Source organism: Nicotiana tabacum, chromosome 1, assembly GCF_000715075.1.
Source record: "Nicotiana tabacum cultivar K326 chromosome 1, ASM71507v2, whole genome shotgun sequence".
NCBI lineage: Eukaryota > Viridiplantae > Streptophyta > Magnoliopsida > Solanales > Solanaceae > Nicotiana > Nicotiana tabacum.
Window position 1 is genome coordinate 193,765,536 of NC_134080.1, and position 72,089 is coordinate 193,837,624.

The 72,089-nt window shown below is 36.8% G+C and overlaps 1 protein-coding gene, 1 long non-coding RNA gene and 1 pseudogene across 2 annotated transcripts; 1 reads left to right on the top strand and 2 right to left on the bottom strand.

Moving 5' to 3' along the window:
• Positions 1 to 2,327: 2,327 nt before the first annotated feature.
• On the bottom strand, positions 2,328 to 5,086 carry LOC107798895 (uncharacterized). Its single transcript, XR_001651016.2, has 5 exons — positions 4,949 to 5,086; positions 4,529 to 4,602; positions 3,120 to 3,265; positions 2,939 to 3,032; positions 2,328 to 2,850 (listed from the first exon to the last, which is right to left on the bottom strand). It is a non-coding gene; the product is annotated as an uncharacterized LOC107798895 (long non-coding RNA).
• Positions 5,087 to 10,683: 5,597 nt separating this feature from the next.
• Positions 10,684 to 28,720, bottom strand: LOC142164604 (uncharacterized; annotated as a pseudogene).
• A 37,643-nt stretch (positions 28,721 to 66,363) lies between these two features.
• LOC107796189 (dof zinc finger protein DOF1.8-like) lies at positions 66,364 to 68,403 on the top strand. The gene is made up of 3 exons (XM_016618935.2): positions 66,364 to 66,598; positions 67,067 to 67,275; positions 67,550 to 68,403. Exons 1-3 carry the CDS (start codon positions 66,575 to 66,577, stop codon positions 68,145 to 68,147), a joined length of 831 nt encoding a protein of 276 aa, XP_016474421.1. The 5' UTR covers positions 66,364 to 66,574; the 3' UTR covers positions 68,148 to 68,403.
• Positions 68,404 to 72,089: the final 3,686 nt, after the last annotated feature.

Below are 72,089 nucleotides of genomic sequence, written 5' to 3' on the forward strand. Positions count from 1 at the left end.
CGAGGGATGACCACATGCAATGACAAACATATGAGACAAAAATCTGATCCTTCTTCCGAAGTCAGATATGTTAGTTAAAGCACATAGTAGTTCAATGTTTCGATCAGTTTGCCATTATGAGATATTGAAGTTTGTTGAACTGAGTGAGTGAATGTAAGCTACACCACCTTCAGGTATTGCAAGTAGCTCTATCTTTAAATTGCTGTACCTCTCTAAATTGCAGGCTAACTGCATTTACTCTAAATACTAAGTATTACCTTTAAGTCTTTTTCCTGCCTTTTCGTATTCTGAAAGAGTGGCGTGAGCAGCTAGATGTACGCTAAAAGTTGCTGAACAACGTGGCTGTGACTTGTGAGATAAGAACACTACATTATCTCTTCCGCGGTATATGTTTCTATTTTTTCCTTTAGTTCTCGATTATTCACTGCGAATTCTCCCGTTGGCATCTACAGAAAGTTTATGTATCTTTGTTCTATTTGAATCTGCTGCAAGCTCTCCGCATTTTTGTTGGAATGTTGGTAATCACAAATTTGGTTGGTAAATATTAGTTTTCAGTTATTTTGACTAATTTCTGATAAACAATTTACATACATGTTAGTAACTGTTCCTGATTTGCACACATCTACTATACCTTTTTGATAAAATTTATCTTTTGGTACCAACGTCTTGCCAAAAATTATGGTATCGCCTATTTTTATTTTAGAATCTCTGTTAGGATACTTGTTCTTTTTTATATTCGAGAGTGTAATTAGCCGCTCATGCTGCCTGCTGCCTGCTTTACTTGGGAAATTTTTTTATAAGTAAATTTCTGTTTCCACATTCCATAGAACTGAACTAGCATATTCTCCTTCCTATACTTCAAATGAAAATTGGATGTTTTCAGGCGTTGATGCACTGTGTTTGTGGTGGTGAGATTTTTCTGTTAGACACAAAGTTAGTTTAGACATGAAATGTTTGAGATATCTTATTAGTTGCATAGGGATTGATTATGGGATTTCAAAGTGAGGATGCTCTTCTGATTTGGTGAACTGTTATAGAATCCTAGGCTGTTGGGATGCATATTGCTTCTGTTTTTTTTAGCATTCTTGTGGTTATTGTATGTATCTATTTCTATGTTGGTTGGCGAATGAAGAGATAATAATATTAGGCTGATGAATAAATTATGTAACAACTTTCACCTTTTGTGAAAATAGTATGTGATTTGGTACCAACTGGCACTATAAAATTTTGTAGTAATAGTTCTTGTAGTTAAATATGCTTTGTCAGTTATTAAAAACATACTATTAAATTGCTCTGCCTCTTTCATCAGATTGCTCACTATTTGATTTGATTGCAGGTTGATGAGTCTATTCGTAAGATTGCGATTTGTGTTCTAGGCTTCTGCAGCTGATTGCTCTGTTGCAGTCGATGTCAAAAGTGCTGGTGTTATAGGAGCTGCATCAGGACTTGCAAAAACAGTCTATGCCAAGTATGAGCCTGGCGCCAAGGGACTTTACACCAAGTACGAGCCAATGAGCAATATGCAACATCAGTTTGGCTCTCTCTAAGCTGGATTCCCATTGTTCCTAAAGTTACTCATGCAGTTGCTCCAATAGCTACTTACTATTCTGGGAAGTACAATGAGATCGTTCAACAATCCACCGAGAAATGATACAAGGTTGACTGAGAAAATTTCTAAGGTGTTCAGTACTCAGTCTGTGGCTTCCAACGAAGGACCTTCTGATTTTACTTTTATGGTTCATACCTAGCTGTTTAGTTCTTTATGAGGAGCTCAAGGATATGATCTGGAGTGCTTTGAAATGGTTTTTATTTGTCTACTGTGCTGTGGATTTTTTATCGTGTTTTAAGTAAATATTTGTGTTTGTTTATTCGGTTTTCATTGTTGAAAGTTGTGATGGGTTCTTTGGTCGTGTATCACATTGTCTTTTTGGATGTCTCTGATACACGGTCAAATTTTGTTCGGTTGCAGTGTCTATATCAGGATTGCTCATCTGTTCAAGACTTTCAAGTGCCTTGAGAGAAAAAATGAAGCTCCCCATAAAACTAAAAAGAAAATTTGGTTATTTTGCAGAATATAGAATGGGCATTAACAATATGGTCCTGACAGTAATATCTACCTATATTTTAAAAGCTAAAATTTCTGGCTCCTTCGTTTAAAATTACGTAGCTGCTTGCTTTTATGCTTGAGTATACTTTAGAATCTTGAAAAATCATATTTTAATATCTAAAAAGTTACTAGAGGTCAATCGACGAGGAACCAATTGTGTCATCACCTGTTGACAATAGCACATTAGTTTTTACAAAGCATTTTTAACTAGATAAACACAAAACAACCCAACAATTCATATATTGATCAAATCAAGCTATAGACTCATCAAGAAGATAAAAGTTAAAGGAGGAGAAGTTGAAAAGAAGATAGGAAGCCAGTCTCAGAAGAATTTTCAAGAAGGAAGGAAGAAGAAATGCCGAGAAGGAAGAAGAAATGTCGAGAAAGAGCAGAGCAAGTACCTGTTGCATTCTGGTCATGAAAGTAGCAAATTGTTCCTTCATCTTCTTTTCCACTTATAGCTGGATCCTCTTCTCTACTTCTACATTTACGAGTTCACGCTACTCTGCCAACTTCCTAGACAACTCGTGTTCCAACTTCCTTTGCAACTCAAGTTCCATATTTCTTTGCAACTCAGCAGCCATTTGTTCACGTTTTTCTTGCAACTTCCGATCAATACCACCTTGCATCTCTTGATGCACAATTTCCATAGCAGAAGATGCACTGGACTCTATGTTTGCATGTTGTGTGACTCTTTTTTGGGAGGTTTCTTTTCATATCCTTGTCCACGAAATAGCATTTCTCTACAAGATAGTTCCAGATAAAACATATAAGAAAATATATAAATAACAAATGTGCATATGTGATAATAGGGGAATAATATATTTTCACCGTAGATTCCTCTACTTATGCAAAAGAACTTGTACCACAACATGCTTAGTTGTTTGCTTTTCCCTATTTTTTTTTTGTTCCTCTCACTTACAATCTGCAGTAAGTCAACAGATTAATAAACAACCATTGCAAGATGGGTATGGAGCCATTCAGTTGGCAGAATCTTCAGGTATTAAGTTACCTTAAAATTCGGACTTCCAAAATATTGTATTAGGTATTTCCAGTCCTAAAGTTCAACATCTTCAAGACGATGAGACAATCTTTCTTCATTAGTACTATATTTAGAGTAGTGAATGCTAAGTTGAGCTTTCCAGTTCCTTTCATTTCCTGAAATATCGCATAAAAAGGAAAGGACTGATTAACATAGAGAAAATATTAATTCATATAGTAGAGAATTAAAATCAGTTAATTGATAAAAATGTTAGAATAAAGCACTGATTTTACTTCACTGCTGATTCTATTATGAAATTACAGCTTTAAACATCATGAACAAATTACATTCAGTCTAATAAGGACAAAAATACATGGAACTTTCTAAAATAAGATGCAAATATAAAGTTACAAGCATCACAAACTAATATTATTGTAAGTCTAATAATTACAAACATAAGAGATTGAATTTTCCTATTTAGTTTTGGTAGAGTATTAGCATGACTATGTTTTAAGCAAGAAAACATGAGACCTATGAGTAATTGGAACAAATTCTGAGGTGGAACAATGAGTATGATGGGCCTTTAAAGATGTAGCAGATGAGACAGTAATGTCGTCGACCCACAACGTCCACATATGTCAATTCAATAAGCCTTGCATAATACCAAAAAGAAAGGATCTTTTTCCATGTTCTTTTAAGCCCAGTTGATATCTTTCATTGTTATGATAAAACTGACGTATTTAAACTATATAACCAAATCTCAAAACACAATCAACAGAAAACTATAATAGAAAAAGAAACAAACCAATATATGAATGCCCAATTCAAACAAACTCAGTTGTTTGGAGACACCACAACTCCCTCTATTCTATAACAAACCAGTAACCACTCAGAAGAATATTTTTTTTTTATTAGATAAGGTAATTTAGCAACAAATATAAGACAACTAATACTATCCTTACTATCCTCAACCCCACAAAAGTTGAGGTCGCTATATGAAGCATCTTTACCATTCTACTCTATGTTGGCTCGTCTCTATTCCAATACTGAACATTTGCTTAAGGGTACTGTAGATTTCATAGTCTTATACGGACATACAAGTTGAGCTAGCAACAACTAACTTAGTAAAATAGCATTTGTAACAGTTTCTCCACAATAGAAGACAAAAAAACAAATCCGAATCAAAACTTAAATCAACTTGTCGCTGCATTTGGGAGCACAAATCAGTATAGTCACCCAATAACTAAAAACTTACTAATGGACATGGATTCAGGAGGTCTGATAGTACATTTCCCTTTGTTTTTTAAAACTAACTGCTAACCAAAAAGGCACCTGTGTTGCTAGTTGTGGACAGATAATTTGAATATTCAAAACAAAATCAGCACAAACACTACAAAGCTTACGTGAAATAAATTTAACTAAAGGAGGAAAATTAATACATATACAAGATTGAGAGGTTTCATTCTCATGTTTGGCATAATTTTAGCTGCATCATCTTCTGAAAAACCTTCAACTGCACAAGCGAGACACAAGAAATTAAAGCTCACTGCTTTGGCATTACTTAAGAGCATGAAACAACAGAAAATAAAGTGAAATTACAAAAAGGTGATTTGTATTGAAAATAGAAGCAGATCTTGTATTGAACATAAATTTATATATAAATTGATATGGGTTTTCAATTAAACATATGCACAAAACTCAAAAAAGTCGCTGAAATTAGAGAAAGCATTAGGTCACCAGCGGCTATATGAGATTAGGGAGAGAAATCAGATGTGCGATTCTTCCTCCACAAAACTCCATTCTGCACATCAATTTTTTCATAAAAGAAAAAGGGAAAAATTAGGGATTTTACCACAAACCTGATAGATGAGATTCACATCTTGATTTGAGAGATTTAGAGCTGGGTAAAATTTTAGCAGAGAAGGGATTTTAGAGAGAGGGAGGAGAGATTTTAGAGAGAGAGAGAAAAGTGTTTGAGCGTCTCTATTTTGTGTCCATTAATTAGGAAGAGTTTTATTTAATTTATTTAGTTATTTTCAACTAAAATATAAGGGGTCTAGTAGCGACCCAGTCACTCCAATAGGACTTTAGCAGCGACAACTTAAAAGTCGCCACAAATAATATGGAGCCAAAATTTTAGTTTGAGCGGGAGTGGAAATTTCAGCCACATTAGAAGCGATCTTAGAAAAGTCGCTGCTAAATAATCACTTTTAGTGGCGACTTAATAAATTCGCTACTAAAAGTATAATTGTTGTAGCAACATATAGGGTCGCCGCTATATGTTGCCGCTAAAAATACAATTTCTTTTAGTGAATGATATTGCATGGAGTAAATTGATGTTTTCCATGGAGTCAAAAATCGAACATCACTAATTTCCACATCCTTTTGGGAAGAAAAAATAATTAATGCTATCATATATTTATAATTTTATGTACCCTTTGCCAGTTTGCTACGTTCGAGAAGTCTAAATTGTGTCAAATGAGACTACACGCCCGTTGTTTGTTGCAAATAGATAGTGAGGGCGTAGATAAGAGCGGGTTGCCCGAGTGATAAACACTCCTCGCCTCCAACATGAGACTGCGGATTCTAATCGGTGTGAAATATCATATTTTCATTGAATATATTTAGGTGCAAACTCTCTATTTTCATCTAATAATTTCGTGAAGCTAAAGTTAATTCGCTTTGGAAATCAACTTGCTTTTCACATAATTATCATGATAGTGAGCATATGAATTTTATATGAGTCTTTCTAACTGCTACAGAACTTTCTTTGCTCGAATTCTCTTTTTTTAGCTTATTTAGTGGTCAAAGAGTACTTTTGAATTTTGAGTCAAATTTCAGTGTTGCAACAGCTCATTTGACGTAATAGTTTATCATTTTTCTAATAATTTATATCAGCAAGTGTTGCTGCAAATCTATACGTTTTTGGGTAACATATCAATTAGAAAGAGCATAATTAAAATATTATAATTTTGTTCATGTTGGACCCGGGCTTCGCCCGGGCTGCCCCTCCACTAGTTTATACATAACTCCCCATGAAATGCAAAATTTGTAGAATTGGAAAATAACTCTAATGTACCCGCATCATTGGATTTTCATATTCGGAGAGATTTTTTTGACAGAAAAATTATAAAACAAAAATAATTATAAATAATTCCATTAAACAAAATGATTACATTGTATGAGTCAAAATCAGATCAGAGAAATTCGACATGCGAATACAATTAGCCGAGGTCGAGCAGTGATCAATAAGGTCGAGGTCGAGCAGTGCAAATACATGTCACGACTAGTTTGCTTTGGAATCCTCAAAGGGAATATTATACTGGATATTTCCTCTAACTGTACCTTTTTAGGGTTTTCTAAGGATATCTATTATAAATAGAAAAGGAGGACTAATGAAAAGGGTCTCTCTCTTAAACACACATCTCTAAAGAGATTAGAGGATTTGTGATCTCATACCCTTCACCGGACCCGAAAAGGGTCTTAAGATTCTTGTATCGGTTTATCATTCTTTTTTATCAAATGAAAGAGGACCCGCCCCACTCAAGATTGGGTGAATCTTTTTCTTTATTTATATTTTATTGCCATTTATGTTACTTAATGCATCTTTCTTCATACTATTACTCGACTATATTTTTCTATTCATGGTGTTTATCTCAAATCTAGAATTAATTATCTTTAACTAGGATTTACCTTCTAGCTTCTTATTTAATTAGTTTGACAAAAAGGTCTCATACTTTTTTGGTCAAACAATTTGGTGCCGTCTGTGAGAATTTTCTAATTAAAATTTTAGTTTTCTCTAGATCTCTAAAATCAATTCTTACCCACATTCTCTTTCTCTATAATGGCCTGTATATATGTGGTGATGTGAGGTGAGGAAAGGGAATTTGGAGTAGCCGATGATGGTGTTTAAGAAATGGCAGCGTCCGGCAACCCCGTTTTCCTACGAGCCGGCCCCGTTGATGCCTTTTAAGGAATATAAAAGATATAGTACTAGCCTTTTAAAACATTAAACATCCTGTTGATAAACTGTAGCTATTTTAGCTCATTTTTCTTTTTCATACAATCAGTACAATTATTAAGTTTTGGTTACTGATTATGAATGATACCATGAATTTCCATTGAGAAAACTCAAAATGAGAGTCGGTGCGACTCTCAGCTCGTTGTCAATCAAGTTACAGGGACTTTCCAAATCAAGGAACAAATACTGCAAAAAATACCATGCCGAGGTCTGCTAGTTGTTACCCGAGTTCGATGAATGCCAGCTCGATCATATCCCCCGAGCACAGAATATCAAAACAGACGGCCTTGCCAAATTATATTGGTAGCGGCCACTAAAAGCATAACCGGAGAAGGGAACGTGGTCATCCCCTCCATTCGTCGATCGATCAAATCGTGGTAACAAACACTTTCATTTGGTTTTAACTAACTATTTCTCTAAGTAGAATAGAAGCAGGAACATTCTCCCCGATACGTGAACAGGGAACGATTATCGTCAAAGCAAATCCCGAGATGCCAAGAGACCATATAGACTGGGACTGGTTTGCCAACCCAAAAAATATGTAAATCTCTCCGAAATATATTGGCAAAGAATAAGTACATGAAGCTCACCCGTAAGTCATAAGTCTACACTACAACAATCTTATTTTATCCTTAAGGATAAGCAACGCTGTATCAATTACACAAGCAACATTCAGCCTCCTCGCCAGAATTGACATTCGGTCTCCTCGCCCGAATCTACATTCGGCCTCCTCACCCAAATTGATATTCGGCCTCCTCGTCCGAATTGATATTCGGCCTCGTCACCTGAATTGACCTTCGACCTCCTCGCCCGAGTTGACATTCGGCCTCCTCGCCAGAATCAACATTCGGCCTCCTCGCCCGAATCTACATTCCGCCTCCTTGCCCAAATTGATATTCGGCCTCGCTCGAATCTACATTCCACCTCCTCGCCCAAATTAACATTCGGCCTCGCCCCAATTGACATTCGGCCCTCTTGCTAGAATTAACATTCGGCCTCCTCTCTCGAATTGATATTCGGCCTCCTCGCCTGAATTGATATTTGGCCTCCTCGCTAGAATCAACATTCGGCCTCCTCTCCCGAATCTACATTATGCCTCCTCGCCCAAATTGATATTCGGCCTCCTCGCCAGAATTGACATTCGGCCTCCTCGCCAGAATCAACATTCGTCCTCCTCGCCTGAATCTACATTCCGCCTCCTCGCCCAAATTGATATTCGGCCTCGCCTGAATCTACATTCCTCCTCATCGCCCGAATTAGCATTCAGCCTCGCCCGAATTGACATTCGGCCTTCTCGCTAGAATCAACATTCGGCCTCCTCGCCCGAATTGATATTCGGCCTCCTCGCCCGAATTGACATTTGGCCTCCTTGCCAAAATCAACATTCGGCTTCGTCGCCCGAATCTACATTCTGCCTTCTCGCCTTAATTAACATTTGGCCTCGCCCGAATTGACATTCAACCTCCTCGCCCGAATTGATATTCGGCCTTGCCCGAATTAATATTCGGCCTCGCCTGAATCTACATTCGGCCTCCTCGCCCAAATCGACATTCGGCCTCCTCGCCCAAATCAACATTCGACCTTGCTCGAAAATAGAATCAGAAATAAGTAGCAAAGGTAGCATTCCAAATCAAAGGGGGTACCTGATAAGGCATCTTACAAGGGCCGAATCACCCATCAAGACCTAAGGACGCGGATGACATCCTCCGATGTCGCCCTCCTTGCCAAAGATGCCATCCTGGCCTCGTCAGCCTTCTCCAACTCTACCGTCTTCTCAATTAACTCATCACTCGAGTCATTGGCCCTGATCGAACTCTGCTCAAATTCAGCCCGCGGGGATACTACTTTGACCTGAAGATCGGCACCACCAACCGCGATCCACACTAGTCGACCTCCCCATCTGAATTTCTCGAACTACGATTAATGAAGTCCGCTCACTGAGCTCGACCAAAAGACGACCTCGATAAGCGGAGAGATTAACTGTATGGGTCAAAATCAGATCAGAGAAATTCGACATGCGGATACAATTGGTCGAGGTCGAGTAGCGATCAATAAGGTCGAGGTCGAGCAGTGCAGATAGATGTAACAACTAGTTTACTTTGGAATCCTCAAAGGGAAGATTCTATTGGATATTCTCTCTATTTATACCTTTTTAGGGTTTTCTAAGGATATTCATTATAAATAGGAAGGGAGGGCTAATGAAAAGGGCGCGCTCTCTCTCTCTCTTTCTAGAAAATATGTAAACACATCTCTCTAAAGAATTAGAGGATTTGTGATCTCATACCCTCCACCGGACCCGAAAAGGGTCTTAAGATTCTTGTATCGGTTTATCATTCTTCTTTATCAAATGAAAGAGGACCCGCCTCACTCAAGATTGGATGAATATTTTCCTTTATTTATATTTTATTGCCATTTATGTTACTTAATGCATCTTTTTTCATATTATTACTCGACTATATTTTTTTATTCATGATGTTCATCTCAGATTTAGAATTAATTATCCTTAACTAGGATTTGTCCTCTATCTTCTTATTTAATTAGTTTGACAAAAAAGGGCTCATGCTTTTTTTGTCCTAACATACATCCCAATACTAACTGCTCCATATTAACCTCGAATGTGTTGTTGAACGATCCCTACACTATAAATCGTTGGTGATTATTTGTTACTAACTTTTAATTGGTATCTACGGTACAATTGGTTTGGCTTAAATAATTCGTGGAACTATTCCAGTATTCCTTGGCATAATTCCCTACCCTTCTAGAATAGAATAATAAGACTTAATTAGCAGTTGATTAATACAAATCTCCAGCAGATTTCATAGGCAAACGTGGACTGCATAATATCCAGAATCTGTCAGATAAGGATTTCTTGTTCGATTTGTACCACTACAAACAAAAAAGTAAGGATACCATGACATTAAATAAATATTATATAATACTGCTTAAATGTCGCAAATTCATTTATCGACATTTAATTTATATTTGTATCAAATGTCGTAAATTTTAGGGTCGAAAATTTTCCGACATTTAGATAAATGTTGGTAAGAAATTTACGACATCTATTTATGACATTTTTTGAAAGATCATATAAAGTGGTGACATTTAAAATAATGTTGGTAAATAAATTACGACATTTATTTAATTCTTTTAAAAAAAGTCGCATTATAATTTGTGACATTTTGGTAAATGCCAACAAAATTTTATGACATTTAAGTGAATGTCAAGTAAATTAGTGACATTTTTAAAAATCTTGTGAAATATCACATTAAAATTCCATATCAAATTTTCTATAATATGAATAATATTCTTCTATTTACATCGTCGTCATTACTCAAATATATATTTAATTTGTACATTCATAAATATCAACCTTTATACACAATGTAACAAATATGAAATAGAAAATATCTTTAGACGTTGTATTCAAAGAACAAGTACTGAGATAATAGAGGTTCTCCTTATAAGTTAGACATTTAAATCAAATGACCTGTTATATCTTAAATAAAATTAACTTTAACTAAAACATAAAAGATAAAGTAATTTTAACTTCTAGAATAAATTTGCAACAAGGCTTTATGGATCCATCTTTCCACAAGTCCATTCCTTTTCACTAATTGATCTTATATTCTTCAGAAGCTTTGCAAAAGAATCACAAAAAATAGAATTATAACTATGTTAAAAAACTGAAAAAATTGAAGTGTCTTGCATGTTTTCCAAACTTACCCACTTCTTTTTTTTCGTCTCAAGTTCATCAGTTTCAGTCTTCTTAATTTTGTTAACCTGAGAAAAAATATTAGAAAGGTTACTTTGATAGTTTATAGAATTCAAAACTGAGTGTAGAGTACAAGATATAATCAACAAGACAAAGCTTATGTATCCCCAAAATGCAGCAACTTCTACAAAAACAACATAAAAACTTTGAATTATAAGCAAAAGTCTAGAGCCATCACTGGAAACATATGATAGACTTTTATACTAAATTTCCTTCTCTAACAGCATTGTAAAAGTTCTTTTGAATTGTACGCTCTACTATTCACAAATCACAAAGATATCATCCAATACAGACCCATCAATCCTAAAATACTAACAGACAAGTGAACAACAACAACAACAACTACTATCCAGTAAAATCTCATAAAGTGGGGTCTGAGGAGTGTAATATGTATGCAGACCATATTACCCTCCCCATAGGGCAGAGAGACTATTTCCGAAGACAAGTGAACACAAATTAAAATAAAGTAGCTATAATTAAGACTTTTAGTTAAGTTTTGATCTTTTAATAATCCATTCAAAGTTAAAAGAAACTTAACAACTTAAGCACTCTGCCAGCATTCAAAAAATTGACACAAAGGTAATCTTACTAGTACAAGACAGTCCATGAACAGATAACAAATCGCGTCACAAAATGTATATCCACCCACTAAACGTCTGCTAATATAAAAAACGAAAAAGGGTCAAATATACCCCTATACTATTGAAAAAGGTGTAATATTGTCCTTCGTTATACTATCAGTCCAAATATATCCCTAACGTCATACTATCGGTTCAAATATATCTCTGACATCATAAAAGTGGTACAAATCTATCCTTCCTCCATTAATTGCCTCCCTATGACAATATTTCATTGTCACCTCACTATTATACTCCCATTTTCATCCCTTCTCCACAACCTTTCTTTCCATTTCATTTGAAGAAAAATCACATATCATGGATATACAAACAAACTATATCAAAAGAAGCTAACAACTAAAGATAATATGAAATAATGTGAACCGAGAAAATTCTGATTTTGCTATTCAAAATTCATGCTTATACGAACGAAAATACATTTTATTTTATATAAAAAAAACTAAGCAAAGATACAGGGAAACTGGTTTACGGTTTCAAAATTGACCATGGTGAGAAAGAAAAACATCTTAAACTCGTGTTTAATTTTTTTTGTTTCTTTCTCTTCAACCACATTTCTGGAAGGCTACCATTTTTTCTCTCTTTACGTTTTATGTTAAAATAAAAGTGCTACTAAATTTTCCCTAAATAGGTCTTACAAATTCAGCGGCAACACAAGGACATGCAAAATAAAACACAAAACTGTAAGGTCAAGTGAAAGGTACGTACAATTCCAGGATCGGCTGGAGAAGCAACAGGTATTTTGAAAAGCAAGAGGAAGTAGAGGCACTGAAGTCTTCAAAATAATAATAGAACTTTAAAGTAATTGAACTTGGTAGCTGCAAATAGGGTGAAATGGTGAGGTAATAATAAAATGTGTTCATAGGGGAGGCAGTTAACAGAGGAAGGGTAGATTTGTACCACTTTCGTGATGTCGAGGATATATTTGGATCGATAGTATGACGTTAGGGATATATTTGGACTGATAGTATAACGGAGGGTAATATTAGACCTTTTTCAATAGTATAAGGACATTTTAAACCCTTTTCCATATAAAAAAATAGATCCTAAGCACACTGCGCGAGTGTCTGACAAGTTACAACAAGCCTCAAAAAATTCTTTTGACGAGCTTAGCTTCACATCCCAAGGACTAAATTTGACATGTAGGCTATTTACAACATATCTTTCAGCAGTATGATGATAAGATCAGGTCACTAAACTATTTTAACAATCATACTCCAAAATGATATGATAAAGGCATTATGGTCGCTTCCAGAAAAATTTAGGATTAAAAAACCTTTTTTTGAGGTAGTTAATTTTGTCGAATGACTTTTGGCAACAAAAGAAAGCATAATGTGCCTATAAGTACTGAAATCATTTGTTGCTTTGCCAAAAGGAAATGCACAAATCTTCTCAAAAGTTTGTTGCTCTGCCAACAGACTTGTTCATGGCTCCTGTGTGGTAGAGACAGAGCACCCACCTAGTTATTTGCTCAAAGGAATGTACATGCATACATGCCGAATTCAATAGTTCTCAAGAAATCTCAAATCTGTCTCAACACTCGCATACCAGTTTACCAGACACATGCTTACACGGTTGAATTTGGTAACTACAGGTTTTGAATTATTGGTTAACTAACAGATTGTATGGTATTGTAGCTATTAAGATGTAATTTTTAGTTTCCATACCTTTTTTTGGGACACAGATGGTCGCAGGTACTAGGGCACAACCTCTCACACTCTTGGCTAAATTACATAATCTGTATCATTTTACCATTAGCTCCCATTTTCATCACTTTGATCAAAACACTCCCACATATTTTGCTCAAAACGAGATCATAACACCGGGACAATTAACTCGCAACTTTGATCTAAAACTCACCTTATTTTTGTGAACAACTGAAACTGGTGAAAATAATTGTTGGCAATCTTCAAATGAGTTAACGGAAACCTATCACAACGAGGGAGATTATTATAACTAAAAGAAAAATAAATAGCAATACTAACTTTAAGTGAAAAAAGTTTGTGAATGAGCATAAATTTATTTACCTGCTCATCACAGATTGATTTACTATTTGAGTCAATTGTAATACCCATACTCTCTAGATATGCTTGGACCCATACCTTTACTTTATCATCTATTGTTGCTTTCATATCTTCTTTTGCTTCTGCCAACTTTTTCTCCATATTAGTTTGGATAGCCGTGGTAGCTTTTTGAACTTCTATCTCAACCCTGGCATTAAAATCTCTTTGCTCAGACTTGGATCGTTTATATATTGGGCCATAAACAAAACTTGGAGCTGCTCCTTTCCCTAGAGTTCGAACAATTCCATGAGTGTCCGGTCCCATAATTTGTGCATACACATCATTAGGAGCACTTCGAGGGACATTTAACTCAAAATACACCTTAGCAAGTTCATTCATTTCTTTCTTTTTGAAAGAATGGAAAGCAAATATAAGTTAACAAAATTTTGTAAGAAAATGGCAGTAATTCTTTATATTTAAAGAATAAGAATTTACCATAACTTCACCAGCTATCTCGTTTACTGGTTGATTATTCTTTCTTGAATGTGTTTCTTTAAACACCTCAATACGAGTAGGTGTTACGCCATTCTTCTTTGTCATCTGTATTGAATAGTAAAAGATTGTAACAAAAGTATTCAAGAAAATAAAAACTAATACATAAACTGAAGAGAGTAGATAACGATTATGGCATACATTATCTATAATTTGAGAAAGACTTTTTCTTCCTGATTTGTGTGGCATAGTCAACTTCTTTCGGCTTTCTTTGTTCTTCTCGCTCTTTTCCTAGAAAAGTTAAACAAGATATTATATTAGAGAATAGACACAATTCACCGTAAAAAATAAAAAAGAAAAAGAAAAGTTCAAAAAGAACAGAGATCGAGTGACAAGAATGCTATAGGCCTAAGAGGCAATAGAAGAAAATGCTTGATATTATGGAATACTTTTGCAGCATTTGAACTCCAATAATGAACTAATGAACGTCACTGCTCTTCTTCAACCCTATCTGGACGATGAGCTAAGCGCTCAATATCAGTACCATACAGTTCATAACCACAATTTTTTGCTTCATGCTTCCATTCTTTCCATTTAGATCCAACTAATATCATCAACATGCGTCTCATATCATCAGTTGCATCAGCATTTTCCTACAGACATATTTACCACAACTTATTTATATAGAAAAATAAAAAATAAAAATCTTTTAGTATGTAATTTTTGATTTAGTACTAAACACCTTAATATGAGCCCATATTATGTCCTTGAGCATCTTTGGCACAAGCCTACAATCTTTATAATTTAATGGCACCATAACACCAAGTTTAGAATTCAATCTAGTTGCTTCTGGTCCAATTGGTTGGTCACGTTCATTCAACTCAATATGTAAATTGCCACCTTTCCCCATCCTGAGTGCATCATAGTGAGACCCCTGAATTGCTTAGATTGTTCTTCACTCTCATTGGAATCTGTAAATAATAAAAAATTAAAGGGAAATACATTCAACACCAACAACAACCCTAGGGGACCCCCAAACACAAAACTAAGATAGATGCAGAGATAAGTTATTGAAGCTGTCTTTGGACTGCCTAAAATAGACAAACCAAAAATCTACATGGCACATGGCAGTGCAGACTAGCTTACTAATATACATGCTTTCCTAGGTATTAATGATGTTCAAGGCTTCATCATTTGCTTGTCAATTCCACACATCAATCTTGAAGTCTTGAAGTAATTTCTGTAAAATGCATTAAACCCTTTATTTAAAAATCAGCTATACTAAAATGACGTCCCAACTTTCCCAAGAACCATTAGTAGGTCTTTAAACATTCTGTGCAATACCACGTGTGAAAATTTTTGTCCGTACATGAACTATTAATTAATCAGTATCTACATCAAAATAGCGAGGGAAAGAAATCTAATACTACAGGATGAAGATAAAGATACATGTAACGATCCGACTGGTCGTTTTAAGCTTTTGTACTTTGCTCGTTAGTTCTCAGGCATGACTAGCCTCGTGAGATGTATTATAACTTATGTAAATCGTTGATTTTGGTTTTCAGGGTAATCAGAATGGATTTTGAAAAACAGTTCTCAGTTTGAAGCTTAAAATTTGAAAGGTTTAACCAAGTTTTGACTTGTTAGTATATGATCTCGAATTGGAATTTTATGATTTGGTTAGCTCCGTTAGATGATTTGGGACTTAGGAGCGTGATCGGAATGTATTTTGGAGGTCCGTGGAAGGTTTAGGCTTGAATTGGCGAAATTGGGATTTTGACGTTTTCCGGTTGATAAGTGAGATTTTGATATAGGGGTCGGAATGGAATTTTGAAAGTTGGAGTAGGTCCGTTGTGTCATTTTTGACGTGTTTCCAAAGTTTCAGATCATTCGGACGCGGTTTGATAGACTTTTTGATCGAAAGCGAAATTTGGAAGTTTTTGGAATTCTTAGGCTTGAATTCGATGTGATTTTGGCGTTTTGATGTTTTCTTGAGCATTCTGAAGGCTGAAACAAGTTTGAATGACGTTATGGGATATGTTGTCATGTTTGGTTGAGGTCCCGAGGGCCTCGGGTGAGTTTCGGGTGGTTAAACGGACCAATTACATATTTGAGAAATTGCAGATTTGGCTTCAGTTCTGTTGCAAACTTTTGTTCTCTGCGATTGCGTAGGAGGGTTCACGATCGCGCAGGTCTGTTGAGGGCAGCTGGGAATTTGTCTTATGCGATCGCCAATTTGGGTCTACGATCGCGAAGGTCTGTGGAGTTGGCTATTGCGACCGCGTGGCTAAGGTTGCGATGGCGAAGAAGGATTTGGGGCAGTCGCGAAGTGAAGGAATTTCTCTACGCGATCGCGTAGTGTTGGCCGCATTCGCGTTGTTTAGTGAGTTTGTTATCGGCGATCGCGACTGTGTTTTGCGATCACGTAAGGTAATTGAGGGGCAGTCCATTGTTATGCTTCGCGATCGCGAGGCAAATTCCGCGATCGCGATGAATGAAATATCTGGGCAGAATGTTTAAGTTCAAAATCGAGGGTTTAAGTTCAATATCACAAAAACCCATTGGAGAGCTCGGGGGAAGGTGAAATTTGAGGAGATTTTCAGTGGAGCTATTGAGGTAAGTATTCTTCACCCATATTTGGTTTAATTCCATGATTTAGTCTTGAATTTCATCATTTAATTTGAGAAATTAGCGTGGAAATTGAGGAAAAATGAAAAAAACGTTTGAGGATTCTTTTAGAGATTTGAATGGGCATTTGATGTCCGATTTTGATGTTCTTGGTATGATATACTCGTGAGAATGTAAGGATTCTAGTTTTATGATTTTTATCGGAATCCAAGATGTGGGTCCGGGGGCCTAGTTTGGCCAGTTTCGGGATTTTTGGTATAAATTGGATATTTTCGAATGGGCTTTGTTCCCTTAGCATATTTTGATGGTATGAATCTGCTTTTGGCTAGAGTTGGAGCATTCGGAGGCCGAGTCGAGAGGCAAAGGTATCGCGGGCTAGAGTTTGGACCGGATATAGGAGAGTAATGATTGTAAATGTTGCCCTGAGGGTATGAAACCCTGGATTTCAAATCGTTGGGTCATATTAAGGTGATGCACACGCTAGATGACGAGTGTAGGGTCGTGCACCGTTGGGGATTGTGACTTAGTCCATCCTGAATGACTGTTTTACCGCGTATTTGATTGAAAACTATTTGCTATCATCATGTTTTAGGTTGAATGCCATATTTGGCCTCGTGCCAACTGTTTTAGACTCTTAGGGGATTTTTAATGATTTTTTCTCACTATTTTGCTTTTATATCTGTACTCAGTCATGCTATATTCTCATGTTTTCATAACTCAGTCATATTTACTCTATTTTAACACTTTAAATGATATTTTGGGCTGAGCATCATATTTTACTGTGCCTGAGTGGCTTTTGTGCCAAGAGCCTGTGTTGTGAGGATTATTATGGGATCAGGCTGCGCGCCACAACAGTGTTGTACTTATTATGATTATGAGGCCAAGGGCCTGAGTTGTACGCCACAAGGTGGCTTGATATGAGACCGAGAGCCTATTTGATTATACTACGAGATGGCTTGATATTGCGCTTGGGCCATAAAGAGCCCCTCCCGAAGTCTGTACACTCCTAGTAAGCGCGAGTACCCATTGTGATATGAGATATAGCCCGAGGGGCTGGTGTTGTTCCATGTTATTGCCCGAGGGGCTGATTCTGTTGACATAGTGCCCGAGGGGCGGATTTTATGTGTTTATCTTTTCTAGCTGCTTTACATTTACTTGTTTAACTGTTAAAAAGGTGTTTTAAAGGAACTTATTTTTAACTAAGGTGTCTTTATAATAATTCACCGTTTCACTGCCTTTTATTGGTTTTACACTGCTTATTTATAGCATGTTGTTGTACTTTACGTGATTTCTTATCGCTCAGTCTTCATTTATTGTTATTACTCACTGAGTTGGAGTACTCACTTTACTCCATGCACCCTGTGTGCAGATTCAGGAGCTTCAGGTCCCGTCAGTGAGGGTTGATTTCTCAACAGGCCATTTGGAGTCCACTAGGTAGCTGCTCGGCGTTCACAGCCCAGTGTTTCTCCCTCTTATTTTATTTCCCTTGTTCTAGTTATGTAATAGATTGTATAAACTCTTTCATACTCTTAGACTATGTTAGATGCTCATGACTGGTGACACCCCGATGTCGGGCTATGTTTGGTTTTCCACAGTTGATGTATTTCACTCTATTATGGGATTTATCATTATTAATGACTTAATTATGAACTATTATCTGTTAATTTAATTGGGTGTTGTATCGGCTGGTCTTGTCTTCACAAGAGGCTCCATCACGACCGGGTCTGGGTTTAGGGTCGTGACAAGTTGGTATCAAAGCCTAAGTTACATAGGACTCACGAGTCATGAGCAGCTTTAGTAGAGTCTTGCGGATCGGTACAGAGACATCTGTACTTATTCTCGGGTGGCTGCAGAACCTTTAAGAAAAACTTCACATTCTTGAATTCTTATCGTGCGTCCTTGATTCAGCTTGAAACGTAACTCTTTGAATTCCTTCCACGCATTCGTATGCGCGCGTGAGCGCTCAGTATCAGGTGTACATCAATGGCTTGTGATTCCCTGATCAAGTGGCGAGATGTGATCTCTGTGTGTTGATATTGGGCCAGTCTGGAGGACTTAGGCTGGGTTTTGCCTATAGCTTGAACACTGAGGCGTTGATTATGTGAGCATGTGATTTTGGATTTATATGTCCAATGGTGTCCCTATTAGTGGAAGTGATGACTAGGTAGCTACGTGACGAGTGTGATGTGACTGCGAGATGTGTGCATATGATTTGAACAAGACAAGGAGGGTCTGCTTGGGGGTAGTAAGAACTATCCGGTGCCTGGTTTCCATCATGATTTGATGTTTAGCCTAAGTTTTGGGCATGTTGAATGACCTTTTTATGTTGCCTAGTTAGGAAGTGAAGTGGATTTCACGTTGTGATATGAGTCCAAACTCAAAAAGATTAAGTAACTGGGTAATGCTTATGACAATGGATGGGTATAAGGAGATGTTAATTTGAGGCGAAGCAGGTGGGTTATCTCCTGCGGAGTGTTCGGAATTGGCGTGATCCTCTATGTTGTTTAGTGGAAGATCTCTGTTACCAGTGAAGTATATGTGTTGCAATTTGAATTTGGGTCGCCTAAGAGAGTAGGCTTGACTGTCACGAGGGTGAATACGAGATTTGCAGAAGATTTAAAGTACTAGATGGTCTGTGTTTCACGAGCTTATGAAGGATTGAGTTTAATCTCACTATGGTATTATGGTAGTAATAAAGTATATGCGTTATGAGTTATTGTGTGCTTTGATCTATGGCTTTGAGCCAATTAGGGGAGTCTGCTATTGAATAGTTGATTGCACAGTTATGTGCTATGTTGGTCCCAGTCTGAGGCATATGGGTGAGTCAGTTATGACTTACAGAGGTTGAGACCAAGGATGATTTGAGTAAAAGAAATTTCAATAAAGGTTATGTTATGCTTTATGGGTGTGTGAGAATCATGGAACGACTTGGGTTGTTATTGGTAAAGGATGTATGGTGCATAGAGCAGGAAGTTGCTTGGTTGTAGGTGAGGTTACATTCTGCGGTGTCGGAGTGCTAATGGAGCACAGGTCGTCCGGTCCGTTTGAGCGATCTAATTGCGGCTTGAGTAGAGTGGATGACTCTCGATAATGGTTCTAATGGGTTCAAATTTTACGTGTAATGATTGGAGATTTTCAAGTTGTATAATTTGGATAGAAATTGAGGTTTGCATTGGAGGGTGCCAAGACTTGTGTCATTTCTATATCAATTATGGGATTCTATATATCAGTATCAGGAAGGTAATGGCTATAGATTCGCAGGAAGTCACTTCAGGGTAGGTATTTTGAATGTGGTCCGTTTGGGAATATTTAAGAGAGTATCTAGCGGCTTATGACCCTTAGACGGTATGGTTTTATGCCTGGATCTCGTGTGGTGAGTCGGGTTGAGGAATTGTGGTGTTATAACAAAAAAAGTATCAAGTTGAAGGTAAATCAGAAGGAACTTGGATAGATGGGATAGCTTGGTAGTAGGCCGGATCGGCATGGTAAGGATATGATTAGTTCTTTGGATGCTTACAAGATAATGAGTTTCTACAAGTGTTTCGCGGCAATTCTCTTGGGTTTTAGTGGCCTGTGTAGCTTGGTTGAGTTATAAGGATTCAGTCCTGACGGTATAGTTTTGTGCAAATGAAATTCGGAGAGTTCTTGATAGTTTCTACCATAGTTAGAGAGGTATATTTTCCTACTGGCGGAGGAGCATGGGATGTATAGTGATTTTCTTCTAGATGGGATCAATGGAAAGTTCTTGGCTAGTTGAGTACGTGGTTGCTTGTAGCTCGGACGGAGATATGAAGTTCTCATGTTTATCCTAGGATGATATGGTATGTGCGGTATGTTGTGTAGGATTGAGATTTGCATGTGTGAGGTCACGGTTCAGTTTTGAAAGGAAGGTCATAATTCTTGGGTAGCATGGACAGTTTCATATGACTAGATAAATGAGATCACTAACCGGTATGGCTTGATGAGAGTATGTATTTTTAGAAAAAGGGCAAGAGTTGAGTTGAGGATACTTCATAAGTATTGTGGCACTCTCTTGTTGGATCGACTACTGAGATTCGAGTTTGCTTGGTGGCACAGAGGAATTATAGGAGTACCTCCCGTGAGATGATGAGGTATTAGAGGTGTGTTGTATATTAGGACGATGGAGTTGGGATCAGATGTGGTGATTCGCGTGCTGTATGGATTTGGAGGCTGGGAGATTCTCATGAACATGTTAGGTCGTGGTTGTGGACTATGTATATCGGTCTTGTGTGGTAATTATTGGGGGTTTGGAGGCCCGGGCGGATCCTTGTTGCTTAGTATTCCAGATTTTGGTATGATTTTGGGTATGGTCTGGTTGTCTTCGTGTCGTGCTATCCTGGGTTGTTGCGCTAAGGTGGAGACGTTGGCAATGCTGGGGATGCCACGGATTGAGTGGCGAAGTTCGTCGGATTATGTTTCCAGTAGGGTGATTTCATTTTTGAAGACCCAGCGGATGGTTGGGAAGAGTTGTCTTTCTTATTTGGCCTTCGTGATGGATGCCAATGCAGAGACCTCTACTATTGATTCAGTTCCGGTGGTGAGGGATTTTTCGGATGTGTTTCCTGCTGTCGAGCATGTTGCCGGACAAGGTTGTTGATTTCGGTATTGATTTGGTGTCGGGCACCGTATCGTATGGCACCAACAGAGTTAAAGGAGTTGAAGGAGCAGCTTCAAGAACTCTTGGTAAGGGGTTCATTGGTAGACCATGATGGATGTGTGTTCTGCATCGAGTCGGCTTGGTCGACTCTGAGTCGCATTGTTGAGAGATGTATTGATTCGATTGTTATTGAGCTTATTAGTGATATGGGGAGATCTATGAGTTACCTTTCCATGTTGCGAGGCATTGGGATTTGTTGGTTATAGGCACATGTGGTGCGGTCTTATTGGGGTCTCTCAGTGGAATTCGAGCGGAAAGAGCATTGGGTATTGCTCGGCGGAGCGTGTATCGGTTGTGTCCCCTTCAGGTTTGTGTAATGTTATGTCAATTTCTTCGTCGTGGTTATGATGATCTGTTTGGTTCTAAACATTAGATTGCACGTGGTGGTAGATTTTGAGCATAGTGACTTGAGGTGTTTCATATGGACAAGTGTTTGGATAGGGTCACGCATTGCAGCGGAGTTATGTGGAGGTATGACCCTTCGGGTTAGATTCATGTGTTCTGTTTCTACGATGTGTGACGGGTTCTCAGCATTGTGTTGTGGTGGTACTGGTGAGCTTGCGGTATAACTCTTTTATTTGAGTCATTTTTCATGAATTGAGTACATTTGGACTGTTGCTTATTGGTGCACGTATTGTATGAGTTTTGGCTTTAGATGGCATGGATGTGCCATGTCACTAGAGTAGCTATGTTGGATTAGATGAGATCGTCAGGATCTAAAATGAATACAAACAGATTCGGTTTTAGTGTGTTAGAAAGATAATATCGATGTTCAGCTCAGATATTCGCCATGGTTCTTGCCAAAGGGGAAGTGGCTTCATGAATGGTTAATCTGGGGAATGGTTATGACTTTCTACATGTTTCATTTATCATTGGCAGTTTATAAAAGTGTTAGAATGAGGCTTTATTTTATAAGAGGCTTATTATCGATATTCGGTTGTTTGAGCAACTGTTGTGATTAGAAGTTATCATTGCGAGTGCCTGAGTTATGTGGTATATCATGTAATTGCATCTTGGGTATGGATATGGTTGATACAGCTTGTTCGGACTTATTCAGAGTATAGATGTGAGATTCTGATCTTGTAGATGATTTCAGAAGTGGAAATATGGTTCTAAGATTTATGGGCTAGGTTGGATTGTGAAAACCTACAGTTACATTGTGTTATCAGACCTATATGGGATAGGGTGACGTGGGATCGCCCCCGGGTATGTGCATGGTAAGGTTTCACAGCGATTTGATGGTTTTTGAAACAACTTTGGGCATGTTCGAGGACGAACGTATGTTTAAGTAGGGGAAGATGTAACAACCCGATCGGTCATTTTGAGCTTTTGCACTTCACTTGCTAGTTATCGGGCATGACTAGCCCCGTGGGATGTATTATGACTTATGTAAATCGTTGGTTTTGGTTTTCAGGGTAATCGGAATGGATTAGTTTGAAGCTTAAAATTTGAAAGGTTTGGCCAAGTTTTGACTTATTAGTATATGATCTCGGATTGGAATTTTTATGATTTGGTTAGATCCGTTAGGTGATTTGGGACTTAGGAGCGTGATCGGAATGTATTTTGGAGGTCCGTGGAAGATTTAGGCTTGAATTGGCGAAATTGGGATTTTGGCATTTTCCGGTTGATAGGTGAGATTTTGATATAGGGGTCGGAATAGAATTTCAGAAGTTGGAGTAGGTCCGTTGTGTCATTTTTGATGTATGTGCAAAGTTTCAGGTCATTCGGACGAGGTTTGATTTTTTGATCGAAAGCGAAATTTGGAAGTTTTTGGAATTCTTAGACTTGAATTCGATGTGATTTTGATGTTTTGGGTTTGTCTTTAGCATTCCGAAGATTGGAACAAGTTTGAATGATGTTATGGAATATGTTGGCATGTTTGGTTGAGGTCTCGAGGGCATCGGGTGAGTTTCGAGTGGTTAAACGGACCAATTGCATGTTTGAGAAATTGCAGATTTGGCTTCAGTTCTGTTGCAGACTTTTGTTCTCTGTGATCACGTAGAAGGGTTCACGATCACGTAGGTTTGTTGAGGGCATCTTGGAATTTGTCTCATGCGATCGCCAATTTGGGTCTGTGATCGCGAAGGTCTGTGGAGTTGGCTATCGCGACTACGTGGCTAAGGTTGCGATCACGAAGAAGGATTTGAGGCAGTCGTGAGGTGAAGGAATTTCTTTACGCGATCGCGCAGTGTTGGCCGCGTTCGCGTTGTTTAGCGAGTTTGTTATCCGTGATCACGACTGTGCTTCTGCGATTGCGTAAGGTAATTGAGGGGCAGTCCATTGTTGTGCTTCGCGATCGCGAGGCAAATTCCGCGATCGCGATGAAGGAAATATCTGGGCAGAGTGTTTAAGTTCAAAATCGAGGGTTTAAGTCCAATATCATAAAAACTCATTGGAGAGCTTAGGAGAAGGTGAAATTTGAGGAGATTTTCAGTGGAGCTATTAGGGTAAGTATTCTTCACCCATATTTGGTTTAATTCCATGATTTAGTCGTGAATTGCATCATTTAATTTGAGAAATTAGAGTGAAAATTGGGGGAAAATGGAAGAAAAGTTTGAGTATTCTTTTAGGGATTTGAATGGGCATTTGATGTCCGATTTTGATGTTCTTGGTATGTATGAACTCGTGAGAATGTAAGAATTCTAGTTTCTTAATTTTTATCGGAATCCGAGACGTGGGCCGGGGGGTCGGGTTTGGCCAATTTTGGAATTTTTGGAATAAATTGGATATTTTCAAATGGGCTTTGTTCCCTTAGCATATTTTGATGGTATGAATCTGCTTTTGGCTAGAGTTGGAGCATTCGGAGGCCGAGTCAAGAGGCAAAGGCATCGCGGGCTAGAGTTTGGACCGGACATAAGTGAGTAATGATTGTAAATGTTGTCTTGAGGGTATGAAACCCCGAATTTCACATCGTTGTGCTATATTGAGGTGACGCACATGCTAGATGACGAGCGTGTGGTCGTGCACCGTTGGGGATTGTGACTTAGTCCATCCCGAATGATTGTTTTACCACGTATTTGATTGAAAACTGTTTGCTATCATCATGTTTTGGGTTGAATGCCACATTTGTCCTCGTGCCAACTATTTTGGACCCTTAGGGGATTTTTAATGCTTTTCCCCCACTGTTTTGCTTTTATATCTGTACTCAGTCATTCTATATTCTCCTGTTTCATAACTCAACCATGTTTACTCTATTTTAACACTTTAAATGATATTTTGGGCTGAGCATCATATTTTACTGTGCCGAGTGGCTTTTAGAGATTTCTGACTGAGTATGACCAAAGGCCTGTGTTGTGAGGATTATTATGGGATCGGGCTGCATTGCCGCAACAGTGTTGTACTGATTATGATTATGATTATGAGGCCGAAGGCCTGAGTTGTACGCCACAAGGTGGCTTGATATGAGGCCGAGAGCCTATTTGATTATGCCATGAGATGACTTGATATTGTGCTTGGGTCGTAAGGGACCCCTCCCGGAGTCTATACACCCCCAGTGAGCGCGGGTACCCATTGTGATATGAGATATAGCCCGAGGGGCTGGTGTTGTTCCACGTTATTGCCCGAGGGGCTGATTTTGTTGATATTGTGCCCGAGGGGCGGATTTTATATGTTTATCTTTTCTAACTGCTTTTCATTTACTTGTTTAAAGGTGTTTTAATGGAACTTATTCTGAACTAAGGTATCTTTATAAGAATTCACTGCTTCACTGCCTTTTATTGGTTTTACACTGCTTCTTTATATCATGTTGTTGTATTTTACGTGATTTCTTATAGCTCAGTCTTCATTTATTGTTATTACTCACTGAGTTGGAGTACTCACTTTACTCCCTACACCCTGTGTGCAGACTCAGGAGCTTCAGGTCCCGCTAGTGAGGGTTGATTTCTCAGCAGGCCATTCGGAGTCTACTAGGTAGTTGTTCGGCGTTTGCAGCCCAGTGTTTCTCCCTCTTATTTTATTTCCCTTGTTCTAGTTATATAATAGATTGTATAAACTCTTTCATACTCTTAGACTATGTTAGATGCTCATGACTGGTGACACCCCGATGTCGGGCTATATTTGATTTTCCACAGTTGATGTATTACACTCTATTATGGGATTTATTATTATTAATGACTTAATATTGAAGTATTATTTATTAATTTAATAGGGTGTTGTATCAGTTGGCCTTGTCTTCACAAGAGGCGCCATCACGATCGGGTCTGGGATTAGGGTCGTGACAATACCACTTTATTACCTGAGAAGTTTTCTACATCATGTGAATCATTTCTTGACAAGTTACCATATCGGATAACTTGTCTTTCATTTTGTGGCCAGTTTTTAGGTGGTTCAGACATCGCTGTACCCTCCATTTGTTGTTCTTGTTACTCTGGACAAATGGATAAAAGCCCACCTTGACTAAAATTTCTTTGCCTTTTTCTAGCCATCTCACTGAAGGTTCTCAAAAGTTAGATTCTTGTCATATTGAAAAATAATTTATACTATCCAAAAGCATGAAATAATATCTAATTACCAAGTCAAACAATAAGACATGTAAGCATAAGGGATTTAAACGACTGAATGGCATAATAAGAAATATCAATTTGTTCTCTATTCAATAACCATCTTTACTAAAATAGTAATAGTACTAAGATAATATTAAGAACTAAGACATATCGTAATCTTCATCAAATGATTCAGTACTTTTCATAGTTTGTGGGTCAAATTCTGTTCCCGACACTCCTTCCCTAACCCATTTAATATCTTCTTCACTTTCAAATATAGTATCATCTAGTTGTTGCTCAGGCCACAATTCCATATGGCCATCCATATGCCCAGTTGCTTGTGTGTTTTCACCTAACTCGTAAAAAACTCATGGCTTAAGTTTGACAACAATTTTCCACTCCTCTGCCATTGGATGATGGGCATAAAATACTTGTTGAGCTTGAAAAGTAAAGACGAAAGGTTTATTTGATAAATGATGCCTTGTGTAGAGTAGATGATTAAAATTCACAAGAGTAAATCCATAATCATCTTTCTCGATAAACACCTTATTATTGTCCACTCATTGACAGCCAAACAATACAAATTTGAACTTCTTGGAATAATATAACTCAGTTATGCTTGTCAGGACTCCATAAAAAGATATTTCTACCAATATGGGATTTTTATCTCTTGCGCTTGCATAACTTTGAGTTGTAGCCTTTACCATAATTCTACTATTTTGAGTTTTACGCCGGGCATCACGAGACTTTGTTAAGTATCTAATCCTGTTACTTATATATCCAATCATCCTTTTTGCTTAACTTTGATGGACCAATAGCTAAATATTGGATTTCTTCTGATATTTGCTCGCCAACCATATGTATCTTCTCAACCTGCCAATTAAAAGAAAAGATATGATTGAAAATAGATATCATTACAACTCTAATAATATATTTGGAAAAAAAAATAGTCGGTTCATAATTACTTATTTTCTAAACCATATGTGAAATTTTTCATTGTGAATCCGATCCACTTGATGTGTGTATAGACGAGGATTGACCTTCTTGATTTCTTTTATATGCTCACTGCCATAAGTAAAACACCTAGAACTTAATAAATAAACTAAAAATATTATTACTTATTAAATTAATTACAAAATATAAATAATTATTTAATACTTGCTCGCGATATGGAGTTGTGGAGGCAAAATTAAATAAAACATATCTGTGTGCTTGGGCATGTGTAATGCATCAAGCCTAAACCCTATCTCTTTACTTGATCGACGACCCTCTTGGTTTGCTGCTTCATTAGACGAAGCATAATTTCTTAAAGGCCTACTCAACTTTGTCTCTGCTTCATGTAGATATCTTGAGCAGAACGTCATGCACTCTTCTATCCAATATCCCTCTGCAATTAAACCTTCTGGACAACCTTTACTCCTTACATAGTTTTTAAGAGTAAGCAAGTATCTACAATAGAAAAATTTCATAATAGTTAATTAAAATTCTTTACAAATACTATGAAATAGAGCAAAAAAAATAATACCTTTCAAATGACCACACTGAACGATATTGTGAGGGTCCACCAATCATTGCTTCTTCAGCTAAATGGACGACTAGATGTTCCATGATATCAAAAAAGGATGGAGGAAATATTCTCTTCAAATGACAAAGTTTTATTGCAACTCGATTTTGGAGCTTTTCTAACTCGCCTGTGCTCATAACTGTTGAACATAGAAGTGTCAATGGTTCGGTTCGGTCGGTTATTTTATAAAATTTGTACCATACTAATTCTTCGGTTATTCTATTATGCATAACCAAAATTAGACTTTTCGAAACCGTCCCAATCATGTCGGTTTCACTTCGATATCGGTACGGTTCGGTTAATTTTCGGTATTTTTTAAATGTCATGTAAAATTCACCAGTAAAAGTAGAATGCAATAACATGCGTTCTTTTATAGGACTTAGCAAAACTCTCTAGATATTTTTATTGTTTAAAAGGTGATAACTTAAAAAACATGAGAGATGACTAGAGTATAGATACATCAACTATTCGACAGCAACGTAAAAGAAACCAAGTAAAAGCAAAAAAAAATATAAATCACACGAGTGGAAAGATATTAACCAAGCTGGGACTCAAGAATAAAGTCTATATTAAATATTAAAAAAGATAAATCTAAATTATATGGAGGGAAACATATTCAATACATTATAGTTTGCTACTCATAATTGCTGGAATACTTTATGTCTTGCTAATAAAGATACTTGAAATAACTTAATTTAAGTATAAGTAGGATAATAGGTTTTAGGAACTAGTATTTTGAGTTTAATTACTTGTTGACTTGTATCAGTTTTTATAATTCCAAGGCCCAATGAAAAATTTAATGATTTATTAGTTTTAAGCTTACTATATAAATATATTTTCACTTGTAAAATTTATTCTGTATGGTTCGGTATTTTTTTGATTTATTTTTATAAAATAAAAAATATATCCTAATTATAGGTACGGTTATAGATTTATATAAAAACCTACGGTTTCTTTAAAAGAAACCTAAAAATCGATTCGGTGCGGTACAGTTCGGTCGGTTTAGTCGGTTTTCAAATATCTATTGACACCTCTAGTTGAACAAATGACCCTAAAAAAGTTACTTAATTCAATCAATAGCTTCAGTACATTCATCGGAAGGAGATCTCACAAGGCAAAAGGAAGGAGTTGTTGCATTAAAATATGACAGTCATGACTCTTTAACCCATGCATAGTGTGTTGCTTAATATTAACACAACGGGAGATATTTGAAGCATATCCATCTGGTACTTTCACATTTCTTAAAACTTGTAAGAGCATTTTCTTTTCCCGCATTACTCAATGTGAAACATGCTGGAAGTAGATAATATTTGCCATTAGCTCTTTTCTTAGGGTGCAAAGCCTTTCGAATCCCCATCTCTTGCAAATCCAAACGAGAATTTAAATTATTTTTTCCTTTACCATCTATATTTAGTAATGTCCAAAATATATTGTCAAATATATTCTTTTCAATATGCTCTTTTTCTTCCACAAATTTTGCAATACGACATCATCAACATAATCAAAATCATTCCATTTTCTTTTATTAGATTTAGTCGATGGACCTTTTCCGAATTTATTGTTAATATCTTTTAATTGCTCAAGAACCTCAATACCTGATGACAACCGTTTAGGTGCTACCACCAACTCCTTAAAACCATTAAATGTAACTTTATCTTTTCGAAACTTGTTCCCATTGGGTAACCATCTCCTATATGACATAAAGCAATATTTTCGCCCATTTCTCAATCTCAGATATTTAGTCTTCGTCAGACAACATGGACAAGCATATCTAGTTTTCACACCATATCCTGGTAAGTTACCCAGGGCTGGAAAACCACTGATTGTCCAAAGCAATGAAGCACATATTTGAAGCATATGGTTGTTTGATACATTATAAGTGTCAACACCAACCCACAATTCTTTTACCTCATCAATTAATGGTCGAAGATAGACATCAATATCATTGCCAGGTGCACGAGGGACATTAATAATTATTGACAATATCATATATAGTTGCTTCATGCATAACCATGGTGGCAAGTTATATGGAACCAAGACAACCGGCCATGTGCTATATGAGATATACATACACTTGAAAGGATTAAAGCCATCTGAAGCCAGCCCAAGTCTTAATATTCCTAGGATCTTGAGAAAAACTTGGATGCAATTCATCAAAAAAATTCCAAGCAATACTATCAGCAGGGTGCCACATTACCCCACCTCTAATGCGACCTTTAGTATGCCATCTCATTTGAGTAGATGTTTTAGATGACATGAATAATCTTTGAAGCCTTAGTATCAACAGAAAGTATCTAAACACCTTTTGCTGGAATTTTTGAGGTTTCCATACTACTATTTGATTCACCTTTAAACTGTTTGTACCTTGAAGTTTTGCAAAACTTAAAATCTGTTCTATCTTTTGTCTCATTCCAGTAGATCATACAATCATTTGGACATGCATGTATTTTTTTATATTCAAGTCTTAAATCTTTAATAATTTTCTTGGCATCATTAAAGGACTTGGGTAATATTTCACCTTCAGGAAACACATCTTTTAGCAATTCTAGCAACATGAAAAATAAATTGTTACTCCACTCATTGAGACACTTTAGATGCAATAGATGAACAAAAAAAGAAAGCAGTGAATATTTGCTTCCAAGGTATAATTCACTCTCAGCTTCTTTTAGTAAGTTAAAAAATGTTTTAGTCTTTTTATCAAACCTCTTCCTATGTTGATTTAACCCACCAAATCCATCACCACTAGTGTCCATATCAATAAAGTCACTAGTAGGAGGAACTCCAAAAGCATCATGTACCAAGGCTTGCATTTCATCACCTTTATCTGACTGATTAGTAGACACTGATGAATATGATATCTCACCATGAAAAATCCAAGTAGTGTAACTAGTTAGAAACCCATCAACCACTATGTGTTAGACAATCAGATCTTTTGACACAAATTTCATATTACGACACTTTCGACATGGACACAAGATTTCAGATGCATTAGGCCTATCCAATGACGCAAACTAAACAAACTCTTTGGCTCTGATCTCATATAAGGGATCGTTCCTATTCAATATGTTTATCCAACATTAACAATATTACCTATACATATAGCATCAAAGAATCAACTTCAGTAATTCTCCTTGTACTTAATCTAGTGTGAATATACACCATCAATAGATACACTTAGAACTTCAGATAAGATTTACAACAGTGGAAAGAGTTTTTACAGAAAGTTCAAATATACTCTGCAAATAAACTTAAAAGAGCCTAAATAACTAGGAAAAGAGAAAATATAGTAAGCACTTCAAAACACAAAAATACTTTCTTTTAACTACTACAATATAAAGAATTAGAATTACATAGTATTAAATTAAACAAAAGATAGAAAAGAACTTGCAAAAGTTTCACCAAGAGTCTGAACCCTATATCTATGTTCTTCCAATACTTGCCTCTCTTTTCCCCGTTTTCTGAAGTCTCCAATTAAATTTCCAAAGCGTATTGTAAAATTAGGTTATCTGAAGAATTCTAACTAATAAAGGAAACTATAATTTTAGAATTAGGAGGGAAGCTGAAAATTCTTACCGCCAAAATCTTTTCCTTCTAAATCTCCCATACTCTCCATACATAGCTTCTTTCGGAACCATGATTTGTAAAAGAGGAATATATTGCGGACATAGAAATCAAATTTGACTAAAATTAAAATGGGTTTGGTAAAATATTGAGCCAATTTGAAAACCCCCCATCTTTGGTCTTGAGGTTTGGCCGTTTGGGGGTCTAAGCTATTCGCTGACTTTTGGTCTCCTTTTACAGATTCTTTTAATTTTGTTTACTTTATTTTTAAATTCAACTTTTAACAAGTACTAATAATATTATTGGCTAAACGTAATATTTTAATTTTTTAATTTACAGAATATTATAATAATGAGAACAATAGAAAGTACATTAAAAGTTTAAAATTTTAAAAAGATAAAAAAAAAACTTGTAGAAAATAAAATATCTAACATGTTTTTGCAAGTATAAATATTTATGAGATACAAATCAAATACAATGGCTTAACTTTTAAATAAATAATAAAAATTTTAAAAATATTATCAACTATACATAATTACCTTCCTAAAAGTAAATAATAATTAATAAATTATGTTATATTAATTTAAAATTTTACTCCTTCATATATAAATACATAATTACTTTCAAATTATAAAATAATAAAGTCTAATATTTAAAGAGACACAAAACTAAGAAATGGAGACACAAAACTAATATTACGACATTTTATATCAACTGTTATTGTTTTTGTGACATTTGATACAAAACATCATTGTGACATTTTGTATCAAATGTCATTATTATTACAAACACTTTGATTGAAATGTCGTTATTTTTACTATATTTTGTGACAAATATCGTTATTTTTACAATATTTTGTAAAAAAAGTCATTATTTTTACAATATTTTGTCATAAATGTCGAGAAATTCATTTTTTCCGACATTTATTTTAAATGTTACTAAATAAATGTTGTCGTATCATTACTTTCTTGTAGTGTGTGAACTTAATTAATTTTAGATGTTGTGAACTAGGAATTGGACCAAATCAGAATAAAATTAAATCAGGTGGAAACTTAAAAAATTATGAGGTTTTCCGGCTACATATATTGGCTACATATAAAGACCAAGTTACTTTCATAATTTCAAAATTATCAACACCAAAAAAAAGTAAAAACATATAGTATTACACGCCTTGCTGGGTAAAAAGTAAAAAACATATAACTCAGTGGAAATATATTTAAAAAGTAGTTTTATAGTTTTGCATGGAAATAAATAAATTAGGTACAAACCAGTAAAAAGAAAAGAAAAGGGTGCAATAATAATAATAATAATAATAATAATAATAATAATAATAATAATAATAATAATAATAATATAATAATAATAATAATAATAATAATAATAATAATAATAATAATAATAATAATAATAATTGGGCATATCTTGTTGGCAAGTTGGCTTTTCTAAATTGATGCCTAAATAGTGGAATTATAGGCCAGAGAGTATATTATATTGCCAAGTGCGTCTAATTCCTCTGCACAAATAAACTACTCCATTTAACAGTCAGATTTTTGTACAGAAAGAGTGTTGATCGCCTATTAACTCAATGACATCTTCTATAATTTCTATCATGCAACTATTGTGGGTCCCATTCCAAGGCTTAAAGCAAATACTAGTATCACATAGGGATACCTACAGCTTCCTTTACCTTTATGGATATAAAATATATACGCTTAAAGTTTTTACACATCAAAATATAATTTGGAGGTATTTTTGGATAAGTTTATAAGCTATAGCATGTTTGGCAAGCTTCTCCAAATGCTTATTTATAATTATATTAATTTCAGCACTTCAAATGCTTTTCAGCACTTAAAGCTTAATTATCAATTTTTTCCCATCAGGGCAATGTCTCCCACAAACAACAGATAATTTCGGTGGAGAGGGAGGGGGGGAGGGGGGATGTTACATCCCATGTCTTCGTACGTAAGAGTACGTCGTAAGTCAATTGATGTAAACTCAGAAATGAAATCATCTATGAAAAGTTTACAAAGTTAGTTAATCATGTTAACGTGGAGGTTACAAATATTTAAGATCATGAATATCAAGTACCAAGAGGGTTTGAAGGCTTAGAAGCTAAACGAATTAAAGAAAATAAGTTTCGTCAAAAGTCGATAAGTTGAGAATGTTATAACATGTACTTTTGGGGTGAAACTAGGGTGCTTAACATTATAAGAAGATTATTTTATGATTTATTTTCGTAGTATGATAGTCTTGTGTTATGTTTTGAAGTCAAGCGAGTTGTGGAACAAAAGTTGAAAAAGGTCATCACAAGTTACATTCATAAATGTGTTGAAACTTAGGTCAAATGTAGCTGAGCTTTTCTCCCAATATAATTGGAATTACGGGATGATCTAACTACCAAATTGAAGATCTACGAATCTAGTTTCTAACGTATTTAACCGTTTGTTGATACGATATCGGAGTAGAGAGATATTCGCGTTTTTGCGAGACTGCAGAAGCAGCTCCCATAGGACCCACAAAGTCGATGTAAAACTCCAGCTTGTATTTAAGTCAATTCTAAATCGTGTTCACTCATTTTTCTCATCCAAAACAGTTCCTAAACCCTTCTAAATGCTCTCTAAGGGTTCCTCCGTGATTCTAGGGTGAAAATCTAAGATAAAAACATAAATCTAACGTTAGAAACTCCGTGGTGCTTGCTAGATTGTAGTTCTTCATCTTGTGGCTATTTTGGTGTAACGACCCGACCAGTTGTTCTGAGCAATTTTGCTTCGCTTGGTAGTTTTCGGGCATCAGTAGCTCCGTATGATGTCTTATGATTTATGTGAATTGTCGGTATTGGTTTTTAGGTTATTCGGAATTGATTCGGAAGAATGATTCTCAGCTAGAAGCTTTAAATTTGAAAGGTTTGGCCAAGTTTGACTTTTTGTATTTGACCTCGGATTGGATTTCTAGTGGTTCTGTTAGTTCCGTTGGGTGATTTCGGACTTAGGAGCGCGTTCGAATTGTGATTTGGAGGTCTGTAGTAGAATTTGGCTTGAAATAACGAAAGTTGGAATTTTGGAAAATTTGACTGGGATTGGACTTTTTTGATATTAGGGTCGAATTCCGATTTCGAAAGTTGGAACAAGTTCATAACGTCAAATATGAGTTGTGTGCAAAATTTGAGGTCAATCGGATGTGATTTTATAGGTTTCGGCATCAGTTGTGGAACTTTGAAGTTTCAAGTTCATTGATTTTGAAGTGAGGCGTGACTCATTATTTCGATATTGATATGTGTATTTTGAGGCCTCGAGTAGGTCTGTGTTATGTTATGAGATTTGTTGGTTTGTTTGGACGGGGTCCCGAGGGGCTCGGGTGAGTTTCGGACGAGGTTCGGATCATTTTCATTTCATGTTGCATTGTTGAAGATTTCTGATTTTGGTGTTTCCGCATCTACGGAAGAATGGGCGCAGATGACCGTAGAAGCGTAGTAGGCTTGGCTGGAGGTCATCGCAGATGCGGAGGAAGACTCGCACCTGCGAGTGCGCAGAAGCGGAAATTGTTCCGTAGGTGGTCGGCTAGTTAGTTGTGGTCGCAGAAGCGAAGAAGTTACCGCAGATGCGATGATTTGTCCGCAAATATGGAAAGTGCTGGGCAAAAGCTATAAAAATCGAGGGTTTTATTCTTCCTTCATATTTTGAGATGTGGGACTCGGATTGAGGCGATTTTTGGAGCAAATTTCATCACAAGGATTGGGATAAGTATTCTCTACTCGGTTTTAATTATATTTGATGAATCCATCTTCATTTTTAGCAATTGGTTGATGAATTTAAAGAGGAAAATTGAGGGTTTTGGCCTAAAGTTTCATAATGTAAATTTTTGAGTTTTAAACATCAATTCAGAGTCGGATTTGAGTAAAACTAGTATGGTTGGACTCGTAATTGAATGGGTTGTCGGATTTTATGAGTTTTGTCGGGTTCCGAGGCGCGGGCCCGGGTGTAAATTTTGGCTGGTTTTGGGTTTTGATTAAAGATTCGATCTTTATCATTTTTGGAATTGTTTCCTTGGGCTTATTTGATGCATTTGAGTTGCTTTTGGCTAGTTTTGAGTCGTTCATAGGTTGCTACGCATGTGATGGCATTCTTGGAGCATCACTTGGCTTGCTCGGTATTGGAATTGGCTTGTTCGAGGTTAGTAACTCTTCTAAACTTAGTGTTGAGGGTATGAAACCCCGAATTACGTGCTATGTGATTGATGTTGAGGTGACACACATTCTAGGTGATGGGCGTGTGGGCGTGCACCCTGTGAATTTATGACTCTATTGTTTTTATGGCACTGTATAGTGGCCCTATTTTATTGATATCTGTATTTTCACCATGTGATAAAGTAACTGAATTGTCAATCTTTTTAGATATCATGTTTAGGCTTTATGCAGATATTGTTAGGACCCATAGTGGTCGTTTCTTGTTGTCATCTCACTAATTTCATTGATATTTCGCACTCGGCCATATTCATGCATTCATATCATATCTCAGTCTTAGTTGTTGTTTATTGATACATCATATCGTTGTTGTCGGGCTAGTTTCATGACATTTGTGAGCCCGTGAATGAGACTGGAGAGATTGATGACTGAGTGAGGCTGAGAGCTTTGTTATGAGTGACTGTTATGGGATCGGGCTACACGCCGCATTATGTTATATTGATTACATTTCATAGGATCGGGCTACATGCCGCAGCGATATAGCACTTGGGCTGAAGGAGCCTCTCCAGATTCTGCACATACCCCTAGTGAGCATAGTTGATTATGTGTATATATATATGGATCGGGTTGCACGCCGCAACGAGCCTTATGGCTGTATGTATATGGATCGGATTGCATGCTCACAACGATCCTTATGGCTATATGTATATGGATCAGGTTTCACGCCGCAACGAGCCTTATAGTTATGTATATATGGATCAGGTTGCACGCCGCAACGAGTAGTGTACAATGTTGAGTGATTGAGTGTGCTGAGTATTGAGCACGGTAAGAGATAATGCGAGACAGTGAGGTTGAGTACTCTGAGAGTGTGAGTACATAAGTTCATCACTGAGAGGCATTACATTTGACATGTGTACTTGAGATACATGCATAGAGATGCATTTCCTTTTGCCGTCCAGATTTGGTGAAATTCATGATCTTACCTATATCTTGACATGTAGGCATAGAGATGTACTTTTGCCATGCTATCTGAAAATGAAACATTTACCTGATGAAAGGTTTTTGCGAAATTTTTTAGTTTTCAAACTTAATCATATTTTTGACGATTTCGGTAAAGGAATTGGGTTTTCACTGATATACTTGAAAAGCGGAACTATTTTTGGGAATTATGAAAAAACTAAGCAGTTAAATTCAGAGATTACTTCTTTGTTATTTTCTTTACATTGTTATGAACTGCTGTTGGTTATTGGTGTTGGGCCCGACCTATGTTCCAACTCGTCACTACTTTCAACGTAATGTTAGATTTGTTACTTACTAGTACATGGGGTCGGTTGTACTGATACTACACTTCTGCGCATTGCGTGCATATGTTGGCTGTTGTTGTTGTTGTGTTCGATGGTTGCCGGATTTGAAGGTGTGCCTGTGTCCCTGTTGTAGCTGCCTCTTATTCATGGTAACCTTAGATTTATAAAATAGTATTTATGTACTTTTCAAACAGGAGATGTATTTACTTCATATCAGTTTTGTAAACTCTATTCTTAGAAGCTCATGATTTGTATTACCAATCCTTGGGAAATATATAAGTCTCAGATAATTTCTTCCATTTAATTGTTTTATTAATTTAATTAGAAATGGATAATTGTTAATTGGCTTGCCTAGCGGGTTGGGTTAGGTCCCATCACGACTAGTTGGATTTTGGGTCGTAACAGATTGGTATCAGAGCTGTCGGTTCATAGGTTCTACAAGTCATGAGCAAGTGTCTAGTAGAGTCTTGCGGATCGGTATGATGACGTCCATACCTATCTTCGAGGGGCTACATGGCATTTAGGATATACTCCCCATCTTTCTTTCCTTATCGTGCAACATTGATTCAACTTGAAGCATAACTCTTTGAATTTCTTCCACACATTCGTATGCACACATGAGCACTCGGTATCAATTGTGCATCGCCGGCTTATGATTCTAGGGATGAGGTGCGATATGTGATTTCAGTATGCATCAATGGGCCAATATGGAGGACTTGAGGCCGGGTTTTGACTATAGCTTGAGCATAGAGGTGTCGATTGTGTGAGCATATGTTTTTGGACTTATGTGTCCGGTAGCATCCCTATGAGTGGAATTTATGACTAGATGAGTAGTCGGATGGCTATGTGATGAGTATGATATTAATACATGTATGTTCAAATAAATTGTATTTTAGGAAAAGATTTTGATTGAGATGTGAATTGGGTTCTTGATTTCTGTCTTGATTTGACGTATAGTCTCGAGTTATGGGTGTGTTGAAGGATCTTTTCATGTTGTTTAGTTGAGGAGTGAAGTAGATTTTCATGTCGTGATATGAGTTCAGACTCAGGAAGATTAAGTGATTGCGAAATAGTTATGATTGTAGAAGGGTATAGAGAGATGTCAGTTTGAGGCAAGACAGGTGGGTTATCTCCCGTGGGGTGTCTTGAGGGTTGTGTGATTCCTATGTTGTTTTGTAACGAGTTTTCTTTTACCAGTGAATTATATTTGTTGCAATTTGAGTTTGTATCGCTTATGAGAGTTGGCTTGACTATTACGAGGATGAATGCGAGAATTGCAAATGATTTGAGGTATTATATGGTTTGTGTTACATGAGCTTATGAAGGATTTAGTTGAATCTCACTACGGTATTATGGCAGTAATAGAGTATGGGCATTGTGAGTTCTTGTGTGTTTTGATCTATGACCTTGAGCCAAGTGGGGTAGCCTGTTATTTATAAGTTCATTGCACGGTTATGTGTTGTATTGGTTTCGGTTTGAGGTATACTTATGAATAAGTTAGTTTTCGCAGAGGGTGAGATCGAGGATGACTCGAGTAAAGGAATTTCTGGATATGGGTTGTATTATGCTTTATGAGTATATAAGAATCATGGAATGATATGAATCGTTATTGGTGAGAGATGTAGTGCGCATGGAGTAGAAATCTACTTAGTTGCTTAGAAGTGTGGATTACTTCTTAGGGTGTTGGTGTGCAAATAGGGCACAGGTCGTTTGATCTGCTTGATCAGTTTAATTGAGATTTGAGTAGATTGGATGACTCTCAAGAAGGGTTCTAATGAATTCAAGATTTATATGTAGCAATTGGGAATCTTCGGGATGTGTATATGGCTAGAAACTGAGATTTACATTGGATGGTGTCGAGACTTGTGGCATTTCTATATCCTTATAAATTCTATATTTCAGTGTCAGGAAGGTAAAAGGAACAACTTTAGATTCGCAGAAGGTCTCTTCGGAGTAGGTATCTCGGTTGTGATACTTTTGGGGTACTGAAAAGAGAATTCAGTGGCTTATGAGCCTTAGGGCGGTATGGTCCTATGTTAGAGTTCATGGGGCAAGCTTTGGTTAAGGATAGTAGTGTTCTATCAAGGAGAAGTATCAATTTGAAGGCAATTCAGGAAGAACTCGGAGAATTAGGACAACTTGGTAGTAGGTTGGATCAGCACAATAATGGATATGATTTGTTCTTTGGGCGCTGATGATGTGGTGGGTTTCTACAGGCATTTCGTAGCAATGCTCTTGGGTCTTGGCGACCTGTGTTGATTGGTTGAGTTAGAGGGATTCAGTTCTGATGGCTTGGTTATGTGCAAAGGGGTTTCAAGATGTCCTCAATGGTTTCTATCATGGTTTGAGGTGTATATTTCCTACCGGTGTGTGGAACATGTTGTGTATTGTGATTTTCTCCTGTATGGGATCAAATGGAAAGTTCTTGGCTAATTGAGTATATAGTTGCTTGTGACTCGGAGTAGATTATGAAGTTCTCGTATTTTTCATATGATGGCACGGTATATGCAGTATGTTGTGTGGGATTGAGATTTGCATGAGCGAGGTTACAGTTCAGTTTTATTTTGGGGAAGGTCATAAAAATTCGTAGGCAGCATGGACGATTTTGGATGACTAGGTAAATAATATTACTATTTGGTATGGCTTGATGAGAGTATACATTTCAGAAGGGGGCAATGTGTTTTGATTTATGGATACTTCATTGGTATTGCGACACTCTCCTAGTTGGTCGACTACTGATATTCAAATTTTGCTTTGTGGCACAGAAGAATTATTGAAGTATTCCTCGTGGGATGATCATGTATTAGAGATGTGTTAGATATTCGGGCGATGGAGTTAGGATCAGATACATTGATTTGTGTGTGCTATGGATTTGGAAACTGGGAGTTCTCATGAGTAGACTATTTCATGGTTGTGGACCGTGAAAATGTGGCCAAAGCTAGTCAGAGGATGGTATGTGTTATTGTTGGGTCATTATGGATCTTAGGAGGGTTATTTATATATTTGTGGATGACCAGAGTTGATTTGGGGGTCCATTGGTAGGCCCAATTAGGATGTGTATCCTACACAGCGTCGGATTAGTTGGCTCCATACTGCTATTGTTGAGGGATGTGTCATTCGGTTGTTGTAGAGCTTATTTGTGTTCTGAAATGATCTGTGAGTTACTCTTCTACGCTATGAGGGGTTGTGATTCGTTGGGTATATGCACACATGGTGCAGCTCTATTTGGGGCCTTATGGAAGAATTTTAGCAAGTTGAGTATTTGGGTATTGCAGGATTGACTGCGTAATTGGTTAGGTTCTTTCGGGTTTTGTGTCGTACGGTGTCATTTACTTCTCCATGATTATGGTAATGCACTTTGGGAACTTGATGTCGAATCGCGTGTGGTTGTTGATTTTGAGCAAGGTGGTTTGAGGTATATGTCATGGACCGGTGTTTGGATAGGGCCACACATTGTAGTGGAGTTATATTGAGGTATGAAGCTTTGTGTTAGATTTGTGTGATGGTCCTACGGTGTGTGACGAATTTTTGGTATTTCGTTGTGGCAGTACTTGTTAAGCTTGAGGGACAGTTCTCTCATTTGAGTCACTTTCTATGATTTAAGTACATTTGGATTGTTGCTTATGGGTGCACGAATTGCACGGGTTATGGCTTTAGATTGTATTGATGTAGCATGTCACTAGAGTGATTGTGTTAGATGAGATGAGGTCATTGGACCTAGAATAGTTGCTATCGGATCTGATTGTGATATATTTGGAAGGATATGATTGCTGATCGGCTTAGAAATTTGATGTAGTTCCCATCGAAGGAAAGGGAGTTACACAATTAGTTGATTAGTCTTGCGTGTTTCTTACCTCATTGGAGTGTACGAAGGTTTTAGAACGAGGCTTTGTTTGATATGAGGTTTATTACTGGTATTGGGTTATTTTGAGCAGCTACTGTGATTAGAAATTATTGCTATGAGTATTTGAGTTATGTGGTATATCATGTGATTTCATCTTGGGTTATGATTACTGTCACACCTCCTTTTTACCTGCGCCCGCAGGGACGTAAGGGAGTTTTTCCAATTAAAGGACAATCGAAACGGGATTTTATTTAAAGATTCAGAGTCGCCATTTGGGAGATTTATGTTATCCCAAGTCACCGGTTGAATCCTGAATCGAGGAAAAGATTGACTCTGTATTACAGTCCGCGAACCAGAAATCCGAGTAAGGAATTCTGTTAACCCGGGAGAAGGTGTTAGGCATTCCCGAGTTCCGTGGTTCTAGCACGGTCGCTCAACTGTCATATTCGGCTTATTTATCTGATTTTAATACATGTTGAACCTATGTGCAAATTTTAACTTTTTACCGCTTTTATTATTATTATTTTTAACGAGAATTACAACGTCGTGAAAATACATCTCGAACCACGTCACATCAACGCACCCGTGGTTATTGACACATTTCAACTCTGTTGAGATTTGGATTTGGGTCACATAAATGTGCACCCGAGTTTAAGAAAGTAAATTATTAAAAGCGTGTCTAGAATGACTAGCGCATTATTATCTTTGGGGAGGGCCGTGAAATTCACTAAACGGCCCATCCCGAATTCTAAATGTTTCATTTTAACCCTTTATTGAGGGCCCCGCAATTTATGCATTTATTTGGCGAGGCTCATCTCATCTATTATTTATTTTAAAGGGAAAATCCTAAGGTAACTATGATTTCTATTTTTGTTGATCTCTAATAAATAAACAAGTACAAGTCCTAATCGATTTGTTTCGGGGTTGGAGCAGACTAATTGGTGATGATGTACCAAAGCCAAACATCGGGCTTCGAAACTGGCCATCCGTATATCTCAGCGCAAGTCCAAGCGCATACAGTCATAAAATGGGACCTGGGCTGCACGTTTATCAATCTGGAGATTACACCTCTTGGGGGAAAAGGAATGGTTAAGCCCACGTGATTAAGCCAAACATGATAGTTCAAATTGAGCAAATGACCAGTTAACAATTGTTCTGATGCATTATTCAGATGTTGCTGATCAGATTAACACCTTAATAACTAAGTGAAACTTATCAGGTTTAATGGATAAATCCAATAGACGCGCACATTCTGATGTTTACTAACATTCTTGTACTAATTTGAAAATACTACTTCAAGCTAATATATCAATTGATGCTTAAGGTAATTAATCATATGAGGTTACAATTAACTAAGTGGCTGATTGATATAACTACTACAAGCTTTGGCTTTAGGTGAAGGTGCATCAACCTGTATTCATATTAACAACCAGATTACCTATGACCAATTCAACTAGTTCACTCAATTGGTGCAGCCCAGTACAACTACCTTAACTACAACAATCCCTATTTCAGTCCTCAAAATGCAACTAACATCTACTGCATAATAAACGGATCACAGACAAACTTTCAAAATAACAGTTATCGAACATGCAAATCCCCAGTTAATAAGGAACACAAGTTCTCATACTACCTAACAGTCTGTACCAAATGATAGTTAACACAATCCAATTGCAGTTCAAATTATACAACAGCCCTGTTCGAATCTAGTTCATATGATTACAAAACTAATTTTGTTCCACACAATTGAACTAGAGTCCAAGTTCAAATCACAGACAACGAATCAATTTAAAAAAACAACAACAGAAGACACTTGGTCAATCTTCATTGATTTTATGTTTCAATCATGTGAAGCTACAGCCATAGAGTCTCGAGTCGTGTACCTGGAAGTTGAAGTATAAACCAAAAAAATGAGGGGGTCAGTCAAACAACAACAACAGCAGCAAATGACCAATCCAACAGGGTTCAACAACTACAATAGGAGAATTTTCAGAAACATATGACACCAAAGAATCCCAGAATCAACCCAGCAATCAATAAACCCAAGCAAATATCCAATCAACTTAGTCGAACAAACCAGATTCAACTTGAAATCATATTCTTGTACCTTTCAAGCTTCAGTTACTCAACAATACCAAGAAAACTTAAGCTATTTTACTCCTAGATGAACTAGAATCAGAAAACTTCCTCAATGGAATATATTTTTTCTTGTCTGTTTCTCTTCCTTTATCTTTTACTCTCTCTTTTCAGATTGCTCTTTTCCTTTAAGGTCTGCCTAAAAGAAAAACCAAGACCAGACTAAAAAAAAGGATCAAATGCAGAACCTAAGAGAACTAACTGCAATATATTTTGGTTTTCTGTTCTTAAACTCTTCAAAACTTTTCTTTCCAGATCTTCCTTCCTCTCACCCCCCCCAAGTTCTGTCCTAAGTCCCTCCACTTATACCCAAACACTGACCTTGCCAGCTCTCAAGAGCACTCAGGCAGAATATTTTTAAAATAATTCTACCCATGATCTTCTTTTTAATTCCACCAGAGTATGTTTTCCCCATTATCCCTTGTCTTTTCCTTATTTAATGTTCAAACAGGTATGGGCAACACATTCTAATCAATCCCTTTTAAGCCTTCCCATACCATTATGTTTTATTCCCCATTAACACTAAACAAATGTATTAGTTTAATGTTAATTAAGTGCTTTACTGACATCCCACTTAGCAAGACCATTTTGCCAAACTTTTAAACCCCAAAACTACCCCTGAAATTACTGTGATTACTATCCTAGTCCAATCCTTTTTAATCTATATTAAACCTTTCAGCTCTAACCTATTCAAACCTACCAACTAACTAAGCTGAATCCTAATTAACCAACAAACTATAATAGCTATAACCAATTCAACTTATCAAATCAGTCAGTAATTCAAGATAGAAACTCATATCAAATCAAATGGCATCAAAAATGAAGACTAAGGGTTCAAGGCAGCACATATTGAACTAACTATATTGGGGAACCAATCATATTTAGCTCAGAAAGAAATGAACTGAAATCAACTAGACGAGCATACGCTTAATTAAATTGGAATACAAAAGAAGAAACAGCCAGAAGAGCTTTAAGGGAATTGACAGATTCAGGATAACAAATGACCAATAAATTCAGTTAAATGTGATGAACTGAATATACCAACAGGCTCATTTCAACACAAAATTTAGAACATAAGCGAAGCAGGAGGGGAAACAGACTGGAATGAACTATGAAATCAAAACCAAAATTAAACTACTATCGTGTTACACTAACACTCAAACCTACCGGACTAATCGACGAAACTTATTCAATTGATTAAACAATTATAACATATAATTAACAACAGAAAATTTGGACCAAGAAAAAGGTCCGAAGAGAGGAGGAGGAAAATCATTGACAAAATCGGACTACAATGAAATCTTAAACAGATAAACAACAAACAACAACAAAAAAATTGAATAAGAAATGGAAAGGAAATACCATAGAACCTATATACCGAACTCCAATCAGTTTGACCTTCGACTTGAACCTTTTGAGGTAAAAACGAACTTTAATCGAGTGTTCTCGACTGAGAACACTCGACTAAAGTCAATTAAAACCCCAATTTCTTTTTCCCCTCAGACCGACTCCAGGTTTGGTCCTTCTAGGGTTCTTTAATCGATTTAAAATTCGACCAGTTCTAGAAAGACTCGAGCCAAAGTAGGGGTGGTTTGGGAACGAGGGAGGTCAGGTGGAGTTGGGGTGTGAACTTGGGACTGGTTGGGTAGGTTTAGGGTTTTGCTCGAATCTTCGATTGAAGATTCGAAACAAACCGGGATGATTCGAGGTTAAAAGGGTAGGAATTTGTGTTAAGGGTGGTTAGAGGGTTCAGGGGTGTGAATTTGGGGTTGTTTGGACGGATTAGGGTTTGGTTCGATTCTTCGATCCAAGATTCGAAACGTTGGGTACTGATTCGAGGAAAACCGATACAGAATTTGGAAAGAGGACGTCGCGGGGAGGCTATGGTGTAATTTTGGGGCTATTTGGACGACCGGAACCGTCGTGAGGCGATTTCCGGCGGGCGGAGGTTGTTGGGCCTGTGTCTAGGTTAGAGACGAAGGCAAATGGGGGTATGGCTGTTGGGCGGGAGCGGGGGTATGGTTTGGACTTATATATGGGGGAAAGCGATTTGATCCTAGCCGTTAGATCAATTGAGATCAACGGCTTGGATCAACTCACTTAAAAAGACGGTGTCGTTTGGTTTTTTTGAGGGGATCGGGTTAGACTGGGTATTGGAGTGATGGGTCGGGGTCGGGTTGGGTCAAGGCTTTAGGACCGTTTGATCAAGTTAATTTCAACGGTCCATATTGACATGCTTGAAACAGCGTCGTTTGGTTGAGGCTGGAGACGGACCGGGTTGGGACGGGTATGGGCTGGTTTTTTGGCCAGATTTGGCTAGGTTTTGGTCTTGGGCTTGGCCAAATTGGCCCAACCAGATTTTCCTCTTCTTATTCTCTTGTTTCTTCTTTTTCTTTTATTTTCTTTTTGATTCCTAATTACCAAAATTCAAAATTAACTTTAAAAAAAAAAATACTAATTAACCCTTAATAATAATTATCACACAAAATTAGATACAAAGATAATCACACAATTTGACATTAAACCCTAAAAATGCGATGTGCGTTATTTTTTGATTTTTTTTTATTTTCGTAAAATAAATTACTGTTTAATTAATCCTAAATTGTAAATGCAAATGCAACACATATGTTTTTGTATTTTTCTTAATTAAAGTAAAAAAATGAACACGCACAGACAAGTACAAATAAATCACAAGCAACGCAAAACTATTTTATTTTGAATTTTTGGGAGTAGTTCTTGTAGGGCAAAAATCACGTGCTCACAGCTGCCCCTCTTTGTCCGGAAACATGAAGAGTTTTCGTGCAAAGATAAAGTGAGCGGATACGAGCGATTTTTGCCCGTTAGGCTACTCCGTGTGAAGCATTTTTGAAAGATTTGACCGAACCTCTGCTTCAATGGTTTCCTACATATCCCTGGCTGAAAGGGAATCATGTCAATGTAGTTCGGGAAGTTTCGGTAGCTGGGACTACCATGAAGTTGTGGTTTTGTTGTCACTGCTATTGCTGCTGCTGCTATCTGCTTACTGACCTCCTTATTACACCATGCTAAAAACAAAGCAGTTATACTAAGCTATGGTCTATGAATTACAAAGATTTATTCTCAAACTTGGTCATGTGACTGTTGTTGCCTTGTTGCCTTGCTGTCTTGTTGCCTTGTTGCCTTGTGTCTCCTCTGATGTTTCTTTACTTCTGACTTGACTTGTATTCTCTCTTGATTGCCGAATTTGAACTGCTTATTTCCTTCTTGCGAGCTTCGAATTATTTTTCCTTCAAAGCTTGAACTGCCTTCTTCTGACTAGTGTTGCCTTCCTTCCGACTTCTGAACTTTAATTTATGCTGGGAGATCTTTGTTGTAACCCTTCGCTTTACTAACTTCAAACTCCAATGTATTCCTCTGTTATACGGGCGGGCCTCCGAATCAAGATTTGAAATGTAAAGACTGAAATGTATTCCTCTATTATATGGGCGGGCTCCCAACTTCAATACTTGAAAATAAAACGCCATTCCTCTCTTCAGACGGGATCCTGACTTCAACAACAACTAAAAAAATAAAAAGTCATTCCTCTCTTCAGACGGGCTCCTGACTTCAATAACAACTTCGAAAATAAAACGTCATTCCTCTCTTCAGGCAGGCTTCTGACTTCAACAACAACTTCGAAAATAAAATGCCATTCCTCTCTTCAGGCGGGCTCCTGACTTCAATAACAACTTCGAAAATAGAACGCCATTCCTCTCTTCAGGCGGGCTCCTGACTTCAACGACAACTTAGAAAATGAAACACCATTCCTCTCTTCAGGCAGGCTCCTGACTTCAACAACAACTTTGAAAATAAAACGTCATTCCTCTCTTCAGGCGGGCTCCTGACTTCAACAACAACTTCGAATATAAAACACCATTCCTCTCTTCAGGCGGGCTCCTGACTTCAACAACAACTTCGAAAATAAAACGCCATTCCTCTCTTCAGGCGGGCTCCTGACTTCAACAACAACTTAGAAAATAAAACGCCATTCCTCTCTTCAGGCGGGCTCCTGACTTCAACAACAACTTAGAAAATAAAACGCCATTCCTCTCTTCAGGCGGGCTCCTGACTTCAACAACAACTTAGAAAATAAAACGCCATTCCTCTCTTCAGGCGGGCTCCTGACTTCAACAACAACTTAGAAAATAAAACGCCATTCCTCTCTTCAGGCGGGCTCCTGACTTCAACAACAACTTCGAAAATAAAACGCCATTCCTCTCTTCAGGCGGGCTCCTGACTTCAACAACAACTTCGAAAATAAAACGCCATTCCTCTCTTCAGGCGGGCTCCTGACTTCAACAACAACTTCGAAAATAAAATGCCATTCCTCTCTTCAGGCGGGCTCCTGACTTCAACAACAACTTAGAACTGTATTCGTATTGCCATTGTTCCCCCTTGCCTCCTAAACCATTTTCCTTCTAACTTGAATTATCTTTCTTCAAAACTGCTTCCCTCAAAACTTGTATTGTCTTCCTTCTTCAAAACTACTTCCCTCAAAACTGGTATTTCATTCCTCCGCAAACTGCTGGGGATAACATTTTTTTTCAAGTGGGTACCTGACTTCAGGAAAATTTTCAAAAATGAACGAAAATTTTTATGCCCCAGTTTGATAACTTTCCTTATATTATACCTTTCCGTCATTAGTAGCATTTCTTGTCCCTATTTCAAATCAAAGAAAGAATTTGGTCAGTTTAAAACGTGGTGGTTGGTTGTGATACTCCTGCTGGGGATGGTTTCCATCTTTTTTCCATGCTATGTGTTGTCTGACCATCTTGAAACTTGGCTGATACCTTCCGACCTTCTTGACGATTCCTTATTCACAAAACTCTCAACCATTTTCCTAGTCTCCTTATCTGACCCCATGTATTTTTCATAACAGCTGATTTCACTTGAAGATCTTGCATGTTTATTGATTAACCACTTTCTCCATCGTCTGTGTTACTGAGATACTTTTTTCCCGTGCAGACCCAATATCTTCTTTTGTGGTACTATTCGTGAACTGGCATTTCCCCAACCTTTGAGTCTCCTATGAATTTCCAAATTATATCCATCGCTTTCCGCGTTGTTCTTTCTTGATTTTTCCGCTGGCCTTGGCCTTATAACCTTCGATTTCTACTGGGGATATCCTTCTTGACATTCGTCCACCCTTTTGTCAATCTCACCATCGAATATACCCTCGGTTCAATCCTCATGGCCTCCTTTTGTTGCACTGTCCCTGAATTGATATGAACCAATCTTGGGTATTTTGCGCGAACCTCAAAGCACGTTGACTATTACCAGGTCATTGCGCTTGTTCTTTCTTGACTTATACCACTTTGATGTACTAGTCAGATCTTGTCTTGCATAACTGGAAAGCTGATGGCAAATTTTGAAATCATTTCTCACTTGTTCTGACCAAAGAGACTCACGAAGAGGAGATGAAAAAGGAACGGAGTAAAAGACAAAAGAAAGAGATGACTCCTAACAAGAAAACTACAAAGTAAAATCTATCAGATGTGGATACCAACTCTTGGCCATGACATGCACACGTGGCCTATCCTCCGTCGTTAATCGCCTTTCACAATCTTCGTCTGGTGCTTTCCTATCTGATTCTCAATCTTTATTTGACTTGTAGTGCCCGAAGGGTTTTCACTATCAAGCCTCTCTCATTTTGGTTTTTCTCTCAACTTATAGCCGCCTCAAGGTGCCCGTGAAGGTTTTCACCGATAAGACTCTCTCATTTTATTACTTTTCTGCCGGGGATCAGAGTGTTATTCTCAACTTCCATTTGCATGACTTGGCATCTTTCAAAGACTGGTCAAAAGGACTTTCTTTGGACCGTAACGTGGGATTTTGGATAGGGCTAGAAAGAAAGGGTACTAGCGGCTCAAAACGAATCAATTTGGGTTCAAAATTTACAACCTTCGGAACCGGATTTCTTTACCTCAAACACAACTTTTGCCCCAGTTTCTACTTGGGGATTTTTGATTTTTTGTTACACTATGACCGAGCCGTGAAGCGCCTACGTATCCTTTTAAGGAATCATGTCAGACGTAGTTCCCAATTCCTTTTTTGTTTTCCTTTTCACTTATTTATTATTTTCTTTTCTTTTCCTTTTTCTTTCTCCTTTCTCTTTTGTTGTTTTGTTGTTTCTGTTGTTTTCCTTTCCTTTTTCTTTTTCTTTTCTTTATCTTCCATGCTCGTGTTTTCTAATCTTTGCTACCGATTCCGAACGAGGGGTATGAAAGAAAACCAATAAGGCTCAAAGGGTTAACGAAGGATAAAGTATTTAGATAGAAGAATAAAATTCCTTCGTCATTCCAATCTTCAAAACATGCCAAGCACAAACAATACATTTAAACGTTCGCCACATCTTCTGATTGTGCCAGACTTGATAACCATATCCATACATTCGCCTTTTCATTTGTCATTTTTAAAGCACCGTTGGGCAACACTCTCACTTTTGTTACCATGAACGACCCCCTTGGCAATATGGCTAACTTGCTTTTATGGTTTTCTTTATGTTTTACTTGCCCCAATTTCACGTGGCTCGGGCTTCAAATGACTTCAAGCTGTTCCTATTTCCCTTAAGTGCCCCGATCATCTCCCCATGGCTTTATAATTAACTTTTAAGATTAGGCCTAAACTGTGCGCGCATGTCATGTCACTAGAATCGACGTTTGAACAAAAAAAACACAAAAGGATAAAAAAGAACTAAACAAAGAGGATGACTGGAGGTAACAAAAGACCAGAATTTGCATTAGACAATTAGTGAAACGGTTCACACAACAAGACAAGTAAAGCAACTAGAGTACAATCTTGGAACAAACCTGAAACAAACCTGGACAAAACTAAGCAAATCGCTATAACAAGATGGAATTATAAGAGGGTTTGACACAAGACAATATCCGTATCACAACCCTAGTATAACCCGGGTAACATAAATGACAACAAAATAAACCACCAAAAGCCCCACTCCGGCTGACCAAGGAATGAAGCGTCTTCCTAATTACCAAGCATGGCATCTCAGCCACTGAGCTTCGCATCGAGACCACTATCCTCTTCAACATCTTCAACTTTAGTCAATATCCCAAGAGGGTTCACATGCTCTTTATTACTGTCGTCGATCGCAATCACTCCTTCGTGAATCATTCTTTTTATTTCCCTTTTCAACAAATGACAACTCTCAATGCTATGCCTTGGGACATTGGAGTGGTATGCGCATCGTGTAGTAGGATCAAAGCTTCTTGCACGTGGATCTAGAGTATATCCGGGGAGTGGCTCAATCAGGCCAGCATGCTTTAGCCTTTCAAACAGACTTGCATAAGATTCTCCGATAGGGGTGAGAGCCTTTTCTCGTTTCAGCAACCTCTTATTCCTAAATTCCTGATTTGGCCTAAAATCTGATCCAGGGGATTTTTGGTGTGCTCGTGGGGGTAGATAGGCACTTTGGGGAGCTGGGTACTTGGAAAGTGAAGCATGTCTTTGGGAGTCCCGTGGAGAGAAGTAGCGTTGGGGAGGGGAGTGGCGTTGGAAAAACATAGTTGGACGACGAGTGATGGAGCTACTCGGGTGGCTGGGAAATCTGTCAAAAGTGGGTAGATATGGAAAGTATAGAGGATCATCCGTTATTGTGTTAGGTGTTTGGGTAAGGATAGAGTTCAGGAAGCTAGGTGGTGGCGGGGGTGGTGCTTTCCCAGTCAACCATGCCCGATACATGTCTGCCACATGCTGTCTCAACATTTTTACCTCTTCTACCAACCCGTAGTCCTATTCAACCAGCTGTTTTCGGGTATCAGTACCAACCCAATTAATTCTGTTGTTCTCTGCCATTGTCTTTTGCCTTCGTGTTGCAGGGAAGCGTTACTTTAGAACTACAACCAACCACCTTTCTGGATTGAAAGAGAACAAAATGGGAGCAACCGGTTAGCGTTAGGGTTTTCAACAGATAGGAAAACACACATGGAGGATGCAATGCAACTAGGCAATTAACCCTTTCTATCATGTATTTGCTTCAGTTACGTGCGTCATTTCGGCTTCTTATAATTGTGCTCCTTTTGAACGCCTTATTATCCTTTATTTTCTTTGTTTTCTCCTTTTTTCTCTTTTCTATATATATATCTATATATATATATATTTTCTTTTTGATGGTGGTCGAATCTTATGTGGATTGCCTACGTATCATGTCCCCGCATGAATCAGACCGTGCGTAGTTCTGACCACAAGTGCGAAAAATAAAGACACCATTTTTGGATTTTTCAATCTTCATTAGCAAAACGTTCTATTAAAAGGAAAAACATTTTTGAAAAGAAACTGACAGACTTGATACAGACTACAGACTTTATGAAAAAAGGGAAATACAAACTCTAACGGACAATCGACTCTGAAGACAAGGAACATACAGACTTCAAACTATGAATGTCTCAGAATTTTGAATTTTGGCGCCCGCGGGGCGTCGTTCGGTCTCGCCGCGGGTTTTGGTGCAAGGCCCCTCTGCAGATCTTTCAAATCTTCCATGATCTGGTGGACATAAATCATTATTGAAAGAAAGAAGGTGGTACGAGACATATCCTCGCAAGCTAGGCACTTTATGGTGATGTAGTGCCCGATATCGTTGATTCTTCCCTTGATTCTGTCCCTTTCCATAAGCAATCACTCTATTTGTTGATTCCGTGTCCCCGGCATTTGAGCGTTGTAAAAGAGTTGATCCTAAAACTCATTCATCTGTTTCTCCATTCGGACCATCAGATCATAGCAGCGCTTCCTATCTGTTCTGACATCTCGGGCTTGTCTAAAGATCCGCTCTTTGAGAATGGATATTGTTTCTCTCAATATAGCGATGTTCCCTTCGTAGTCCCTCTTTATTTGCCACATATGCTTTTTTCGCACTTCTGTACCCCTTGCCTATCTGGCTCGGATTCTTGCTATCTTCCGATCTTTCTAAACCTTTTTGACATTCGGTGATTTGATTTTTTAGCCCATTTAGCAACCTTTCGTCCAACCGACTCTTTTGTTGGTTATCAGCATCTTTTCTTATTTGTCGGATTTGGGCCTTCAGCGCCCCTATTTCTTGGGCCAATTTGTTCTTTTCCCCTTTGTCGGCAGCAGCTTGCACACTATTTTCAAACTCCAGGTCCCCAGTCTGTTGTTTCAGCTTGCCTATTTCTGCCCTGTAGTTTTCTTCTTTTGCAAGCCAACCCCATTGCTCTTGTGAATCATTAGTAAACTGTTGGACATGGGCTCTTTTGGTGGGCCTTTGGAGAATCTGGAACCTTTTTCCAAACCATGCATTATACTTCTGGACCACCTCACCTTTAGCCAGATCTCGGACCATTGTCTTAGGCCCGAGGAACCGACACTCGTTCCACAATTTGCGAATTTTATCTTCCGGGAATGCGGCTTCTGGACTTAACTCAATGACGTGCTTGCTCAAGTCTTCATCTTTGGGGATGACTTGAAACCTTCCCAGCTGGCGTAGTACCCGATGGAGAGCATACAGTTGGATACTCCGAACACCCATTAAAAGGATATGACATTCCCCTGCTGACATATATAGCACCTCTGTAACGGGCAACCACCCAAACACCCATTCAATTTGATCGGTAGTCAATAACCTCAGCCGTATGAGCCAAGCTTCGGTACCCTCAGGAAATGCAATACCCCTTACCCGCTTTTCAAATTCTTCGATACATCTTAACCCAGTCAGCCCATAGTTCATGTACCCCGCCCGGTGGCACAGATCTTGCATCCACAACTGAAGTAATAAATTGCAACCTTGGAAAAAATGTCCTCCTTTCCTTCTCATGGACAAATCACGATTCCCAAGAATGTCGTTATGAACGCCAAGGTTCGTCTTGCTTCCCATTTACTTCTGTTCCCAGCATGGGTTAGTCCCAGATTTGGCTCTTCTAAACCCCGAGGATTACCATAACACTGATACAGGAACTGAAGAGTGCAACACCCTCCAGACAAATCATCATTCTGAACGCTCCGGCTGATGTTTAGCAAATCCAAAAATTTGTGCGGAGATACCGGTCTTGGTGACAGCAAATATTGACCCCTCAGATTTCCATTCAGACCCGCATAACCTGCGACTTCCTCCAACGTGGGCGTAAGCTCAAAATCCCCAAAGCGAAATACATTGCGGGTCGGGTCCCAAAATAATATTAAGGCCTCGATGACATCCGACTTTAGCTTGACATTCAGTAGACCGACAAGACCTCTCAGGGCTCTGACCACTATTTCTTTGTTGCCTTCTCCCAGATCATTCCACCACATGTGAAGCTGGAGGGGGACCTCATTAAGTATGGTGAAAGATTCATTTACATTTGTGCTCATACTGCACATTTATTAAGGTGATTAAGAAAAAGGTAAATTTATTTGATTCAAAACAAAACTACTATTTTTTTTCAAACTAAAATGAAAGACCCGGTTTTTCAAACACGGCCTTTCAGTACTTCGGAGACGAAGATTTTAAGGCTGTGTGGATTAACCGATCGAAATCTTAAAAATGACCAAAGGTGGCTATTTATGCAAAATCGGCCTTTCGGCGTCCCTTTTGGGGACAATCGACTATAAAAAAATGGCATCACCCAACTTATTTATGACGAAAATTAAAATTTGACATTTTTAGGCTATTTTTGCAAAAGGGGAAGTTGGACCCGATGAGGGTTGCCTACGTATCACACATCCGGTGAGAATCAAACCTGCGTAGTTCGGGCCAATAAAAAAACTTCTTTTGAAAACAAGACTCTTTTCATAGGCAAATAAAACTATTTTTTTTCTTTTCTTTTTTTCCATTTTCTCAAAAATTTGGCAGAGTTTCGACACTATTTGGACATTGTTTTTTTTTCAAAATAGGCGATTAACTCTCTTTAACCCTCGTACCTCTATCTCTCTTTCCTCAAAATTTTCAAAAGTCGGTCAGCATGCAAGTCCGAAGCAAATAAATGCATAAGTAGCAAGTAAGATGCATCAGGATGGTCTTTTTCATTTTTGGTACACCTGTCCTAGACAGACCCAACCCCTGTGTTGAGCCTCCAAAGTCAAATGCACGTGATGCAAACAAACGTTCCTACTAGGGATCTGTCATGAAGCTGAGTTATTCTAGGTTTATAACCTGGGTATTTGTTCTAGACTGTGTACCTGAGCGAACAACTCGAGTCAAGGAGGGGGCTACGTACCGGGAACCAAAAGGTCATCCGGCTTAGTAACTTGTCCGAGCCTCTTTCTTATTTCAAGGTATGACACTAACAGAATAGAGAGTCTCGACCAGCGAGCACATCTCCGAAGATGAGAAGAGAAGGGCTTCGTAGCAGTTTACATACAGTTTAGATAATATCAAAGCGGTAAAAGCATCACTTAGCACATTAGGCTCAAACATGTAAAAAAAATCGGATAAAACAAGCCAATTATAACAATTATTTAAAGCTCGAATTCTGAACCCTGAACCGGAGATTCTGGGTTTGGTCCCCAACAGAGTCGCCCGAGCTATCCGGCTTAGTAACTTGTCCGAGCCTCTTTCTTATTTCAAGGTATGACACTAACAGAATAGAGAGTCTCGACTAGCGAGCACATCTCCGAAGATGAGAAGAGAAGGGCTTCGTAGCAGTTTACATACAGTTTAGATAATATCAAAGCGGTAAAAGCATCACTTAGCACATTAGGCCCAAACATGTAAAAAAAATCGGATAAAACAAGCCAATTATAACAATTATTTAAAGCTCGAATTCTGAACCCTGAACCGGAGATTCTGGGTTTGGTCCCCAACAGAGTCGCCCGAGCTATCCGGCTTAGTAACTTGTCCGAGCCTTTTTCTTATTTCAAGGTATGACACTAACAGAATAGAGAGTCTCGACCAGTGAGCACATCTCCGAAGATGAGAAGAGAAGGGCTTCGTAGCAGTTTACATACAGTTTAGATAATATCAAAGCGGTAAAAGCATCACTTAGCACATTAGGCCCAAACATGTAAAAAAAATCGGATTAAACAAGCCAATTATAACAATTATTTAAAGCTCGAATTCTAAACCCTAAACCGGAGATTCTGGGTTTGGTCCCCAACAGAGTCGCCCGAGCTGTCACACCTCCTTTTTACCTGCGCCCGCAGGGGCGTAAGGGAGTTTTTCCAATTAAAGGACAATCGAAACGGGATTTTATTTAAAGATTCAGAGTCGCCACTTGGGAGATTTATGGTGTCCCAAGTCACCGGTTGAATCCCGAATCGAGGAAAAGATTGACTCTGTATTACATTCCGCGAACCAGAAATCCGAGTAAGGAATTGTGTTAACCTGGGAGAAGGTGTTAGGCATTCCCGAGTTCCGTGGTTCTAGCACGGTTGCTCAACTGTCATATTCGTCTTATTTATCTGATTTTAATACATATTGAACCTATGTGTAAATTTTAACTTTTTACCGCTTTTATTATTCTTTTACTATTATTATTAACGAGAATTGCAATGTCATGAAAATACATCTCGAACCACGTCACATCAATGCAACCGTGGTTATTGACACATTTCAACTCTATTGAGATTTGGATTTGGGTCACATAAATGTGCACCCGAGTTTAAGAAAGTAAATTATTAAAAGCGCGTCTAGAATGACTAGCGCATTATTATCTTTGGGGAGGGCCGTGAAATTCACTAAACGGCCCATCCCGAATTCTAAATGTTTCATTTTAACCATTTATTGAGGGTCCCGCAATTTATGTATTTATTTGGCGAGGCTCATCTCATCTATTATTTATTTTAAAGGGAAAATCCTAAGGTAACTATGATTTCTATTTTTGTTGATCTCTAATAAATAAACAAGTACAGGTCCTAATCGATTTGTTTCGGGGTTGGAGCAGACTAATTGGTGATGATGTACCAAAGCCAAACATCGGGCTTCGAAACTGGCCATCCGTATATCTCAGCCCAAGTCCAAGCGCATACAGTCATAAAACGGGACCTGGGCTGCACGTTTATCAATCTGGAGATTACACCTCTTGGGGGAAAAGGAATGGTTAAGCCCACATGATTAAGCCAAACATGATAGTTCAAATTGAGCAAATGACCAGTTAACAATTATTCTGATGCATTATTCAGATGTTGCTGATCAGATTAACACCTTAATAACTAAGTGAAACTTATCAGGTTTAATGGATAAATCCAATAGACGCGCACATTCTGATATTTACTAACATTCTTGTACTAATTTGAAAATACTACTTCAAGCTAATATATCAATTGATGCTTAAGGTAATTAATCATATGAGGTTACAATTAACTAAGTGGCTGATTGATATAACTACTACAAGCTTTGGCTTTAGGTGAAGGTGCATCAACCTGTATTCATATTAACAACCAGATTACCTATGATCAATTCAAATAGTTCACTCAATTGGTGTAGCCCAGTACAACTACCTTAACTACAGCAATCCCTATTTCAGTCCTCAAAATGCAACTAACATCTACTACATAATAAACGGATCACAGACAAACTTTCAAAATAACAGCTATCGAACATGCAAATCCCCAGTTAATAAGGAACACAAGTTCTCATACTACCTAACCGTCTGTACCAAATGATAGTTAACACAATCCAATTGCAGTTCAAATTATACAACAGCCATGTTCGAATATAGTTCATATGATTACAAAACTAATTTTGTTCCACACAATTGAACTAAAGTCCAAGTTCAAATCACAGACAACGAATCAATTTAAAAAAACAACAACAGAAGACATTTGGTCAATCTTTATTTATTTTATGTTTCAATCATGTGAAGCTACAACCATAGAGTCTCGAGTCGTGTACTTGGAAGTTGAAGTATAAACCAAAAAAATGAGGAGGTCAGTCAAACAGCAACAGCAGCAACAAATGACCAATCCAGCAGGGTTCAACAACGACAATAGGAGAATTTTCAGAAACATACGACACCAGAAAATCCAAGAATCAACCCAGCAATCAATAAACCCAAGCAAATAACCAATCAACTCAGTCGAACAAACCAGATTCAACTTGAAATCATATTCTTGTACCTTTCAAGCTTCAGTTACTCAACAATACCAAGAAAACTTAAGCTATTTTATTCCTAGATGAACTAGAATCAGAAAACTTCCTCAATGGAATATATTTTTTCTTGTCTGTTTCTCTTCCTTTATCTTTTACTCTCTCTTTTCAGATTGCTCTTTTCCTCTAAGGTCTGCCCAAAAGAAAAACTAGACCAGACTAAAAAAAGGATCAAATGCAGAACCTAAGAGAACTAACTGCAATATATTTTGGTTTTCTGTTCTTAAACTCTTCAAAACTTTTCTTTTCATATCTTCCTTCCTCTCACCTCCCCCAAGTTCTGTCCTAAGTCCCTCCACTTATACCCAAACACTGACCTTGCCAGCTCTCAAGAGCACTCAGGCAGAATATTTTTAAAATAATTCTACCCATGATCTTCTTTTTAATTCCACCAGAGTATGTTTTCCCCATTATCTCTTGTCTTTTCCTTATTTAATGTTCAAACAGGTATGGGCAACATATTCTAATCAATCCCTTTTAAGCCTCCCCATACCATTATGTTTTGTTCCCCATTAACACTAAACAAATGTATTAGTTTAATGTTAATTAAGTGCTTACTGACAGCCCACTTAGCAAGACCATTTTACCAAACTTTTAAACCCCAAAACTACCCCTGAAATTACTGTGATTATTGTCCTAGTCCAATCCCTTTTAATCTGTATTAAACCTTTCAGCTCGAACCTATTCAAACCTACCAACTAACTAAGCTGAATCCTAATTAACCAACAAACTATAATAGCTATAACCAATTCAACTTATCAAATCAGTCAGTAATTCAAGATAGAAACTCATATCAAATCAAATGGCATAAAAAATGAAGACTAAGGGTTCAGGGCAGCACATATTGAACTTACTATATTGGGGAACCAATCATATTTAGCTCAAAAACAAATGAACTGAAATCAACTAGACGAGCATACGCTTAATTAAATTGGAATACAAAAGAAGAAACAGCCAAAAGAGCTTTAAGGGAATTGATAGATTCAGGATAACAAATGACCAATAAATTCAGTTCAATGTGATGAACTGAATATACCAACAGGCTCATTTCAACACAAAATTTAGAACATAAGCGAAGCAGGAGGGGAAACAGACTGGAATGAACTATGAAATCAAAACCAAAATTAAACTACTATCGTGTTAAACTAACACTCAAACCTACCGGACTAATCGACGAAACTTATTCAATTGATTAACCAATTATAACATATAATCAACAACAGAAAATTTGGACAAAGAAAAAGGTCCGAAGAGAGGAGGAGGAAAATCATTGACAAAACCGGACTACAATGAAACCTTAAACAGATAAACAACAAACAACAACAAAAAAAATGAAGAAGAAATGGAAAGGAAATACCTCAGAACCTATAGACCGAACTCCAATCAGTTTGACCTTCGACTTGAACCTTTTGAGGTAAAAACGAACTTTAATCGAGTGTTCTCGACTGAGAACACTCGACTAAAGTTGATTAAACCCCCAATTTCTTTTTCCCCTCGGACCGACTCCAGGTTTGGTCCTTCTAGGGTTCTTTAATCGATTTAAAATTCGACCAGTTCTTTATTATTTTGTGTAATAATAATTATCACACAAAATTAGATACAGAGATAATCACACAATTTGACATTAAACCCTAAAAATGAGAAGTACGTTATTTTTTGATTTTTTTTATTTTCGTAAAACAAATTACTGTTTAATTAATCCTAAATTGTAAATGCAAATGCAACACATATGTTTTTGTATTTTTCTTAATTAAAGTAAAAAATGAACACACACAGACAAGTGCAAATAAATCACAAGCAACACAAAACTATTTTATTTTGAATATTTGGGAGTAGTTCTTGTAGGGGAAAAATCACGTGCTCACAATTACAACTTGTTCAGACTTATACAGTGTGTAGATGCGAGATTCTGATCTTATAGAAAATTTCGGATGTGAAAAATTTGGTTCTAAGGTTTATGGGCTAGGTTGAATTATGAAATTTCGGTTATGTTGTGTTACCAAACCTATATAGGATAGGGTGACATGGAATCTCCCCCGGGTATGTGCATGGTAAGGTTACACGGTGATTTGATGGGTTTTGAAACGACTCTGGGCACGTTCGAGGACGAACGTATGTTTAAGTAGGGGAGGATGTAACGACCCGACCGGTCGTTCTGAGCAATTGCACTTCGCTCGGTAGTGTTCGGGCATGAGTAGCTCCGTATGATGTATTATGACTTATGTGAATCATCAATTTTGGTTTTCAAGTTATTCAGAATTGATTTGGAAGAATAATTCTTAGCTAGAAACTTTAAATTTAAAAGGTTTGCCCAAGTTTGATTTTAGTATTTGACCTCAGATTAGATTTTTGATGGTTTTGTTAGCTCCGTTGGGTGATTTCGGACATAGGAGCGCATTCAGATTATGATTTGGAGGTCCGTAGTAGAATTTGTCTTGAAATGGCAAAAGTTGGAATTTTGGAAAGTTTGACCGGGAGTTGACTTTTTTGATATCGGGGTCGGATTCCAATTTCGGAAGCTGGAATAGGTCTGTAACGTCAAATGTGACTTGTGTGCAAAATTTAAGGTCAATCGAACGTGATTTGATAGGTTTCGGGATCGATTATAGAAGTTTGATGTTTCAAGTTCATTAATTTTGAAGTGAGATGTGATTCGATGTTGTTATGTGCGTTTTGAGGCCTCGAGTAGGTTCGTGTTATGTTATAGGACTTGTCGATATGTTTGGACGGGGTCCCGAGGGGCTCGGGTGAGTTTTGGATGAGGTTTGGATCATTATCATTTCATGTTGCATTGCTGAAAGATTTCTGGTTCTGGTGTTTCAGCATTTGCGGAACAATGGGCGCAGATGCAGACAACTGGCCGCAGAAGCGTAGCCGGCTTGCCTGAAGGTCATCGAAGATGCGGAGGAAGACTCGCACCTACGAGTGCGCAGAAGCGGAAATTGTTCCGCATCTGCGAGAGGTCGGCTGGTTAGTTGTGGTCGCAGAAGCGAAGAAGTTACCGCAGATGTGGTGGTCGCAGATGCGACGATTTGTCCACAAATGCGAAAAGTGCTAGGCAGAAACAATAAAAAATTGAGGGTTTTGTTCTTCCTTCATATTTTGAGATGTGGGACTCGGATTGAGGCGATTATTGGAGCAAATTTCATTACAAGGATTGGGGTAAGTGTTCTCAACTCTGTTTTGATTACATTTCATGAATCCATCTTTATTTTTTAGCAATTGGTTGATGAATGTAAAGAGAAAAATTGGGAGATTTGGCCTAAAGTTTTATAATGAGAATTTTTGAGTTTTGAACATCGATTCAGAGTCGGATTTGAATAAAACTAGTATGGTTGGACTCGTAATTGAATGGATTTTCGGATTTTGTGAGTTTTGTTGGGTTCCGAGGCGCGGGCCCGGTGAAAATTTTGGCTGATTTTGGATTTTGATTAAGGATTCGATCTTTATCATTTTTGAAATTGTTTCATTGGGCTTATTTGATGTATTTGAGTTGCTTTTGACTAGTTTTGAGCCGTTCGGAGGTCGCTACGCGTGTGATGACATTCTTGGAGCATTGCTTGGCTTGCTCGGTATTGGAATTGGCTTGTTTGAGGTAAGTAACTCTTCTAAACTTAGTGTTGAGGGTATGAAACCCCGAATTACGTGTTATGTGATTGATGATGAGGTAAAGCACATGCTAGGTGACGGGCGTGTGGGCGTGCACCCTATGAATTTGTGACTCTGTTGTTTTTATGACACTGTATAGTGGCCCTATTTTGTTGATATATGTGTTTCATCATGTGATAAAGTAACTGAGCTGCCATCTTGCTAGATATCATGTTTAAGCTTTATGCAGATATTGTTAGGACCCATAGTGGTCGTTTCTTGCTGTCATCTCACTGATTTCATTGATATTTCACACTCAACCATATTCGTGCATTCATATCATATCTCAGTCTCAGTTGTTGTTTATTGATACATCATACGTTGTTGTCAGGCTAGTTTCATGACATTTGTGAGCCCATGAGTGATACTGAAGAGATTGATGATTGGGTGAGGCTGAGAGCCTAATTATGAGTGACAGTTATGGGACCAGGCTGCACGCCGCATCGTGTTATATTTATTACTTTTAATGGAATCGGGCTGCATGCCACAACGATATAGCGCTTGGGCTGAAGGAGTCCCTTCGGAGTGTGTGTGTGTGTGTGTGTGTGTGTGTGTGTGTGTGTGTGTGTATATATATATATATATATATATATATATATATATATATATATATATATATATATATATATATATATATATATGTTGCACACTGCAACGAGCCTTATGGCTATATGTATATGGATCGGGTTGCACACCGCAACGAGCCTTATGGCTATATATATATGGATCAGGTTGTACGTCGCAATGAGCCTTATGGCTATGTATATGTGGATCGGGTTGCACGCCGCAACGAGTAGTGTACAGTGCTGAGTGATTAAGTGTATAGAGTATTAAGCACGGTAAGAGATAATGTGAGATAGTGAGGTTAAGTACTCTAAGAGTGTGAGTACATGAGTTCATTACTGAGAGGCATTGCATTTGACATGCGTACTTGAGATACATGCATATAGATGCATTTCCTTTTGTTGTCCAGTTTTGGTGACATTCATGATCTTACCTGTATCTTGACATGTAGGCATAGGGATGTACTTTTCTCATACTATCTGAAATTGAAACATTTACTTGATGAAAGGTTTTTGGAAAAAAATTTAGTTTTCAAACTTAATCATATTTTTGACGATTTCGGTAAAGGATTTGGATTCTCACTGATATACTTGAAAAGCAGAACTATTTTCGGGAATAATGAAAAAGCTAAGAAGTTAAATTCCGAGATTACTTCTTTGTTATTTACTTTACATTGTTATGAACTGCTGTTGGTTATTGGTATTGGGCCCGACCTATGTTCTAGCTTGTCGCTACTTTCAACCTAAAGTTAGGTTTGTTACTTACCAGTACATGGGGTCGGTTGTACTGATACTACACTTCTGCACATAGAATGCACATGTTGGTTGTTGTTGTTGTTGTGTTCGATGGTTGCTGGATTTGAAGGTATGCTTGTGTCCCTGTTGTAGCTTCCTCTTGTTCATGGTAGCCTTAGATTTATAAAACTCTATTTATGTACTTTTCAAACAGAAAATGTATTTACTTCATATCAGCTTTGTAAACTCTATTCTTAGAAGCTCATGATTTGTATTATCAGTCCTTGGGAAATGTATAAGGTTCAGATAATTTCTTCTATTTAATTGTTTTATTAATTTAATTGGAAATAGATATTTTTTAATTGGCTTACCTAGTAGGTTGAGTTAAGTATCATCACAACTAGTCGGATTTTAGGTCATGACATTTGGAGGGTTCTTCAAAGTGGAGTAACCTCAGGTTTCGTATTGTTCTTGTTGATTTAGATAATAATCAGTTCCTCCTTTATATAGGTTTTCAAGGCTAACTACAAGTGTTTATACACCAACTTGAACACCAAAAGTTGATTCAAGAAGAGAATACAACACCTTTGTGTTTGGCTAAAATTTCAAGTTGTTGCTACTGTCTAAGGTGAGTATAATAGCCTACTAATTGTGCTAAATCTTGCTTGTATGTTGGTAAGTTGTTAAGATGATAAACTACAAGATAATACGTGGATTAGCTTGAGATGTTGTTGTTTTTGATGGATTGATTTGAAAGTTGCTCTTATGAACTTTAAGTGGCTGGAAATTATGAAAATTAAGTTGGATATGATATTTTTAGCATGATTATGCTGGTTTACATGTCAATCTTGTTGAGGAAATTGGTAACTAGAAAAGGAAATGGCTATAAAGCACTTGGAAGTTGTCCACATTGATATTATCTTATGTTGGGCTATTTCGGGTGGTTTTAAAATTGAGTACAAGGTTGGAAATCCATTAAAAGGTATTGGTTATTATACTGAATATGTTACTAAGTTAAAAAATGAATGATAATGAGGTTGAAGTGTGCTAAAGGGATTCAATCCGAACTTACCGCTCGTCGTGATATGTTGATGACTTGTTAATGAAATATTCGGTACCCTATTATTGATATTGTTCTTATTGTATTGCTCTGGTTGTTGTTGTTGGTATATGGTATTGGAGGAGGCCCTTGTTACAAGGGAGATGCTGCCCAAATATACATAAAATGAGCTACTAGCTTAAGTTACGGACTTAGCCTTTACTCAGCACTGATTTTGAATCTCCTTATGCTATGGTGGACTAAGTTGAGTTGTTTGAAGTGTTTCTTGGAAGCTATTAAGGACTCAACGAGGTTAAGGTATGTTAAGGCTAAACCTTTCCTTTATTTTATCATGATCACGTAATACATGTGTTTGATAACAAGATATAAAGAGAAGTTCATATTTCTAAATTTATGTACATTGTCTTAGTCTTATAAGTTATAGCATTCTCCCTTATCAGGACTCCATATTCAGTTTAGTATTGTCTTCTTTCAGCCAAGAGAGTAGAGAGTCTATATATATAGAGTATTACAGTATTTTTACCATCATCGAGCTATAATCGATGGGCATGCCCCTATTGGGCAACCTCTAATCAGATGGTAAGTTATATACCAAGACTACTGTGGTCGAGTGCCTATGAGCGAGCCTAGAATTGCCGAGATACAGAGCCTAGTATGGCCAAGCGCCTATGAGTGATCCTACTACGGCAGAGCAGTTACACATATCAAGCCTTACAGGGCCGGATAGCTATTTTACTTACTATATTGAGAGAGTCGAGTCAGTATCAGCAAGTATGCATATCTTCAGATTATCTTTGACTCCCAGATACTATCAGTTGCAGCTTTTAGTTATTCTATTGTCTTACATACTCGATACATTATTTTGTACTGACGTCCCTTTTACCGGGGATGCTGCATTTCATGCCTGCAGGTCCTGATTGACAGTTGGACAGACCCTCCCAACAGACAGAGTCAAACATCACCTTGGTTGGTAAGTTCCACTTCCTCGGAGTTACCAGGTCTAGACCTTGGAGTCCATTTTATATATACAGGTTTGATAGGTAGGTCAAGGCCTTGTCCCGACTATGGTACAGTTTAGTTATCTCTAGAGGCTTGTAGACGAGTCCTGTATATTTTGTATATCCGTATTATGGCCTTGTCAGCCCTGTGTACATGTTAGTTTGGTATTGCTCGTTGTCGACATTTATGGTGTCCTCGTCAGCCTTGATTTGTAAGGTAGGTCTCGTCGGTCTAAGTTGAGAGTTACCCCTTTAGAGTTCACAGTTATAGAGTGGTATGCTCGGGCCAACTATGATACCGGGTGCCGGCCATGCCTCCCCAAGTTTAGGGCGTGATCCTGGGAGTTGGTTGGCGGGGGGGGGGGGGGGGAGGGAGGAAGAACAAGAAAGTGAAGAAGGAAACATATTTTGTATAGGAAGAAATTAGGTTGAGGCGAATACAAAACTTAGTCACTGGGTACAAGACTTAGTCACTGAACCAATAAGTTTGATCTTTTTATACATATACTTTTAAAAATATACAATATATACATACGTAGTTGGAGCCAAATATAATAGTTTCAGTTGAATCCACCAAATACGTCTTAATTCTGCCTCTAACTGTGAGCTAACGTGTCATGAATCAAAATTAGGTCACCTATTAACCAGCAAAAAAATCAGTGGGAGGACTGGTGTATTTTAACATTGAAGAATGAAGTGTAACACTTATGAAAATTCCAAGTACAAACAAAAGCAAAATGGTGGTAAACCGATATGGTTGGTATGAAACCCTAATGTCTTTTTCAGAATAATTCCTAAAGGTGATGAAGAATGCATTAGTAAAGGGAAACACTGAAAAGACCATATCTTGTCATACTTAACAATGAAGTATTTAACCTTTTTAGAAAAAGAAGATTAAAGAGAGCTGTGTAGAGAAAAAGGTGAAACAAAAGATAAAACATTTGGATCACGTTGCCAAAACTAACAAAAGGACGTGAACATGCAAACAATATTAGTAGTTGGTGAATTTTCCTGAGTGTTTCTGAGGATGTTGAAACCCATCTTCCCAACTAGTAAGGAATGTTGTTGCCAAAAAGTATCAACAACTTTAATATAAAGCTAGTCACTGGGGTCAAAGAAACTCAAAACAACGTAAATCTGAATTCTTGAGTATTTGACCAACAAGGGTCGGGTTGTGATGGAGTTGTAAGTACTCCTTCATCCTTTACCAGAGGTCTCAGGTTCGAGTCTTTGGATATGAAGTCATCTTTGTTAGGAAACACGCTTTACCCCCAATGTGGGACTTTCCTACGCGAATCCGAATTTAATCGGACCCCATTAATATGGATTCACCGGATAGGGAAACCAAAAAAAAGAAACAAAAGAATTCATGGGTATTTGTCTTTCTCTTGGTTTGAGGCTAATAGAGAAGTAGCACTGACTTTGTGCTGAATTTTTTTTTTGTTGGGACTTCGTGTGGCCATATTGCATGAGTGGAAAACTAAAGATGTTTTTTTGGCTTCACACTCGATGTCCCGATACTTGTTTTACTGTTCCGATTAATTTAGATTCACGTTCCGTAGTGCCTCATTAAAATACTCTTTATCAGGATTTTATCACTCCTAGAACTCGAACCCGTTACATCTGATTAATGGTAGAAGAACCATAACCATCTCATCACGGCCCTTATTGGTAAAGACCTTTAGCTAATTAGCATTTTCGCCGGTCCATATTATCTATCTTTGAGGATTTTTATACACCCTTTAAGAAAGACTTTTAATAGCCTTAGCTATTATATTTATCTAAGCTATCCTTCATTTCTCCATAAATATCTCATGTAGCGCTCATTAAAATATAATTGTAGTAGCTTTGGAAAAGAAAATAACAAATGACATTTTGTTATTCTAGAAATGTCAGTTTGACAAAACGACTAATATTTTGGACAGGAGGGTGTAATACGTAAACAAAAGAGAGATTGACGTAGTTTTAGCCCACTAGTTATACAACCTTTTCAAATATGATGAAAATAAATATTTAAGTATGAACTATGGAGCTTAGCATCAAGAGAGGGGACATCAGACATGGAGCCCCTTTCAACTCTAGTCCAAGCTAAAAGGTGGTGAAATATATCACCCAATTGTGCTTAATTAGTCATGTGGGATTATATTAAACTTTAACCTATACATATCTTTATAATTAGAGTTTATATTCTATACACGTACTGATGGAATAAAAATTATTTACATAACCAGGCCATGTAAAAAAAAAATTATAGGCAATTCCCTCTGATAAGTGAGTGATTAGTATCCTAATAAAATGGCAACTAACCACCTTTAATAGGTTAAATTGCACTTGTAGCATACAATATCGAAGTCAAAAAATTCAATAAGGGTGTTCAAAATATGAACACCCTATATTAACTAGTGGGTTATGCAGGGTATTCATAATTTATTATTTTATCAATAACAAGTAATATGTTACCTTATAAACAATATAATTTTTCGACAAATAGTGTTCAGTTGACTACCCTTGACCACATATAACTCCGCCCTTGATAGTATATATACAAAAATAATCCTTTACACTAGTCGTATATATAACTTGAATCGTTAAAATTATTCTTGATGGTATAGAATTATGTACATTTGCTTGAGATGCTAGATATTTTAGTCATTTTGCTTTCTTTATTTAGTCTATGACAACAAATACACACATTTTTGGCACAAATAAACGAAAGAGAACTTAAAATGAAATGACAAGAGAACAATGAGAATCCGAAGACCACCATCATAGGGTCAAAAAGTAGAAACCCACTACAGGACATCCATTCATAATTCCACTCACAATGTTTAAAATAAGATTGAATACACTATCCCTGACGAAATTTGGACATAATTTCACACCCAAAAATAACAATAAAGTATACTGGTTTCACAAGGTGTAGTCAAAACAAACATATCCCCTTTTCTTTTCCATCATCCAAAAAGTAAACCAACCCATAAAAAGCCAACTCACAAACAACTCAAAACATTCTTTCTTCCTTTAAACTAAGGACAGCTCCAGACAAAGCAGGTGAAACAATATTTGTTCTTGAGAAGACATCAACCATTGCTTTTTTTCTCTGACCTTTTTTTCCTCTTATTTTCCCCATTTATGGATACTACACAATGGACTCAGGTGGGTACAAAATTAAGTTCATTTTCTGCATTTTGTACTAAACATGTTGAGTTTTCTTGAATTTCTTTTGGATGTGTATCCTTGTTGATCGCATATTTTTTCCCGTAAAGATAATTTTATCTTCATGAAATGATGTTCAAAACCCGAACTTCAATTTGAATTTTTAAAAATTTCTTCCTAATACTATATGTAAACCTTTTTTTTCCAAATTAAAGCGTTTATTCTCTTTAAACATCAAGTACTGCACATTTTCTTTCTTCCTCCTTTACACATGATAGTGGATAAAGCATAGGGAAAAAGGTGATCTTCGTTATTATTATTGTTTACTTTTCAGTTTCCTTCAATTTAATTTCAAAGGTGAAAGTAGTTATCCAGAAATTGTGTCATCTATTTTTCACATTAGCTCTTTTTCACTTTTGATCTTCTTAACCTTCTTTGTTTCTCCTTTTTGTGATTGTTAATTTTTAGGATATTGGACTTGTAACATCCATGGCTGCAGAAATAGCTCCTCCTAATATTACATGTTCAAGGCCATCTTCTCCACTGGAAAAAAAAGTCAGACCCCAAAAAGATCAAGCCGTAAATTGTCCAAGGTGCAATTCAACAAATACCAAGTTTTGTTACTACAACAACTATAGTCTTACTCAACCAAGATACTTCTGCAAGACTTGTCGGAGGTAATATTCACTATTAAAAAAATGAAATTAGCCACGAACTTCGTCACTAATTCGATGCTAAATCGCTCGTAGCTAAGAGAATTTTTTTGATAATTTGTCGCTAATCCATCGCTAAATAGATTAGTGATGAATTTTTCTATTTAGCTACAGAATTTGTCCGTGGCTAATTCCTAGTAGTGATTGTTAAATTGTGTGACCAACTAATATAAAAGCTTAAAGGGTGCGAGAGATATCACACGTTTAGTTACTGATAAATTATATTATGTCTCGATAGGTATTGGACAGAAGGTGGCACTCTAAGAAATGTTCCAGTCGGAGGAGGTTCAAGGAAGAATAGAAGATGTTCTTCTTCTTCATTATCATTATCATCATCATCACAAAATTTTCCTGATTCGAACCCTAATCCAAGTCTTTCTCATCAAAACCCTAATTATAAGATTAATCTTGGAAATAGCCAAGATTTTAATCTAGGGCTCCCATCTATTACACATGATCACAATTACTTCCATAGCGTGCCGCAGTTTCTTGAATTTCCTAAGATGGACAGGGGCAATAATGGAAATAATCAGCCCTTAAGTTCAACTTCAAGTACTACTCCAATTTCAACAACGGATCTGCTTAGGACTGGAATTGCCTCAAGAGGGTTAACTTCATTTATCTCAACACCAACACCGGATATAAACGCTTTGTACACATCAAGTTTTTTAAGTGGAGTTCAAGAAAATGGTGCAAAAATAATGTTCCCATTCGGATACTTGAATAAGCAATTGTCGGGTACAAGTGCTGAAGCTGAAAATTATAATCAGAGTAAAGGGCAAGAGAATTCAAGTGCTGGATATTGGAATGGAATGTTAGGTGGAGGATCCTGGTGAAGAAATGACAGTATGAAAAAATCTAAACTGTATTATTCTTTTTTCCATTATAATATTTTTCTATCTTTTGACTTGCTTTGATCATTAATTTGTTTGGTGATGCTTGGAGCTAATTAGATAAAAGAGAGATCTGGTTTGTATTGTTCTTCTCTTAATTAACTCTTTCATCACTTGAACATATGGAATTGTTAGTTTCATTAGATTGTGTAAATGAACTTAATTTTTCGATAAACATGATTAAACCTTTGTCGTGTTCGTTCTCTTCTCTTGTATTTTCTTTCTACGTATTCCCAGAGAAGGGTGATACTACACTTGCTAACACTAGGCCATGCTGATATAATTTGTACATTGTCGTATAAATTTCTAAATAATAAATGCAGTTTAACTAATTATAAGTATACGATATATATTTATTCTGTCCAGGTCATTATATCAAATTTGTTATGAATTATTCACTACTAGAAATCCGGAAAAAAACGACCACAAAAAGCGACCAAAGTTGGTCGCTTACAAGTCACATAGCGACCAAAAAGCGTCCAAACTGGCTTGGTCGCTATTTTGCTGGTCCCTTTACCTTATAGACCAAATATTCCGGGTAAACAATATACCGACCAACTTTGGTCGTTTTAATATTTTAATAATATAAATTTAGCGACCAAAGTTGGTCTCTATGTTTAAATTACGTTTTATTTATTTATTATTATTCAAAATATAGCGACCAACTTTGGTTTGTAAACCAAATATTATATTTTAAAATTTGGAAAATAGCGACTAAAGTTGATCGCTTTTTTTTTTAAATTTTTTTAAACATAAGCGACCAAAGTGGTCGCTAATTTCAAGAATGTAATTTTTTTTTAAACATAAGCGACCAAAATAGGTCACTAATTTCCAGAATTTTTTTTAATAGAATAGCGACCAAAGTTGGTCGCTTTTTAGGAAATCTGGGCTAATTAACGACCAACCTTGGTCGCTATTGCCCAGAAAATATTTTTTTTTAAATAGAAAAACGACCAAAATTGGTTGCTTTTCTAGGTATAATTTTGGCAGAAACTGCCTGTTTTGGCAGCTACACCACCTGTCATCATACCAAATTCCTTAAATAACAATATAATTCAATTCATAAGCTACAATTTCAATACCAAAATCTCCACAACAACCCAACAAAAGTTCAATTCATATCCTAAAATTTTAATTCAAAAATTAAAAGTTCAATTCATATCTTAAAATTTCAATTCAAAAATTAAAAGTTCAATTCATATCCTAAAAGTCCAATTCATATCCTAAAGGCTCAATTCAAATCCTAAAAGTTCAATTCATACACAAAAATTTCAATTAGTATCCTAAAATTTCAATTCATATCCACAAAAGTTCAATTCATATCCTGAAATTTCAATTTATAAACTAAAATTCCAATACATAAACTAAAAGTTCAATTCATATCTTAAAAGTTCAATTTATATCCTAAAGGCTCAATTCATATCCTAAAAGTTTAATTCATACACAACAATTTCAATTCATAAATTAAAAGTTCAATTCATATCCTAAAATTTCAATTCATAAATTAAAAGTTCAATTCATATCCTAAAATTTCAATTTATAAACTAAAATTCCAATACATAAACTAAAAGTCCGATTCATATCCTAAAATTTCAATTTAGAAACTAAAATTTCAATACATAAACTAAAAGTCCAATTCATATCCTAAAGGTTCAATTCATATCCTAAAGGTTAAATTCATATCCTAAAATTTCAATTCATACACAAAAATTTCAATTCATATCCTAAAGGTTATATTCATATCCTAAAATTTCAATTCATATCCACAAAAGTTCAATTCATATCCTAAAATTTCAATTTATAAACTAAAATTCCAATACATAAACTAAAAGTTCAATTCATATCCTAAAGGCTCAATTCATATCCTAAAAGTTCAATTCATACACAAAAATTTCAATTCATATCCTAAAATTTCAATTCATAAATTAAAAGTACAATTCATATCCTAAAATTTTAATTTATAAACTAAAATTCCAATACCTAAACTAAAAGTTCAATTCATATCCTAAAATTTCAATTCATATCCTAAATGCTCAATTTATATCCTAAAACTCCAATTCATATCCTAAAGGCTCAATTCATATCCTAAAGGCTCAATTCATATCCTAAAAGTCCAATTCATATCCTAAAGGCTCAATTCATATCCTAAAAGTTCAATTCATACACAAAAATTTCAATTCATATCCACAAAAGTTCAATTCATATCCTGAAATTTCAATTTATAAACTAAAATACCAATACATAAACTAAAAGTCCAATTCATATCCTAAAAGTTCAATTCATATCCTAAAGGCTCAATTCATATCCTAAAAGTTCAATTCATACACAAAAATTTAAATTCATATCCTAAAATTTCAATTCATAAATGAAAAGTTCAATTCATATCCTAAAATTTCAATTTATAAACTAAAATTCCAATACATAAACTAAAAGTCCGATTCATATCCTAAAATTTCAATTTATAAACTAAAATTTCAATACATAAACTAAAAGTCCAATTCATATTCTAAAGGTTCAATTCATATCCTAAACGCTCAATTCATATCCTAAAATTTCAATTCATATCCTAAAATTTCAATTCATACACAAAAATTTCAATTCATATTCTAAAGGTTCAATTCATATCCACAAAAGTTCAATTCATATCCTAAAATTTCAATTTATAAACTAAAATTCCAATACATAAACTAAAAGTTCAATTCATATCCTAAAGGCTCAATTCATATCCTTAAGTTCAATTCATACACAAAAATTTCAATTCATATCCTAAAGGTTCAATTCATATCCTAAAATTTCAATTCATAAATTAAAAGTTCAATTCATATCCTAAAATTTTAATTTATAAACTAAAATTCCAATACATAAACTAAAGTCCATTTCATATCCTAAAATTTCAATTTATATCCTAAAGGCTCAATTAATATCCTAAAAGTCCAATTCATATCCTAAAAGTTCAATTCATATCCTAAAATTTCAATTCATACACAAAAATTTCAACTCATATCCTAAAATTTCAATTCATATCCACAAAAGTTCAATTCATATACTAAAATTTTAATTTATAAACTAAAATTTCAATACATAAACTAAAAGTCCAATTCATATCCTAAAAGTCCGATTCATATCCTAAAGGCTCAATTTATATCCTAAAAGTTCAATTCATACATAAAAATTTCAATTCATATCCTAAAGGTTCAATTCATATCCACAAAAGTTCAATTCATATCCTAAAATTTTAATTTATAAACTAAAATTCCAATACATAAACTAAAAGTTCAATTCATATCCTAAAAGTTCAATTCATATTCAGAAGGCTCAATTCATATCCTAAAAGTTCAATTTATACACAAAAATTTCAATTCGTATCCTAAAATTTCAATTCATAAATTAAAAGTTCAATTCATATCCTAAAATTTCAATTCATATCTATGATACCCGACCAGTCATCTCATGAGTTACCGCTCCATTTCCCCCATTTCAGCTTCTTTATGCTTCGTTATCCATATTTTTGTGGTATCGGGTTGGTCGGATCGAGTCTGGAATGAGTTCAATGGAGTTGAGACACTTAGTCTCTTTTAAGAAGGCTTAAGTTGGAAAAGTCTACCGGATGTTAACTTATGCGTTAGAAGGATCAGAAACGAGTTCCGATGGTTCGGTTAGCTACGAGAGGTGATTTGTGACTTAGGAGCGCGATCGAAATGGATGTTGGAGTTGTAGAGAAGATTTAGGCTTAAATTGGCGAAGTTGATATTTTAGCGGTTCCGGTTGATAGGTGATATTTTGATATAGGGGTCGGAATGGAATTCCGAGAGTGTCAGTAGCTTCGTTGTGTCATTTGAGATGTGTGTGCAAAAATTTTAGGTCATTCGGACGAGATTTGATAGA

Excerpts from the sequence above, each read along its gene's own strand:
- LOC107796189 (XM_016618935.2), top strand. The coding sequence starts at position 66,575 with ATGGATACTACACAATGGACTCAG. Across the intron at positions 66,599-67,066 it reads ATACTACACAATGGACTCAG|GATATTGGACTTGTAACATC; the intron begins GTGGGTACAAAA and ends GTTAATTTTTAG. Across the intron at positions 67,276-67,549 it reads TTCTGCAAGACTTGTCGGAG|GTATTGGACAGAAGGTGGCA; the intron begins GTAATATTCACT and ends ATGTCTCGATAG.